Raw genomic sequence first — 72,089 nt, 5'->3', positions numbered from 1 at the left:
GAAGTGCTATGACAAAGATACCCATAGGGTACTCTAGAGCTTCCAGAAAGGGCATTGAATTGGGGCTGTGCCCTGGGAGGCGGGGGCTCAGGGAAAGCTCCCCAGAAGAGTGGTATGATCAGTGTTTGGAAAAACCAATGATAATGATCCAGGGGAAAGGGGCAAAATGGGCAAGCGGGGCAGAAGGCAGAGCACGAGATAGGAGCACAGAGCAAGTCGGAGCACCACAGCACCCTGCACACAGCTGGTGCTTGATAAGTATTTGCCAAATAAGAGGCAGCCTGGGGTGAAGGGCACAGCCATGGGATTCTCTGACAACAGTCATGGCATGTGACCTTGGGTAAGTCTCATCCCTGCCCTGAGCTCACTATCCTCAGGTGATCCATTCCCTGATATCAAGGTTTGGGAAGGAACACTGAGCTTTGGTTGGTGCTCCCTTGTTCCTCCAGCTGCGTCATGTAGGGGCATGTTTTCACCTGCTCAATTCAGGAGGAGTTTGGCCTAAGAGGCTGGCACCACCCTCTTTAGGTCACATCTGTCTCTGAAGCAAGAAACACTAATCACTTTAGGAGCATTGTCACACCCTCTTCCTGGGAAATTTTCCTTTTCACAGCTGGGGTGGGGAGCCCAAAATTCCAGCGAGCTACCTGGCCTCAGATTCTATCCACAGGACACCTGGGGTGGAGTGGGGGCAATCACAGAATTCAAGGCAAAAATAGGCAGCTTCAGTGAGTATAATTTTTGTTAATCTGGTAGGAAACAAATAAACTACATTTTAAAACAATTCTTTTGAATAGAAAAGTACTGATTTATGTAAAACTGGTCAATTTTGTCAATGCAGTACTTTCTTCCAATTCTATTGAGATACAATTGGTATAACATTGTGTAAATTTAAGGTGTACAATGCGATGATGTGATACATGTATATATTGCAAAATGATAACCACATAAGGTTAGTTAACACTTCCATCACCTCACACAGTGACCTTTTTTTGGTGAGAACATTTAAGATCTACTCTCTTAGTAACTTTCAAACATATAACAGAGTATTTTTAACTATAGTTCAATTCAATATTAAATTAGTTACTTCATCAAAAAAGTCGTTTGATGAAAAAATTCCATCTGAATTATTTGCGTCATGTAACCCCAGAGATCTGGTCATTCTTTGCATTTTTAATTGGTTCAGTATTGTGTATGGTCCTAGAGAAGAGGTGATAGACCAGATCTCCACCACAGCGCACATTAACGATTGACAAACTCGAGAGCAGCAACCTGAACATCCAGCTGCTCCAAGAAGGTAGGGGAGGGAAGATGGGGAGAGGGCAGGTGTACAAGTTGCCTATGGCTTCTCTAACAAATTATCATAAACTTAGTGGCTTACAACAACACACAAATTTGATTCAAGTGATAGAAATCTAGTCTAAGCTTAAGTAAGGGAAAACACAACAAGCAAAAATCAAAGTGTGAGTAACGTATTTGTATATTCAACAAAATTGTGAGGACAATGGGGAGCTGGGTTTATGCATGACTGCATCCAGAAACCCAAATGATGTCAAGACTTCCTCATTCTAACTTTGTGCCTCATCTCTGCTTCTTCTATGTTGACTGTCAAACTGTAGTTGAGCATTCCCATCTAGCTATTGATCACTATTGAAAAGTATTTTTAAGTCATCCAGGATCCAAAAATAAGCACTGCTAACAGTTTTCCTTCCAGGTTTTATGTATGTTATTGTACACACATGTGACACGTCCTAATGAGTGTGCTCACGTGCATGCTCACGCACACATACACAAGCATACGTAATCATTTAGGGAGCATTTATTGTGTACATACGGCTTTGTAGGCTACTTTTGTTACTTAGCACTTTTTTATGAAGATTTTCCTTGTTATTAAATTTTATTTGAAAGTGGAGAAAAACACACATCTATTCTTACTTTTTTTTTTTTTTTTTTTTTTTTGCAGTATGCGGGCCTCTCACTGTTGTGGCCTCTCCCGTTGCGGAGCACAGGCTCCGGATGCGCAGGCTCAGCGGCCATGGCTCACGGGCCCAGCCGCTCCGCAGCATGTGGGATCTTCCCGGACAGGGGCATGAACCCGTGTTCCCTGCATAGGCAGACGGACTCTCAACCACTGTGCCACCAGGGAAGCCCTGTTCTTACAATTTTAACTCCAAGGTCAGAAGTCTGAAATCAGTTTCACTGGGCTGAAATTAAGTAGGGCTGCCCTGCCTCCATAGGCTCTAGGAGAGAATCTGTTTGCTTGCTTTTTCCAGCTTCTAGAACTACATGCCCATGGCCCCTTTTTCCACCTTCAAAGCCTTCTTTGTCAAGTCTTCATCTGTCTGTCTCTTACGAGAACACCTGTGATGACATTGAGCCCACACAGACAATCCAGGATAATCTCCCCATCTCAAAATTCTTTTGACACATCGGCAAAGTCCCATATAAGGAAACATCCACAGGTTCTAGGGATTCAGACATAAATGTTTGGGGGGACCATTATTCAGCCTCCCACCACAGGGAAGCCACCGGCAGCTGACAGGAGGAGACACGTCTCACACTCAGGCCCAGTGAGGAGGAGGCAGCCAAGCCAGTTGCTGGACTAGAGTCACATCCCACATTCTTCTGGAAAGACATGAGTTGAAACTCTTGGCCACCATCCAATATCATGGGTTTGTGGTTTAAATAAACTCTCCCATGAACCCCCACCATACATTTAAAGCAGAAACTCGTGGAGGGGAGTCTCAGAGCCTGGTAAACTTTGCTGCCCCCTCACTCCTGCAAAGGGCCCCCTCCTCCTCCTAGGGTTCCTCACAACACCAGCTGAAAACCACCCATGAAGCCCACCGCCCTTGGTTTTAGACACTACTCATCTGACAGAGCTCTCTTTCCCTGCCCACTTCATAGGTGACTCTCACCAGCCTGCTCTGAACAACATTCTACACATAGCTCAACACTGGGGAGTCCAAAGATACTCAGATACGGTCCTCATCTCACTGGAGAGATGTCACTCACTGTTCCTTCCTCAACAATTTTACTTCTGCCTGGAATGCCCTGCCCTTTAATAATAATATGAATGATAATACTGACACTGCCATGCTAATATCATGGCAGGTACTTACCATGTGCTAGGCACTGGGCTAGGCATTTTTTAATATATTGGCTAGTTTAATTTTCACAAGAATCCTATATAAGGTGAGATCTATTACCAGGTTTCACAGATGAAGAAACTGAGATTCACAGAAGTGAGGTAAATGGCCCAAAATCGGAAGTCGTAAGAGGCAAAGCTGGAATCTGCATTTAAATCTGAGTCTGTGCCTTTGGCATAACCATGATTCAAGTCTTACCTAACTTACCTCACCCAGCAAGGATTCTACCCTTATTCTGGAGTCCCAAAGCCAGATAATAATAATAAACAAACCTGATTTTAAATTTTGGCAAAGGACCTAAATAGACATTTCTTCTAAAGAAGACATACAGATTACAACCAGGTATATAATGATGCTCAGCATCACTAATCATCAGGGAAAAGAAAATCAAAACCACAATGAGATATCAACTTACACCTGTTGGGCTGGCTGAGTCTAAAGTTTGTATGCAGGCAAAAGACACAGAATAGCCAACACAGTGTTAAAAGTGAAAAACAAAGTTGGAGGACTGACACTATCCAACTTCAAGATTTATTATAAAGCTAATTATAAAGTAATTATAAAGTAATTTGATTATCAAGTAATCAAAACAGCATGATATTGGCAAAAGAATAGACAAATAGATCAACAGAATGGAATAGAGCGCCCAGAAATAGATCCACATAAACATAGTCAACTGGGGACTTCCCTGGTGGTCCAGTGGGTAAGACTCTGCACTCCCAATGCAGGGGGCCCTGGGTTCAATCCCTGATTGGGGAACTAGATCCTGCATGCCACAATGCAACTAAAATCCCGCATGCCACAACTAAGACCCGGAGCAGCCAAAATAAATAAATAAATACTTTTTTAAAAAAAACATAGCCAACTGATCTTTGACAAAGGAGCAAAGGGAATACTACAGAGAAAGACAGTCTTTTCAACGAATGGTGCTGGAAAACTGGACAGATATACAAAAAAAATTAATCTAGACACAAAACTTATACCCTTCACAATAATGGATCATAGAACTAAATAAATGTAAAATGCAGAACAATAAAACTCCTAGAAGGCAACACAGGAAAGAACCTAGGTAACCTTCAGTATTGTGATGATTTTAGATACAACAATACAGGTACAATCCATGGAAGAAATAATTGATAAGCTGGACTTCATTAAAATTAAAAACATTTTCTCTGAGAAAGACACTGTCAAGAAAATGAGGAGACAAGCCACAGTCTAGGAGAAAATATCTGCAAAAGACACATCTGATGAAGGGCTGTTATCTGAAATATGCAAAGAACTCATAAAACTCAACAGTAAGAAAATGAACAACTCAATTTAAAATAAGCCAAAGACATAAACAGACACCTCACCAAAGAAAATGTACAGATGGAAAATAGCATATGAAAAGATGTCTAACATTATATGTCATAAGGGAATTGCACATTTTTTTAAATGGTGCTGGAAAAAAAAAGAATGCAGGGTGTCAGCCCCACCCCAGACCCGTTGGATCAGAAGCCCACGCACCACAAAGAAATATCCTGCATGCCTCAACAAAGATCCTACATGCCGCAATTAAGACTGGACCCAGCCAAAAATAATAATAAATAAATAAATAAATAAGAAGCTGCATTAACAAATCCCAGGTGACATGGTCACCTGAAAGTCTGGGAAGCACTGAGTTAGAGGAAGGCACAGTTGGGACACTGTCGCTGCTCCCTGCTCACTAGACTAATAAAAGTTACTTCTACTTGACTAAAAAAATTAAATTTAATTAAAATTTAAAGTAATAAAACAAATGGTGCTGGGAAAATTAGACATCCTTACACACACACAAAAATGAAGTTCAATCTGAACCTCACATCTTATATAAAAATTAACTATCATAGATGTACTTGTAAAATGTAAAACTACAAAACTTTAAAACATAGGAGAAAGTCTTCAAGATCTAGAGCTAGGCAAAGAGTTCTTATACTTGACACCTAAAGCACAATACCAAGTGTTGGAGAGGATATAGAACAATTGGAACTCTCATATATTGCTTGTGGGAATGTAAAATGGTACAGCCACTCTGGAAAACAATGTCATTTTCTTATAAAGTTAAACATATAATTAACATGTGCCCCAGCAAACCCATTCATAGCTATTTACTCAAATAAAATGCAAACCTACGTTCACACAAAAAGCGGTACATGCCAAAAATTGGAAACATGTCGCTCAACTGGGGAACGGATAAACAAATAATACTATAACCATAAAATGGATTATTATTCATCAGTAAAAAGTAACAATTTGCTGATTCATGCAACAACACTGATGAATCTCAAATGTATTTTGCTAAATGGAAGAAGTCAGAGTCAAAAGGCTGCATTCTGTATTATTTCATTTATATACATTCTGGAAAACACAAAACTAGCAATGGAGAACTGATTGCGAGGGGTTAAGGGTGGCAGGGGTTACCACAAACTGACAACATGAGGGAATTTGTGGGGATGATGGAAACTTTCTGTATCTTGATTGTGTGGTAGTTACATGACTCTGCATTTGTCAAAATTCATAGAACTAAACACCAGTGAAAGATCTATGATTTCCAATGAAGTGTGAATTAATAAACTACCATTTCTTTACAGTGTAATAAAGGAAAAATCCCCCAGGTGGTTCCAATATGCAATCAAGGTTAAGAACCATAGCCCAGGCAGTGATTTTCCCACACATGTGTGTACATAGATCCCCTAGGGCTACCTTTTCTTCCCAGGCTTCTCAAGAGAAGTCCAGGCTCCCCTCCCACCCCAGTGGGTCATTAACAAAGACTCACTGAGTCGTAAAAAGTGACCCACGAATGCCTCAGAATGAAAGTGGAGGTTGACTGAACTAGGAATATTTCATCTGGAGAAAAGGAGACTCAAAACACAAGGTTATTGTCTTCAGGTATTTGAAGGGTGATCAGGTGGAAAAAACAGAAGTTTTTGTGTTTCTAGTGGGAAGACAGGAAACAATGTGTGGAAAGGGCACAGAGCCCAATATAAGAGATTTCCAACAACCAGTTAATCTGCAAATAGAATGGGATGCTTCGTGGAAGGAGTGAACTTCTCAGCCTCAAGGACTAAACAACAGAAGTGGATTGACCACTTATCTAAGATTTCATACAGGGGATTCCAGCACTGGGTAAAAGATTAGAATCAATGGCCTCTTAGTTCTAGATCAATTCTAAAATTCATGAATTCCCAAGCACTGCACAGTGGAAGCTGAATTCCCCTAAACTCTTTAGCTGAGTAAAATTTGAGAGATACTATAAGGTCCTACCTGCCCCAAATCTCTCCTCTGCCTGAAATTCCCTTTTACTTCCACAAACACTAAATAGTGCTCACGTGGAAGGTACTGTGTGGAAAAAGTGTTCCTGGGGAGATAAAAAGAGGAAGAAGATATGGCCCAGTTCCCCAACTGGCTACCTCATCCCCCAGGATCTCAGATTAAATGTCACTTCTGGGAAGCCTCCCATTCCTCCTAAAATCTGGCTTATATCCTCCCCATGTGTCTTTAGCCCTGGGTACTTCTCACAGCACCCATCATACTTCATTGCCTGTTCTCATTTGACTGTGAAGTCTGTGAGGACAGGGAATAAACATACACATAAAAATAAACACCCAGAATATCTAAAGATTTCTTACGTTCATACTCTTTTTCTGGAAAACTCTCCACAGGCTTTAAGAGCAACCTGAAGAATAAGCCCTGCCTTTTCATGGCCCCACTGCATATATGCTAGTATCTTATATAGGCCAAATAGCTAATAAAAAGATAGAATGAAAGCAATGTCATCTAAGGGGCAAGAGGGGCCTAGGGCTCCTGGAGTTTTGCAGGAAGAAGGAAAGACCAGATTATTTCCTCCAAGTTGTCTCTTTTTCAGAGACCTTATAAGAAGGAACCTAGCAGAAATTTCTGGAAAGTCCATATGTATAAGGTGAGGGTTAGGGTTTAGAGCCCCTATACTTTCTAATATATACATTCTGGAAGACACAAAACTGCCATCATCTTAAAAGCACAGCAAAGAAACAATATTATTTGTAACTATCTGAAACGTAATAGAACTTGAAATAGGATAGTCAATTAAATTATCTATTTAAATTGTGAAGCCACACCTTGGTCACAGTTCTATTTGTTGAATGACAGAGTGCAAATTTAGACATTTTCCACCAAGATAAAAGCTAAAAGCAAAGAGGGCTACAGCTCCACCTTGTAGTGAGACCCAGCATTGTGCTGAGATGGTTCCTCTCAAGACTATTCAGTGGCTGTACCTTGTCTGGGTGTGGAATCACTGGAGAGGGATGGGGGTCATCGGAAGCTAAGAACTAGAGTAAACAACAGACATGACCAGGAATCAGGAGACCCTGTTCTGGGGTTGAAGTCCTGCAGGCCTCCCTTCTTCCTAACATACTTCAGGCAAGATCAGGACCACCTAGATCAGAAAGCCTGAAGGTGAATGAAATGGGGGAAGACAGGAGGAATAGTATAATACCACTGATGTTCCCAGGTGGTGGTGTGAGGTGGTATTGATTATCTATGAGCCTCAGGCCTTCTTGAAAAATAAGTTAACCTTTTGGGACTTCCCTGGTGGTGCAGTGTTAAAACTCCTCACTTCCACTGTGGGGGCGTGGATGCAATCCCTGGTTGGTTGCCCGCATGCTGTGTGGTGCAACAAAAAAAAAAAAAAAGAAGAAAAATAAATTAACCTTTTTCTCTATAAAACTGCCTGATCGCAGAAGCAAGGATCACCAGCCACAGATGGCCAATTGTCTTCATCTCAAGTGCCAACTTCAGTTAACTGGTAGTAGCTAGTTAGAATATTGTGTTAAGTAGGATTCTGAGGTAGAGTTTGAGTTCAGTGGAAAGAACGTCATTAATAATTAACATCTGTCTCAGATACAGGAGGGAGGAGTAACAATACACCTCTCCTAGGGAAGGTTCTGTTACTGTAGATCTCTATGTAGCTCTAACTTCTGAGTCTGTTTTTCTCGTTATAAAATGAGGATAATTATGCCTCCTAGGCTTACTTCACAAAAAGAAGACCATGGGTTTGAAAGGTCTTGAAAGATCTAAGAATATATGTATGAGATGATACAAGTATTTCAGTTGACTTTCCTGGATGAGCAAGAGAATTGATGACGCCAGAGTTGCTAGTTGCCTTTCTCAACCTGAACACGACTGAAGGAGCTGAAGCACATTGTCTGAAAAATGTTAGGGGCTCAACCAGATCATAACACTAAGCCAAACAAATTGGTTAAGGTGGGGTCTAAAGAGTTTAAATCATTAGCTGTGAAACTGGTGCTGCAATTTTTTCAGGCCCAGAGAATGGAATAAAATGATATCAAACAGGGCTTCCCTGGTGGCACAGTGGTTGAGAATCTGCCTGCCAATGCAGAGGACATGGGTTCGAGCCCTGGTCTGGGAAGATCCCACATGCCACGGAGCAACTAGGCCCGTGAGCCACAACTACTGAGCCTGCACGTCTGGAGCCTGTGCCCCGCAACAAGAGAGGCCGCTACAGTGAAAGGCCCGCGCACCACGATGAAGAGTGGTCCCCACTTGCCGCAACTAGAGAAAGCTCTCGCACAGAAACGAAGACCCAACACAGCCAAAAAAAGAATAAATAAATAAATAAATAAATTTAAATTTTAAAAAAATGATATCAGAATCATTGAAAGACCCTTAGATTAATTCACACAACAACTACTTATTAAGGATCCACTCATTTGCTGATTTTACATATATTTATTGAGTACCTACTATGTGCCAGTTCTGTGTTAAGCCTAGGGATAGAGCCGAGGATAAAACAGTTAGGTACCTGTCCAGCTGGAGGTACAACCTAGTGGGAAAGGCTGTAATAAATAAATTACCATTAAAATGATAAGTGTTGTGAAAATATCTGCTCCATCTAAGCTGAGGATGATGGCTATAGATGATTGTCCTATGCTGCTATTCAGTAAAAATTAAATCTATGTTTCTTCTCTCTGTCGCCATCAGGGACATATAGACAGGTAAGATCTTAGTAGTTAAGAACAAAGATTTGTATTCAGGATACAACTGAGTTCAATGTTTGCTTCTGTGATTACACTAGTTGTGTAACCTCCAGCAAGCTATACCACAAGGTGTCTAGACTTTGATATGCATACAAACCTTTGGGGCATCCAGACTTCACCACAGCCTCAGTCTCCCAGTGAGAAACAAGGGAATGGTGAGAGGGCTGCCATGAAGATTAGGTGAAACGATATAATGTAAGATGCTTATAACAATCTCCAGCACTCAGTGAGCACTCAGTGAAGGAAAATAATATTCCTATTATTCCTTTATTTAGTCTCTGTCCTACGAAACTTGAGTCATCTGAAGGCTTATGTGTGTGTGTATGTGGTTGCTTTGTTTTGATTTTTGCTACGTGTGCACAATTGGATAGAAAAGAGCCCTTGCACGTAGGGCAAGTTCCTCACAAGATGGTTTCTATTTCCAGGAGTATGTGGACCAGTGTAGACACACACCTTGGGAGGCACATGTTCACATGTTTGCAGCTGAGCAGTGTGTGCATATGTATCTGTGTATATATAAAACACGATTTCCTTAGAAGACTTTGTTGTCAATGAACTAATTCAAAAGTCATTTCCTCTTAATCAGGCTCCCTGACTTCAGACTATACTATAAAGCTACAGTAATCAAGACAATATGGTACTGGCACAAAAACAGAAATATAGATCAATGGAACAGGATAGAAAGCCCAGAGATAAGCCCACACACCTATGGTCAACTAATCTATGACAAAGGAGGCAAGGATATACAATGGAGAAAAGACAGTCTCTTCAATAAGTGGTGCTGGGAAAAGTGGACAGCTACATGTAAAACAATGAAATTAGAACACTCCCTAACACCATACACAAAAATAAACTCAAAATGGATTAAAGACCTAAATGTAAGACTGGACACTATAAAACTCTTAGAGGAAAACATAGGAAGAACACTCTTTGACATAAATCACAGCAAGATCTTTTTTGACCCACCTCCTAGAGTAATGGAAATAAAAACAAAAATAAACAAATGGGACCTAATGAAACTTAAAAGCTTTTGCACAGCAAAGGAAACTACAAACAAGACAAAAAGAAAACTCTCAGAATGGGAGAAAATATTTGCTAATGAATCAACGGACAAAGGATTAATCTCCAAAATATATAAACAGCTCATGCAGCTCAATATTAAAAAAAAAACAACCCAATCCAAAAATGGGCAGAAGACCTAAATAGACATTTCTCCAAAGAAGACATATAGATGGCCAAAAGGCACATGAAAATCTCTAAAATTCACTAATTATGAGAGAAACGCAAGTCAAAACTACAATAAGGTATCACCTCACACCGATTAGAATGGGCATCATCAGAAAATCTACAAACAACAAATGCTGGAGAGGGTGTGGAGAAAACGGAACCCTCTTGCACTGTTGGTGGGAATATAAACTGATACAGCCACTATGGAGAACAGTATGGAGGTTCCTTAAAAAACTAACAATAGAATTACCGGGGCTTCCCTGGTGGCGCAGCGGTTGAGAGTCTGCCTGCCGATGCAGGGGACACGGGTTCGTGCCCCGGTCCGGGAAGATCCCACATGCCGCGGAGCGGCTAGGCCCGTGAGCCATGGCCGCTGAGCCTGCGTGTCCGGAGACTGTGCTCCGCAACGGGAGAGGCCACACACAGCAGTGAGAGCCCTGTGAACCGCAAAAAAAAAGAATTACCATATGACCCAGCAATCCCACTACTGGGCATATACCCAGAGAAAACCATAATTCAAAAAGACACATGCACCCCAATATTCATTGCAGCACTATTTACAATAGCCAGGACATGGAAGCAACCTAAATGTCCATCAACAGACGAATGGATAAAGAAGATGTGGTACATATATACAATGGAATATTACTCAGCCATAAAAAGGAATGAAATTGGGTCATTTGTAGAGACGTGGATGGATCTAGAGACTGTCATACAGAGTGAAGTAAGTCAGAAAGAGAAAAACAAATATCGTATATTAACACATATATGTGGAATCTAGAAAAATGGTACAGATGAACCAGTTTGCAAGGAAGAAATAGAGACAGAGATGTAGAAAACAAATGTATGGACACCAAGGGGGGAAAACGGGGTGGGGGTGGGATGAATTGGGAGATCGGGATTGACATATATACACTAATATGTATAAAATAGATAATAAGAACCTGCTGTATAAAAATAAATAAATAAAATTCAAAAAATTTTTTAAAAAGTCATTTCCTCTTACTTATCATGATATCAGCCAAGGTTAGTGAGTGGCAAGATAATTAAAGATTGATTGCTGAAAGGGGCAGCTCTTGTTCTGATTGAAACCTCTTATTCTACCCAAATATCTCCTAGATATTGGAGATAAATGTGATAACTGGTTATAAACATTCTGGTCTATAGATTGGTGTGGGTCACCAGACTGTAAATGTCACAAGGTCTCCCAGGTCCCCTGCCCAGCTTTCCCAGTCAGAGGTAAGAAGACTGATCTTCAGGTATCCCTTGTCTTGGGATACCCTTTCTGCTGCCCTTCCACAGGGGCCCACTCAAGCTCAGGAAGGCTAAAGTCTAGGAGGCAGGACCCCTGAGTTCTGATCAGCCTCTGTAACCAACTCCCTTGACCATGCCGGGACTCCAAGGTCACTCCTGCAGAGGGGTCACAGTATGATGCGATCGTTTGGTGCACCAGCGTTAAAGTCAGACAAACTTGGGTTTAACTCTCAATGCCTCCATCTGCCAGGTGGTAACTCAGTGATTTCCTCTTTCTGAGCCTCCATTTCCTAAACGATGAAACATAGATTTAAAAAAAAATAAAACCCACCAGGTTATTGGGGAAATTATTTAAGAACATGAAGGGAAAATCCTTAGCAAAGTGCCTGACATAAGGTGATGTTCATTTAATAACTATAGCTAATATTTATTGAACATTTGCTCTGGGCCTGTCTACACAGGCATCACCTCATTTAACCTTCACAACAACCCAGAGTGGTAGATAACATTATTATTATCCCCATTTTACAGATGAGGAAACTGGGGCACTGGCCCAAGGTCACACAAGTAATAAGAGGGAAACCTGAGCCCAAGTACTCTAACTCTTACACTGTCATTTTCAATATTATCGTTATCAGCAAAAATAATAACACCGAAAGGATTCCAGTGCCAAATGTGGAGGGAATTGCTCTTCCCTCAGATTCCCTGCAGATCCCTTTTACGTTAATGTTAATGTTCATCCTTTCTCCCTGCTTCATTTCCAGATTTTAGCTACCACTCATTTATTCACTCAGCAGACATTCACTGAGCAGCTACTATGGGCCAGGCACTGTGCTTGGCCCTGAGGATACAGCACTGAACAAAACAGTCAAGGTCCCTGCCCTTAGGGAGCTGGGAACTGAAGAATGAGAGGAGCCAGTCATGCAGAAAACCAGAGGCCCTAAAGTGGGAATGAGCATGACTGGGATGAGCTAAGAAGAATCAGAAGGGCAGAGGGGCTGGAGAAGTGAGTGGGAGGAGATGGCTCCTGCCCCTCCCTGGACTCCAGTTCACAAGCTGATGGCACACACCTCCCTGGTGGTTCCCAGAGCCCCTGAATACAATATGTCCAAAACAGAAGTCATTACTTTTTCCAGCCAAATCCCCCTCCTCTTCCCTGAGCAGCCACTGCACAACTAAACATCCAGTGGCCCAAACTAAAGACCTGTTAAACATCTCTTGAATTTGTCCTTTCTCAATCGCCATGATCCTGCCTTGGTCCAGCCCTCATCATCACTCACCTGAGCTGTGAGACTGGCCCTTAACTGCCTCTTCACTTCCAACAGCTCCCTCAGGCTGCTGCCAGAGATCTTCCAAAAACAAACGTGAACATATAACTCCCCCAGTGTAAAAACCCTCATGGTTCCTTTGTAGTCTCAGGATGAAGTCTAAACTCCTTGGCCTGGCAGATAACACCCTTCATAATGAGGTCTGAAGCCACATTTCCATCCTTATCTCCCACTAGTCAGCCACATGTCTCAGAGCACCAGCCATATCTAATTACTTTTTCATACCACCAGGAACAGCACACTCTCTTCCCTCTGCTTAGAATTCCTCTTCTGTTCCTCTCTCCCTGAAGAACTACTATTCAACCTTTCAGATACAGCTCATCTCCTCGCTACAACCTTCCCTGATTGCCTCCAGGCAGAACTATCCACCTCACTCTCCCAGGACCCATAGCACATGATATTTATAAGACAGCTATAGCATTCATCAAACATGTTCCTGATTATTTGGTTATATATCTATCTCCCCACCAGACTGAGCTCAGAAGGGCTGGGATACTGCCCTGTTGAGCGCAATGCCTAGTACACAACAAATGCTCAGTGAGTATTTGGTGAAAGAGTAAATTAAAAAATGATAGAGCACAGAAAAAAAAAAATCAATGAGTCCCTTAAGAACCAAATTTCCAAACTTGGTCTCATTAGCTCAAATCAAAAGTCTACAAGAAAGCCTGAAGCCTGAGAAGTAGCCAAAGCCAAATTTGTCTTGCCACCTGGGAATCACAGATTGTCAGGACTAACCAAAAAGACCAGGGAGATACTAAGGCCTCAAGACTAATGATTTATCCAAGTTCCCCCAGTCAGGTGTCAAGAGAGCAGAACTAGAAGCCAAGACTCCTGCCTCCTAGTGTTGGAAGGGCCCATCCAAGCCAACCTCCATCCACAATTCAAAGACAAGGGCAGGGACTTCCCTGGTGGTCCAGTGGTTAAGAATTTGCCTTCCAGTGCAGGGGACAAGAGTTTGACCCCTGATTGGGGAACTAAGATCCCACATGCGCAGGGCAACTAAGCCTGCGGGCCTCAACTACTGAGCACATGCAATCTGGAGCCCACACGCCACAACAAAAGATCCCACATACCTCAAGGAAGATTCTGCGTGCCACAACTAAGCCAACGCAGCCAAAAATAAATAAATAAATAAACATTTTTTAAAAAACAACACAAAGACAAGGGAAGCAATGTCATCATGTGCACAGGGTCTCCAAGAAGGTATCCCTAGCTCAAGGTGCCAAATGTACAGTCAGGCTCTGCTGTTATGTGAACTGTGTCCCACCAAAATTCATATGTGGAAGTCCTAACCTCCAGTAGCTCAGAATGTGACCTTATTTGGAGATAGGGTCTTTACAGAGGTAATCAAGTTAAAATGAAAAAATGAGGTCATTAGGGTGGGTCCTAATCCAATATGACTGGTGCCCTTATAAAAAGGGGATGTTTGGACACAGACACATATACAGGGAGAACGCTGTGAAAACATGAAGATGGCCATTTTATATACAAGACTTGAGCACCCCGGGATTTTGGTATCCGTGGTGGGGGCAGGGGCGGCCCTGTAACCAGTCCCCCATGGATATGAAGGGACAACTATACTTTGTTATGGCAGCAGTAACAAATTGACAGAAGCCCTCTAGAGCAGTGGTTCTCAAAGTGCAGTCTCCCAGTGGGAAACAAGGGAAAAGTAGAATCAGCATCACCTGGCATTTGTTAGACAGGCAAGAACTACCAACCAGAAACTCTGAGATGGGGACCTAGCAAATTATGTTTCAATAAGCCCTCCAGGTGACTTCTGATGCACACCAAACTTGAGAACCATGCTTAAGAGCTACTCTATCTATGCTGGGATGACTAATGTCCCCCCCAAATTCATGTCCACCAAGACCCTCAGAATGTCACCTTATTTGGAACTAGGGTCTTTGCAGATGAAATTAGTTAAGATGTGGTCATACTGGATTAGTGTGGGCCCTAAACCCAATGACTAACAGAGAAAACAGAGACATAGACACAAAGGGAGAACACCATGTGACAACAGAGGCAGAGATTGGAATGATGTGACTACAAGCCAAGGAATGCCAAGGATTACCAGGAGTCACCAGAAGCTAGGAGAGAAGCAAGGAAGGATTCCTCCCTAGAGCCTTCCATCCGTGCTAACACCTTGATCTCAGACTTCAACTCTCCAGAACTGTAAGAGAATAAGTTTCTGTTGTCTTAAGCCATCCAGTTTGTGGTAATTTGTTATAACAGCCCTCAGAAAATAATTTCATATTCAATACAAGAGTAACAAGCCACATGCAGCTATTTAAGTTAGTTAAAATGAAATAAAATCAAAAACTCAGTTCCTCAGCTGCACTGGCCACATTTCAAGTGCTCAATAGCCACATGTGACTTGTGGCTACTGTATGTGACAGCACAAATATAGAACATTTCCATCAGAACTGAAAGTTCTATTGGATGCCACTGCCTTAGTGGCCCATGGGCTAAATCCAGCCCACCACTTGTTTTGCTATGGCCCACAAGCTTAGAATGGTTTTTACATTTTTAAATGGTTGGAAAATTAAAAGAATAATAATATTTGGTGACATGTAAAAATTATATGAAGTTCAAATTTCAGTGTCTATATGTAAAATGTTATTGGAATACAGCCACACCCATTCATTTACATACTATGACTGTTTTTGTGCTACAACAGCTGAGTTGAGTAGTTGTGACAGAGATCATATGGCTCATAAAACAAAATATCTACTATCTGGTCTTTTTCAGAAAACATTTGCCCTACTTTTTTCTAGAGCAAGTTTATGCTGCTCTAGAGGATAATGAAGAGTGTCAGGAGAGGATATTGGAACAAATTGGCATGATGTTGAGCACTGAGAGACTCGCTTTGAGATGTCCATCGGTATATACTTCCCAGACCAGAGAAAAATCAAGGAGATTACATATTATCTTTTATTTATATGCATATAGTATACATATAAATAATAGCCACATATATACACTCATACATGTACATTATACACAGTCACATACACACAGAATATGCTTAGAGAAGGGACTGGAGGAACATATATTGTGTGGGCCAAAAAAGTGCCTTCAGTTTTTTAAGTAAAAATAAAAGACACATTTTTCATTTTCACCAAGAACTTTTTTTTTTTTTTTTTTTTTTTTGCGGTACGCGGGCCTCTCACTGCTGTGGCCTCTCCCGTTGCGGAGCACAGGCTCCGGACGCGCAGGCTCAGCGGCCATGGCTCACGGGCCCAGCCGCTCCGCGGCATGTGGGACCCTCCCAGACCGGGTCACGAACCCGCGTCCCCTGCATCGGCAGGCGGACTCCCAACCACTGCGCCACCAGGGAAGCCCAACTTTTTATCTTTTTGAGCAAAGAACTGTTCCAGGTGCCTTTTACAGTCTTCCAGGGAATTGAAATTTTTTCCATTAAGAGAATTTTGTAAAGACCAAAATAAATGGAAATCCGAAGGTGCAATGTCTGGTGAATATGGCAGATGAATCAGAACTTCTCAGCCAAGCTGTAACAGTTTTTGCCTGGTCATCAAAGAAACATGCGGTCTTGCATTATCCTGATTGAAGATTATGCACTTTCTGTTGACTAATTCTGGACGCTTTTCATCGAGTGCCACTTTCAGTTGGTCTAACTGGGAGCAGTACTTGTTGGAATTAATCGTTTGATTTTCCAGAAGGAGCTCATAATAGAGGACTCCCTTCCAATCCTACCATAAACACAACAATATCACCTTTTTTGGATGAAGACCAGCCTTTAGTGTGGTTGATGGTGGTTCATTTCCCTTGCCCCACGATATTTTCTGTTTCACATTGTTGTACAGTATCCACTTTTCATCGCCCATCACAATTTGTTTTAAAAACGGAACGTTTTCGTTACGTTTCAGCAGAGAATCGCATGAGGAAATATGGTCAAGGTTTCTTTCGTTTAACTTACGTGGAACCCAAACATCAAAGCGATTCACATGACCAAGGTGGTGCAAATGATTTTCAGTACTTATCTGGATATTTTGAGTATGTCGACTATCTCCCGTGTGGTATAACGTTGATTGTTCTCAATTATTGTTTCGATTTGATCGCTATCAACTTCAACTGGTCTACCCAACCGTGGAGCATCGTCCAGCGAGAAATCTGCACGAAACTTCACCGACGACTTTTGACAGGTTCAATCAGTCACGTGCACCTTCTCCATTCACTGCACAAATCTTTTTGTGCATTTCAGTTGCATTTTTACCTTTCTTGAAATAATAAAGCATAATATGCCGAAAATGTTGCTTTTTTCTTCCATTTTCAATATTAAAATGGCAACACAAAAATTCACCAATTTTGATGTCTTTTTTTAAATGCACACTGATATGACAGCTGTCACATACAATCTAACAAAATTGTTTCGAATGAAGTTAAAGAAAACTAAGTGCTACTAGAGCCATCTTATGAAAAAAAACAAACGAACCTTTTGGCTCACCTAGGTATTAATGATAGCCCTCTAACGGGGGAGGGGAGAATGGGACGGTGGAGTTTATTTCTTCTGATATTATTGCCCTCAGTATTTTCTGATTCTTCTGTAATAAGGAGATACTGCTTTTTTCATAAGAAAAAAAAAATGTGCCTGATTCTAAAGCCAAGCTCCTAACCTCTATACCAGATTGTAAAGGCTGGGCCTCCTGGTCTGCCCTTATCTTTTTATAGCTCTGAATACCTTCATGCTTTCTTTCCCCATCAGTACTGACTCTCAGGAAAGGCTCTGCTTGCCCCATTTACACTGAGCTATTGTCAACTGACTCACAGGTGACTACGTATATTCTTCCTCTCAGGGCAGAACAGCCTAGAGCTGTGGGCATGAAGCTCTACCAGTGGAATGGTAACTATCAGTAGCCAGGTAGGAACACGGAGGGCCTTCTGGTCACCCCTGAAATCCCTGGACACAGGGAACTGCCCACCTTGGTTATATGCAGGAGCCTAGCCAGGGTGCAAACTTAGCCTCTGCTTCCAGAACAATCAACAAATACATACAGCTACACTTACAAGGCAGGATCCAAGCTTGAGGCTTATGCAACACTAGACAGAAAGCCTCTGAAATCCAGCCCACTTTTAAGACCCAGTTGATGATGACCTAGACTCAGGAGACCTGAGTTCAAGTTCCTGCTCTGCCACTAACTCCCTGGGAAACAGCAGTCCCTCTATTTTTCCTCTCCTGGCCTCAGTTTTGCCTCTGGTAAAGGGTCAGGCTTGGACGGGGTGACTTCCAAGTTTTCCCTCAGCTCCGCTCTGGGCTACTCTGGATCCTCCAGTTGTGTGTGTAGGCCTGGGACAGGGTCCAAAGAATTCCTCAAGAGTCAAACGATTAACCATTGGGCTGGGTCACTTCCAGAAAGGACTCAAAAATTAACCTGGTTACTCCTGTTTTCCCCTTTAATCTTTACCATCCACACTCTGGTGAGGCATCGTTCCTTTCCTGCCTGCATGGTCCGGGTGCCATCCTGCAACCACCTACCCAGGGTGCGCCAGTCCCTGCCCCCTCAATTCCCCCTCCCCCTAACTAAATTATGCCAATCCTCTCTCCCCCCAAATATTTTCTGACTTCCCAAGGCCCTGTGACCACAGCCCTCTGTTCAACTCTATATACTGTGCTATATCCCAGGGGAAGGTGCTTAGCACAGACTACCTGGGGTTGTAGTGACCTCTCCTATAGCCACTTCTTCCTACTTGGCTACTCCCCTTGGGGGTAGAAACTGTGCTGTGTTCAATCTTTTATCCTATGCACGGGTTCATTGTTGAAGATGCTGGAACACTTGAAATGCCTTTCACTGAGCTGAGAAACAAGGTCTGACAACGAGGAAATGTTCTTAACTCTTCAGAGTGCTTGTAAGCTCTCTTAGCTCCTTGGATCCTTATGGGAACCCTGTGAAACCAGCCAACCACTTAACTGGAGTGTGAAGCACTTAACATGGAGGTGAAGCAATCTCCTTAAGGCCACGTGGCAAGTTGGTGGTAGAGCACAAGCATATGCCAGAGTTTTTGCCTACGAGTTCTGGGCTTTGGGGTGTGTGGCACGCAGCAAAACCATAGCCTCACCCTCTTTTTAAGAAACTGCAGCCAGTTGCAGCCTCCATACCAACATGTGGACACACACACACTTTATAAATACCTTCACACTGGCTCCAGGCTGCTCAGGGCTTCACCTCTTTAGAATCTCGGGCTGTTTCTCTCCCCACTTTCATCATCACTATTTAACAGTCCAGCACAGTTCCCAGCCAGATCAATACACTTTTCAAAGAGAATACAAAGGGCCAGGAGACACTGAACTTGGTCCCACTTGCTCTGGCATGCTCTCCTCAGCCCCTCCCTGTGCACCAATTGCTTAGCAGGGAGAAGAGAGGCATAAAAGCTTTAGAGTGTGGGCAAGCATCCAAGCACACAAGTGGGAGCTGAGCTTCCCAGTCAAAATATCTTTGCCCTGTCCAGTGTCCATGGAAAAATACTTTCTCCTCACAGCCACCACCTTTGCAGTTTAGCAGGGTCATTTAGGAATCTGTAAATAGATGCACATATTCATATGCATAGGACTCTTAGGTGCCAGTGTTTATAGACAGGTGCATTTATGCTAGTGTGTGTCCGGGGTGGGGCAGTGAGGGGGGTGCGTTGTGTAGGTATAATGTGGACATCCGTGGATGACATCTGCAGGTACCCTCCTGAAAATGCATACACATGTAGATGAGTATGTGGGTGGGCAGAAATCACCATTCACCCATCAGTTCAACACAGATGTATTGGTGTTTCTGGCACTGTGTGAGGCTCTGGGATGAATAAGACACAGTAGATGGATAGGTACACACCAGAGTACATGAGTGGTAGGTGTGTTTTTCAGTACTATGTAGATGTCTATGAAATCACTGCACATATGTATGTGTACATCAGGGCCTACAGCAAGCTAGGATTGCATAAGTGAGGGTGCTTCTTCTGTCAATGCTGCAAGATGCTGCTATGCTCTCTCCCCGAGCCCCAGGGATCAGATCTAAACAGCCCTCACCTGAGCCTTGGGCAAGAGAGGCATCCTCTGCCCACTGCTCTACCAGGGAAGAAGTCTGAAGTGTTGGGTCTCCCTCAACATTCCAGCCATGCCACCCTCCCCACCCACAGGAAGGTGAGGCAACATTTCTTGATAACAGGGCACCGAGAGTCCAGGCTGCTGGAAACCACCTGAGCTTCACGTGGTTTTATGGTTTCATAGTTAATGTTTGGCCCTGGGTTATTTCTACTCTAGGAGGTAAGCTGGAAAAGGCAGGGGAGAGATGGAGGCAGGGGAGATAAGGTGCCAGGTCACCTGCAAGAGGCACCCACCCCAGCAGTCACCTCTGGCACCACAATACCTGCAGTGTTCCAGGCCCTACCAAAGGAGGGAGCCACCCAAACAGGAGAGAGCAAGGGCTTCTGGGGACAGAGGTGGAAAAGAGAGCCCTTACAAAGTGCACCTCAGGAGCCCAGTGTCCCCTCTGCAGCCTTCAAATGGATGCAGGAAGTCCCTCTACCAACATGTCAGCCGGCCTCTGCGTGGTCACCTCTCAAGACACAGAAGCTCACGACCTCCAAGATGCTCTCTTGAAAATTTCTCTTTTATACTGGGACAAAAATCTACCTCCTAGCAACTTTCATTCATTGGTCCTACATTCCCTTTCAAAAAAATTAGTCTTCCTAGGAGTAACTGTCCTTTGATTAATGTCTCCAGAAGGTTTCAAATGCTAATACATAACCTGGGAAAAATACAGTATTATTTTATAGTTTATTTGAGTATTTTGCTTTCCCATTTGAAGTCTTTAAACTCCTTAAGAGTATGTATGTATATGGATGTATTTTTATGTATATACATGTACACACCATGTACATATTTTACATTTACTGTGGATGTATATATAATATACTTTCTATGTATATACTATATATATGTGTGTGTGTATGTTTACATATATAATGTATTTACCACCATTTAATTAATGTTTACCATACCAAGGACCATGCTCAGAGTTCATACTATCTTATTTCATCTCCACAGCACTATAGAGCACTATTATTCCTATCATATCAAAGAGAAAACAGATTACCTCAATACCTCAATTGAGGTCTCCCAGCTATGAGTAGAATTCAAACCCAGGTCATTTTGATTTTAGGCATGTCCTATTAAGCACACTATAATCTTTCATATGCCTTGTACACAGTAAACCAAAATAAATGCTAAATAAGTGAATTATTCATTTAATTAATTAACTAACCCATCCATTCCCAGTAACACTTAGAATAGGTGAGTTTATCACATTAATTGGCTGCATCTGGAATGGGTGAGATGTAGGACAAATGAAGAGAGAGAACAAGGAGACAGTCTGGGGTCTGGGCCACTTCACCGGAAGACAGGAACTCTTGACTTCAAGGTTTCCCCAGCATAGCTGGGGAGGGAGAGACAAGAAAGGAAATGCGGTGAGCTTCTGACCTTTGCCCAATCCCTGAGTACCTAGAATGCCCTTCTCTCCCATGTCAGCCTCTCCTCCTTCAAGATCCAACTCGAACGTCACCTTTTCCCTGAAGTTCATCTACCCATTCTTTCTCTCGAGGCAGAATTATTCCTCCTTCAGCTGTGTTCCCACTGAACTTCACACACACCTCGATTATAACACACATCACATCATGTTGTATTTGTCTGTCTGTCTCTCTAGACTGCAGCCCTCAAATGCTGGGCTTTATAGTCTCAGGGCCTAGGACAACGCCCTGCAGAGATGGCACTCAATGAACATATGTTGGGAGTGAGTCAGTGAGTGAGAGATCAGAGAAAGTGAGGGCCATCTTGTGGAAATAAGGGAACCCCTGAGCCCAAACCGGACCAGGAGTTGGTACCCCACAAATGACGTGTAGGTTGTCATCACTGTCATGGGCTACTACTATGAGGATTGGGATGGCAACCTCCTTATTCTCCACGGCCAGGGTCCTCCAGAAACCTCCCTACCGTTTCTGGTGAAAGCTGAAGTATGAATCACCTGCCACTCTAATACCCTTCACATTGGGGAGATCGGCCAGCCAGTCTCCCACCCTTCCTCTAGCTGTGCAAAGAGGAGGGGCCCCCCAGTTGGAAAGTTTACCAACCCAATATACCCAGGACTAAGAGGGAGAGTCTAGGAAACCTTGGAGGCCAAGAAATCTAGATAACTGGGAATGAGTAGACTGTGGACAGAAGAATTCAGAGAGGCCAAAACAGACAGAGGCTACAGCGGGTAAGCTCCAGATAAATAAACAATAAGGAACCTGTCAGGGCAGAGGATAAGAGCTCCCAGAGACACAATTGTTACCCCTTGGGAATGGCACAGCCAGCAGAAAAAGCCAGAAGCCTGAGGCAAGGACTGGGATGCGGCCAGGTAGAGAAGGAGTCACCAGGATGTGTGAGGCAAAAAAGGCTCTTAGACTGCATGTTTAATATCTAAGTCTAGCTGTTTCCCAGAGCCCTTTAGGGAACTCCCACAGTTTTTCCCAGAGCCCTTTAGGGAACTGCCAAGGTTTTTCTTATGGAACCTGGGGGCGAATTCACCAGGCTTAGATCAAAAGAATCTCAGACTGTGCCACAGGCATGTCTAAGAAACTCCTCTGGATGATACAGTTCTATCCATCAGGGCTTGATTCTATCCAAACAGGGCTTGATTCAGCTCAAAAACAAGCACATGAAAAGAAGCTCAGCATGACTCATCATCAGGGAAATGCAAATCAAAACCACAATGAGACACCACTGCACACCCACTAGGCTATAATCCAAATAAATAACAAAAGATAACAAGCATTGGAGAGAATCAGAACCCACATACATTGCTTGTGGGAATGTAGAGATGCAGCTGGTGTGAAAACCAGGGTGGTGGTTCCTCAAAAAGTTAAATGTAGAGTTAGTATGTGATCCAGCAATTCCACTGCTAGGTATATACCCCAAAGAGTTGAAAACATATGTCCACACAAAAATTTGTACATGAATGTGTATAGCAGCACTATTCATAATAGCCAAAATGTGAAAACAAGCCAAATGTCCATCAATTGATGAAAGGATAAACTAAATGTGGCATATGTTATTCAGCATAAAAAGGAATATTGATGCATGCTACAACATGGATGTACCTTGGAAACATTATCTTGAATGAAAGAAGCCAGGCACAAAAGGTCACATATTTCCATGTATGTGAAATATCCAAAATAGGTAAATCCATAGAGAAGAAAGTAGATTAATGGTTGCCAGGGACTGAGGGAAAGCAGAAATAGGGTGTGACTGTATATGTTTCCCTTTGGGGTGATAAAAAATGCTTTGGAACTAGATAGAGGTGATAACTGCACAACACTGTAAATGTACTAAATGCCACTGAATTATACACCTTAAAATAGTTAATTTTATGTTGTGTGAATTTCACCTCAATTAAGAAAAAAAGACCTGGGCTACCAAGGCCATTTAAATCACTGCGTAGGCACTGCCTTCTCACCAAAGTGGACACCGTGCCTCTGCTTAACAAAGTCAGGGAGTCACAGCTAGGAACCTTCTCTACCCAGCCAGGCAGTGAGGCAGGGCTCCTCTTCCTCACTCTGTCTCCACCTCAGCAATTCTCTCTCTGTGCCTAATGAGGCCACGGGTGCCCCCAGAGCCCTCAGAAGGTGTCAAAGCAGAAAATCAGGGCAGAAGGGAGCTCCTGAGCACTGACCTTCCTCTGAGCTCACTGTGTGGCTCCTTCACAGTTCCCACAGCCAATAATTCACCAGCTGCCCAAAGCACTGGTCCTGTTAAAGGGGCCCAGGCTGGTGAGGGAGACTTTCTCTGCTTCCCAACAGATAATGACCATTTACTGATGGCCTACTATGGGCCAGCACAGCACATGTTATTTGACTTGATTATCATAATAAACCTCACAATAAGCCTATAAAGTAGATATTATCAGGGCCACAGTAGGACTTTCATGGATCCTAGGCACTGCTGCCCTCAGGGATCCCTTCCTGAACAAAAAAATGTTTAAAATTGTATTTAATGACTGCATTGGTATAAATATATTAACATTGTCTTAATGTTGTATATTAAGACATTTTCTTTTACCTAAAAGTTTATCTTTTTCTAATTTGAAAAGAAACTAAAACATTTCCATGAGCCCCTAAAAATATCATGGGTCCTAGATGTTGTACTTTCTGTGCCTGATGGATAAATTCAGTCCTAGATATTACTGCCACCATTTCACAGATGAGAAAACTGAGGCTTAAATTACAGAGCTAAAAAGTGGTAGGAATAGGTGTATGGTCGGTTAATTTTTGACAAAGGTGCCAAAACAGTTCAATGGGGAAAGAATAGCATCTTCGACAAATGGTGCTTGGGACAACTGGATATCCACATACAAAGGAATGAAGTCGGACCTCTACCTCACACAATATACAAACATTAACTCAAAATGGATCAAAAACCTAACTGTAAAAGCTAAAATTTAAAACTCTTAGAAGAAAACATAGATCTAAATCTTCATAATATTATGGTTTCTTAGATATGACACCTAAAACACAAGCAACCAAAGAAAAAATAGACAAATTGGACTTCATCAAAAATTTTTAAAACATTTGTTTTTCAAAGGACACTATCAATAAAGTAAAAAGATAATCCACAGAATGGGAGGAAATATTTGCAAATCACTTATCTATTAAGAACTCTTTCTTTTTTTTTTTTTTTTTTGGCTGCTTCGGGTCTTAGTTGCAGTGCGCGGGCTCTTCATTGTGGCACACGGGCTTCTCTCTAGTTGTGGTGCACGGGCTCCAGAGTGCATGGGCTCTGTAGTTGCCTCACGTGGGCTTAGTTGCCCCACAGCATGTGGGATCCTAGTTCCCCGAACAGGGATCGAACCTGTGTCCCCTGCATCGGAAGGCAATTCTTAACCACTGGACCACCAGGGAAGTCCCTGATAAGAACATTTTTAAAACTTTCACAACAATTAAAAACCCCAATTTAAGAATGGACAAAGGAAATAGAAATTTCTCCAGAGATATGGGAATGGCCAACAAACATGTGAAGTGATGTTCAGTGTCATTAGCCACTAGGGAAATGCAGATTAAAACCATGAGATACAATTTCACACTCACTAGGATGGCTTTTTTTTTAAAGGAAGTAACAAGTGTTGGTGAGGATATGGAGAAGTCAGAGCCCTCATACGTTACTGGTGGGAATGTAAAATGGTGCAACCTCTTTGGAAAAATAGTTTGGCAGTTCCTCAAAAAGTTAAACATAGAGTATGATCCAGAAATTCTACTCTTAAATATATCCCAAAAGCAATTAAAATATATATTCACACACTTGAACACAAATGTTCAGAGCAGCATTATTCATAATAGCCAAAGAGTGGAAACAACCCAAATGTCCATCAAGTGATGAATGGATAAACAAAATATATTCTATCTACTCAATGGAATGTTATTCAACCATAAAAAGGAATGAATTATTGATACATACTACAACATGGATGCAACTTGGAAACATTATGCAGAATGAGAGAAGCCAGATACAAAAGGCCACATATTGTATGATTCCATGTTATATGAGATGTCCAGAACAGGCAAATCCATAGAGACAGAAAGCAGATTAGTGGTTGTCTGGGACTGAGGGGAGAGAAGAATGGGGAGTGACTGCTAACAGTTTCTTTTTGGAGTGATGGAAGTGTTCTGGAATTAGATAGTGGTTATGTTTGCCCAACTTTGTGAATATACTAAAAAACAATGAAATGTGTATTTCAAAATGGCCAAATTTATGGCAGGTATATGAATTAATCTCAATTTTTTTTAAAGAAAAAAGTGATTGCGGTTATGGTTGTATAACTGTGAATATGCTAAACACTATCAAAATGTACACTTTAAATGAGTGAATTGTGTGGTATGTGAATTATATCTCAATAAAGTTATTACCAAAAAAATTACTGTCCCTGGCAGTCCAGTGGTTAGGACTCCATGTTTCCACTACCAGGGGCCCGGGTTCAATCCCTGGTCAGGGAACTAAGATCCCCTCAAGCCATGTGACACAGCCAAAAAAAAAAAAAATTACAAGACTACAGTTCAAGTCCAGGTCTTCCCATTCCCAAATAAATTCTTTTAACCATGACATGACCCAGCTTTATTTGCAGGCTGACTAGTCCCTGAAGAGCTCTTTATCTCCCTCCTTTCCCCATACAAGCTCCTTTTTCACTCCCTACCTTGTCCTGCTCTCTGAACACCAAAAGCTCCAGGCAAGCGGTTTCTTCTTTCTAAGTGGTTTCTTCTTTCTAAGCAGTCCCTCTTCAATTGTTCCCAATTGCCTATAATCTAAAGCCAAATCTCCTCACCCTGGAAATCAAGGCCTCTCAAGATCTAGCACCAGCTTTCTTTTTCTAGTACTCTGCTCCACACCCCCAACATTCTAGCCAAACAATTCTTTCTGCCCTTCCCTGAATCATATCCTTTCCTGATGTCCCATGTGCCTAGAAAACCCTCTCTCCACCCCTCTACAGTACAGCCAAATCCTGCCCCTCTGCTCTGACACCACCTGGTAGCTTCTTTGAGTTCAAAATTTTACACACACACACGTACTGGCATTAATTCTTCCTCTAGTTCTCACAGGTCTCTATTTACACCTCTATGCATTTGTCCCTGTGTTAAGGTATTTGGACATATGTTCCTTGAAAACAGCAAAATAAACAACCCAGAGCACCCAGCCCAGTGTCTGGCACACAGTGGTACTCACAAAAGTCATGCTCAACTAACTGAAGTGAATTCAGTCTCACTCCCAATCACCTCACTTCCCTTTTTCCCCTAATGGCAGTTTTCCTGCCAATTAGAAATGCTACAGGCAATTTGAAGAAGGTATTTAGAATACTAATGGATGAAAATGGCTTTCAGCCACGTCTATTTCATATAAATTAATCGCTGTGAGTTTTATGGCCTTGGTTGCCTTGACTACACAACTGTTGGTGGCATACCCTGCTCAACTCAAGGAGTGGAAGTATTCCCCTGCCAGGTGATGTCAGCCAGGGGTGATACAAAGAGGATGAGAAATCAACATCTGAGGTATCAGTATCTTCCTGAGCTCGCTGGGATCCCTCCTGCCTCTTCCTCAGCTCCAACTGAGACAGCCAAGGAGTTGGGAAACCCAAAGGGTGTGCTGCAATTCTGCTCTGACAAGGTCCCAGGAAGGGAGAGCCAAGCCAACAACCCCCACTTTGGGTGTAATGTAGGGCTGCCCTCAGCAGAGGTGCCCTGCAATTTCCTAACCACCACTGCCCCCTTGTGCCCTGACTGGCCACATCCAACAATGTCCCACCCGCCTAAACCTCTAATGCAGCACTGCCCAACAGAAATACAATGCAAGCCACAATGTAATGTTTAATTTTCTAATAGCCACATTTTAAAAGGTAAGAAGAAACAGGTGAAATTAAGTTTAATAATATATTTTATATAACCCAGTATATCGAGAATATTAGCACTTCAACATGTAATCAATATAAAAAATTAGTAATGAGATAGTCTACATTCTTTTTTCCACTTTAAATCTTCAGAATCTGCTGTGGGCTTCCCTGGTGGAACAGTGGTTGGGAATCTGCCTGCCAATGCAGAGGACACGGGTTTGAGCCCTGGTCTGGGAAGATCCCACATGCCACGGAGCAACTAAGCCCGTGAGCCACAACTACTGAGCCTGCGCTCTAGAGCCCATGAGCCACAACTACTGAAGCCCGTGCACCTAGAGCCTGTGCTCTGCAACAAGAGAAGCCACCGCAATGAGAAGCCCACACACTGCAACGAAGAGTAGCTCCTGCTCACTGCAAGTAGAGAAAGCCCGCACACAGCAATGAAGACCCAAAGCAGCCAAAAATAAATAAATAAAATAAATATATTTATTTAAAAAAACAATCTGATGTGTATTTTACACTTGCAGGACACCTCAATTCAGACAAGCCTTTTTCTTTTTTTTTTCTTTCTTTTTTCTTTTGTTGTACGCAGGCCTCTCACTGTTGTGGCCTCTCCCATTGCAGAGCACAGGCTCTGGACGCACAGGCTCAGCGTACATGGCTCACAGGCCCAGCCACTCCGCGGCATGTGGAATCTTCCCAGACCGGGGCACGAACCCGTGTCCCCTAGCATCGGCAGGCGGACTCTCAACCACTGCACCACCAGGGAAGCCCTAGACAAGCCTTTTTCTTTTCCTTTTCTTTTTTTGATGTGGACCATTTTAAAGTCTTTATTGAATTTGTTACAATATTGCTTCTGTCTTATGTTTTTTGGTTTTTTGGCCCCGAGGCATGTGGGATCTTAGCTCCCCAACCAGGGATCGAACCCTCACGTCCTGCATTGGAAGGCGAAGTCTTAACCATCGTACCGTCAGGGAAGTCCCCAGACAAACCATTTATGTTAAGTGCCCAACAGCCACACATAGCTAGGGCTACTGTGCTGGACAGCTCAGCTCTAGTGCCTTGACCAGCACTGTCCCTGCTGGCCTAACCAACACTGTCTCGTGTCCCAAGCCACTGGTAACTCTAGACCAATCCTCTCCCCTAAGCTCCAGGCTCAGAGAGCTAGCTGCCCTCTCAGCCCCTCCACTTGCCTAACAAATCTCTGTAAGTTCTCCAAAACTGCATTCTCATTTTCCACCCCCAAACCTATCTCCACAGCCCACTCAACTCAATGACATCACCATCCATTTGTTGCTGGAATTAAAATCCAAAGAGTTATTCTTTTTCTTCACCCCCACCCCACATCCAAGCAGTCATCAAGTCTTATCGGTTCAGCCCATAAATACATCCGATTACTTGCCTCCATCTCCACTACGACCACCCTCGTCCAGGCCAACATCATCTTGCCTGGACTATTGCACTCACCTCTAAACTGTGTCCATTCCTACCCTTCCACCCCCTCACTCCACACCCACAAGGAGCACAAAGGGATCAGACCTCTCACATCCCTCAGACTGCTCACATCTCTCCATCAGCTTCACAGTGCCTTCTAATAAAATCTAAACTCTCCTTGCTTTGCCACACCCTTCATTAACTGCTCCCTGCACCTCGCTGCCCATCACTCTCCCACCAGACTTACACTGCAAACATGCCAAACTCATTCCCACTTCCCTCTGTCTGGAATGTTCTTCCTCGAGACCTTTGCATGGCTGGCTCCTGCTCATCATTCGGGTCTCTGAGCGGCCTTCCCTCACCATCCTATCTGCCAAAGTGTCCTCATCCTTAGTCATTTTCTATCCCATAACCTTGTTTTTATTTTCTTTATAGCATTATTCGTCACTCCCTGAAGTTGCCTTCTGTCTCCTTCCACTAGCACATAAGCTCCACGAGAGAAAGAATTTCCCTTCTGTTGTCCACTTCTGTTCTAGCAACTAGAACAGTAGCTGGCACACAGTAACCTAGGAATGAGAGTGTGAGTGAGTGAATGTTATTCCCTCCATCTGGAACACTCTCTCCATTGCATGGTTGGTTCCTTCTCCTTCAGGTCTTAGGTTAAGTGTCACCTGCCCAGGGAGCCTTCCCAAACTGCCCTGCTTTATTTTCTATCTCAGCTCAAAGCTGCACTTGTGGACGGCCCACAAATGCTTGTTGGACAGACAGCCTCCTGGCACCTCCCAGCCCCCACCCGGGGGTGTCCTGCCGGCCCCGCCCTCCTCCGGCTCCAGGAGCTGCGGCTGCCACCTCGTGGACCACAGGCCCCGCGCCTGACGGGAGCAGGGCCCCCAGCTTGGGAGAAAGGGGACGGGCCCGGGCAGATGGAGCAGACACCAGTCTCCGGAGCAGGGCCGAGGCTGAGACCCCCTCGCCCCCCTCCCTCCCCGCGCCGGCAGAGCCTCCTCCCTGAGAAGGTCTCGGAAGGCCCACGGGCCGCGCTGCGGGCGCCTTCCGCCCCGGAGTCCCCGCCCCGCCTGGCCGAACCTCCGCCACCGGGTCAAAGCTGCAGGCCCGTCCCCGGCCCCGCGCCGTGGCTGCTCGGAGCGCCCCCGCGTCCCGGGGCGATTCTCCTTCCCCTCAGTCTCGGGCCGCGGGCTTCGCGGTCCGGCTGCCCCGTCGTCACCGAAGCCCGGGCAGGGGCAGGGACGCGGCCCCGGTCACGCCGTCGGCCCCGGGCGACCTTCAAAGGCGACGGTATCCCCTGCAGCCCAAGGCAGGCCGCCTCCGCCCCCTCCTCCTCCTCCGCGTCCCTCCGTCGCCCCAGGGAGGCCACCGAAGCCAGGTGGTGACCCGCTTGCCCCCGGGCCTCCGCGCTCGCTCCCACCCACGGCGCGGAGCTCCCGCCACCGGCCCCCAGAGGCCCCGCCGTCCCGTCAGGGTGCCGCCGCCCGGCTCCTCCCGCCCCCCCGGCCTCGACACGGCGACAGAGCCCCGAGGTGGCCCGAGAGGCCCAGTGGCTGACGAGAAACTTCGGGGTCCACTAGCCGTGTGACTTGACCAACTGACCTACTGACGGGCTGACTGACTGGCTGACTGGACCGACAGATTGACAAACTGACAGGATTTCTGATGGGATTGACAGGCTGACTGGATTGGCTGACAGGCTGACTGACGAGACTGACAGGTTAGCTGACAGGCTGGCCGACAGGATTGACAGGCCGAGTGACTGGACGGCTGACTAGATTGACTGGCAGGTTGGCAGCTGCGGGTGTTGCCGTGGCCTCTCAGCCTCGGCCTCCGCCTCCCGCTCACTTCACGCCAACTCACCCACCACCAGCGGGTTCCTGAACCAAAAGGCGCCGAGGTGGGCGGCCCCGACGTCTTTCAGAGGCCGAGCCGGAGCCCTTAGGCAGCCCGCGGCATCACCTGGTGGCCGCGCCCGGAACGGAGGGGAGGGGTCGGGGGGGGGGGGTGGTAAAGGGTTGTGATGGGCGGGGCGATGGGGGCGGGGTAAGGGCTATGGTGGGCGGGGATAACGGTAGGGCGTGATTATGGTGAGCAGTGTAGGTGGGCGGGGATAGAGGCGGGGCTACGGCTGGAGAGTGGAGGGGCGGGACCTTCGCTCTGCCCCTGGGTCTTCTTGTCCTCCCCGGCAGAGCGCGCGGGTCCCCTCTGGAGCCTGAGCCGCGCGGCAGGTCTGTCAGGCGACCTGATGGGGGAGCGAAGTTCCCGGCTTCCTTAGACCCGCTCCCGCCAGCAGCCTGGGCCTCCCGGCTGCGGCAGGGGACGGCGGGACCCTTCGGGGGCCGGGCCGACGCAGAGCTCCGCAGGGGTGAAACCTCTACACACGCGGAGCCCCAGAAGACTCTTGAGGGGCCTGGGGGACCTGAGTGAGCAGGTGGGGACAAGAACCGGTTGAATTTGCCTTGTTTCTGTTACTGGGCCCAGTCCTCACCCCGAGTTGCTCCCTACCACCATCCCGCTGCCTCTCAGCAGCTCACCTGCCCCCTCACCTGCCTTTCAAGGGCCTGTCTGGAGCGTGGCGAACACCGGCAAGCCCCCTAGGTGGCAGCAAAGGCCCGAGAAAGTGCTCCCAGAACGGACCCTCCCTTCCGCCCTAAACCCAGAAAGGCAGGGTAGAAGGGAGCCACCTCGCAGAGGAGAACTGAAGTCCAGAGCGGCAGGACCGTGCTCACAGCACGCAGCGATTTGAACTGTGACTTGTGTCCCAGGAGAAGAGACACAGGAGAAGAGGACAACAAGGAGGGGCCAGAGACCTGCCATCCCAACCATGTGACCCAAAGGATGTCCTCACCTGTCTGAGGCTGTTTCCTTACCTGTAGAATTAGGGACAAGAAGGGCACCTGCTTCACAGGATGTTTTGAAGATTAAATGATATGCTGCAGAGAAATCACTTGGCACAGTGCCTGACACATGGTAAGTGCTCAGCAAATAGTCACATTAATAAACGTAAAGCAGCTTCCCATAGGCCTCCAAGACCATACCTAGCTGCTACCTGAGTGTGATGGCTTTGTTTAATGTGTCAGCTTGGCCAGGTTACAGTCCCCAATTATGCAATCGAACACTAATCTTGGTATTGTGATGAAGGTAGTCAATTTAATCAATTGACTTTAAGGGAGATTATCCTGGATAATCTGGATGGGCCTGATAGAGTCCCATCTGGAAGGCCTTAAGAACAGATCTGAGGGGACTTCCCTGTGGTCCAGCGGTTAAGACTCCGCACTCCCAGTGCAGGGGGTGCAGGTTCGATCCCTGGTCAAGGAACTGGATCCCACGTGCTGCAACAAAGATCCGGTGCAGCCAAATAAATAAATGAATATTTAGAGCTGAGGCTTCCCTGAGGAAGAAGAAATTCTGCCTGTGGACAGCAGCTTCCACCCTTGGCAAGAGTTCCAGCCTGGCTTTACGACCACCTAGAGGGGTAGGATAGGGAGGGTGGGAGGGAGACACAAGAGGGAGGAGGTATGGGGATATATGTATAGCTGATTCACTTTGTTATAAAGCAGAAACTAACACACCATTGTAAAGCAATTATATTCCAATAAAGATGTTTAAATAAATAAATAAATAAATAATGGATTGTGGGATTGGAAAAAAAGAGAAAGAGTTCCAGCCTGAGCCTCACAATTTCAAACTTGCCTCACCAGCCCCATACTAACATAAGTCCACTCTTTGCAATAAATCTCTTAATTTGCACCTCCTCTTGGTACCATTTCTCTGGTTGAACCCTGTAATACACAGAGGAAGCAAGGGTGTGTGTGTATGTGTGTGTGTGTGTATGTGTGTGCTGGAATCACAGGGCCCAATCCTCATGTTTATTCACTCCTTTTTAAGGTCAAGGTAGGGGCTTCCCTGGTGGCGCAGTGGTTGAGAGTCCACCTGCCGATGCAGGGGATACAGGTTTGTGCCCCGGTCCGGGAGGATCCCACGTGCCACGGAGCGGCTGGGTCCGTGAGCCATGGCCGCTGAGCCTGCGCGTCCGGAGCCTGTGCTCTGCAACGGGAGAGGCCACAACAGTGAGAGGCCCACGTATCACAAAAAAAAAAAAAGAAAGAAAGAAAAAAAAAATAAGGTCAAGGTAGCCTGTGCCTTTAGGGGTCTGTAGTTGGAGGCTAAAGCAAAACCATGGCTGTTTAAAGGCAGGGCTGGGGGGCGGGCCAGGAGGTGGATGCAGCAGAGGGCCCAGGTGCAGGCCTCTAACTCCCTTGCACCACCCCTGCCCCCAGGCTTTGGCCTCCAGGGTGCGACCTGCTTGTTTCCAGGCTTTTTCTAAGATCCTCTTTTCCCAAGGGAGGCCAGGCTCATCCTCCTCACCCTGCAGCGGGCGTAGGATTGGAAGGAAAGGTATAAACCGTGCTGTCTCCCCGGGAGCCAGCTGGTGAGGAGGCTTCTCCCTCTGTCACCAGCCAGTCCTCGTGTCCCCGACCCTGTCTCTCCCACCTCTGTAGCACAAGCCGTGTGTCACACGCACACCCACATTCCCACCCTCCTGCTCTAATCCCAACAGCTGCTGACATCCATCCATCCAGTCTACACTGGAGCACCATGCTGAGTGCTTTGCTCACCTCATTCAGCCTCAGCACAAACAGATGGGGTGGGAACTCCTACTGTCATTATTCCCATTGTACAGAGGGGGAAGCTGAGGCACAGAGGTGGCTCCTCCTGGGGAGAACAGCCCCCAGGAAGGGCCCTGAAGATCCACTGAGAACACCTGCGGTAGAGAGAAAGGGGCTCCGATCATGAAGCTCTGCAGAGCTGAGGGGTCTTGTCCCTTCTCAGACCCTCTGTTCGTGCCTCAGCACAGATGAGGAAGGTGGCAGGCCTGAAGGTGCTTGGCTTCCCTTCCTTCCTTCTTCCACCAGGAAACCGGGGAGGCTGTGGAACATGGTCTGGGGGCCAGCGGGTGGACTCCGGGGTCAGCAGGCCTGAGTCTGAGGCCTGGTGCAGCCACCTGCGAACGTGAGTGAGTCCTTCAGTAAGTTCTGAAAGCTGTCTGAGCCTCAGTTTCCCCATCTGTGAGATAGGCCAGTGAGGAGCTCCTGCCCTGGGTTCCTGTGGGGACTGTGAAGCAGCTGGCACTCGTCGGCACTCAGGCTTCAGGCCTCCAGGCTGTTCTCCCCACTTTTATCAGGGGGCTGGTGGAAGTGAAGGCCCTTGTCATAAACACAAGAGGTGGTCATTATTACTGCTCCAGAGACTTGGTCCCGCACCCCCTAAAACCAAACCAAAGCCTGCTCCTCCGAGGTCACGGCATTAAGGAGGCACTCCTTTTAGAGGCCGCCCCTACCCCTGCCCCTCATGCCTCCTTAAATGTCACACCCTGGACTCTTCTCTTGCCCACCTTAGCAGAGTCACTCTCCACCCCAAGGCCCTCATGCCATCCAGGTGTCTACCTGACACCATGCCATCCAGGTGTCTACCCTACCTGACCCTCACTCCTGGACTCTTCTCTTGCCCACATTAGCAGAGTCACTCTCCACCCCAAGGCCCTCATGCCATGCCAGGTGTCTACCCTACCTGACCCTCACTCCTGGACTCTTCTCTTGCCCACCTTAGCAGTCACTCTCCACCCCAAGGCCCTCATGCCATCCAGGTGTCTACCTGACACCATGCCATCCAGGTGTCTACCCTACCTGACCCTCACTCCCTATCCAGTGCCCCAGCAAATCCTGTCAGCTCAACCTCCCAAATATATGCACTTCATCCCTCCATCTCCCTGTCGCCACTCAGCTCCCCACCCCCCAATTTCCCTCCTGGGCAAACTGCTCTCCACTCTGCCCCACACAGATTTTGAAGATGCAAACAGGATTGTGTCTCCTCCTGCTCAAAACATGTCCATGGGGCTGCCCAGGGCTCTGGCCTCCGACGCCCTGTGAGGCCTGGTCCCTACCACCTCTCCACCCTCGTTTTACACCTGCCCGCTCCCTCCTGCCCTGCAATCGGCCACCAGCCTCCTTTCGGTTCCTGCTGCTCAGCACACTCCCTCTGCAGATGCTGTTCCCCCTGCCAAACAGACTTCTCCCCACGCCATTCCAACCCCCTTACTAACTCCTCTCCCGCCCTGGCTGCTTTGGGCACCTGTGTTGAACACGCCCCTGGTGCTCTCTGCCTTCCCTTCTGAGCGCTAAACTCGGGCTGCACAGCAACACTCACCGGGTGACTGCGCCGTTACCTCGGCCCCACCACACACACACACACACACACACACACACACACACACACACACACACACACACACACGACTGTGAGCTCGCTTAGGCCGGTTTGATCACTGTGGTATCCCTGGTGCCCGCACACAGAAGAGCAGAATCCACGCTTATAGGATGAGCCATAGGTGAGGGAGTGAGGCAAGGCACCTGCCTGACCTGGGCAGGGGACACATGCCCTGGTTTGCTGGGGGAGGCCCAGTTTTCATCTGTCATCCAGTATAATAATAATGGTGCCCTTATTCACTCTCAAGTGTCCCAATCTGGTGACATATTAAATGGTCAGCCTAGTTATTAGAAAGGAGAAGGGCTTCACCCCAGAGCTTCTGCTCCTTCCCAGCCCCTGCCCTGGCTTCCCATTTTTTCCCTACAAGACCAAAGCTTTTACTTCTTGTTCTTGAGATCTTTTTCTTCTGTGAATAATCTCCCTACATTGTCCCCAAGCCCCCAGAAATAAATAAGAATTCTATTTGTCCCTTTTACTGCAGAACTGTCCTCCTGGAGGGTTGCCATGGTGACCGAATGATGTCACTGCCCTGGAAACAGTTGCCTAGGAGATGAGTGATGTCACTTCCAGGAGATGACTGCCATGGAAACCCTCTTGGAACTAGGGGGTGGCCAGGAAAGTGAAGGAGGGGTGGAGGGCGGATGCAAAAGGGACAGATGTGAAAGGAGGAAGGAAAAGGGAGGGGGGAGAGCAGGAAAAAGGCCAGGAAGAGGATGGGGACCATCCCAGAGCAGTTGAAAATAACAGAGAATCACAGAATCTCCAAAATGCAAAAGTGCCTAGAGACCACCCCAAGCACCTGCCTCGTTTTTAGAGGCCGCTGAGAGGTGAGGACACACTCAAGGTCACACCACCAGTTTATAGGTGATGTTAGAACCAAGCTCAAGGGCTCATGGCCCTCGGTTTCTTACATGGCTCATTGGTAGATTTGGGCGCAGAAATGAAGGATTCCTTTTGGTCATTTCTTTTGTCAAAATTCCGGCCTCAGATCAGTCATTTACTCATGAAGTCAACAAATTCTTACTGTGAGCTGTGTGCTAGATGCTGAGAAGAACCTGAGTGGCATTTTCATAGTTACTGTATTATTTTATATTTTTATTGTATCCCCCACTAGTGTTAGCCCCACAAGGACAGGTAATTCACCAAGGTATCCACCCCCAGCACCCTGCCCAATGCCTACCACATAGGAGCTCAACATGTTTGTTAACAAGACAGGTGATGAATGCCATCATGTGGTGCAGACCCACAGTACAGGAGCCCAGAGAGGGGCTCACAGTAGCTGGCAGGGAGGTGGGATTTCCTAGGTAGAGTTTGAAGAGGCCAAGATCAGAAAGCCATTCAGGAAGGCAGAGTAAAGACCTGAGCCAAAGTGAGAGCAGGCTGAACAGGTGGGTCCAGCTGGGCATGCTGTGGTCCACGTCTTCAGTCATCCTGTAGCTGTAGCCCCTACAGGTACCTCCCTTCTGGTAGAAGGAGCCCCGAGGATCGGAGGAAGACAAGCATCAAGGTCCATGTCCCTGGATATGCCTGGGGGTGGGGGTGGGGCAGCAAAGAAAAAAAAAAAAAGGCTGATCCAGCTGAAGAGGCAAATGTAAAGAAGGTAACAGAGAAGTGGGCTGGAGGGAGGAAGAGGTCCCATCAATGGAGACCTGGACTGTCAGGCTTCCAGCCTCTGCCTGAAGGTGACACATTCAAGACAAGAGCAAGGGCCTTGGAGCCCCACACAGATGCTCTGCCCCTTCCCAACTGCGTGACCGCATGAAAGTCACTTTTCCTCTCGAAGCCTCCTGACTGGAGCTACAGCCCAGTTCACAAGAATGTTAGCTCTGAATTGAAATGCATGTAAGGCCCCACTTTGCAGGTGATCGCTGAGTCACCCGCAGAAGGCAGTCGGCAAATGTCCTTTCCCTCTCCCTCCTGGCACAGCCTCTGCCCTTCAGACCAACATGGGAGCTGTACTTTGGGAAGATGAACTTGACAGTGGATTCCTTCGTCTTTAGCTCCCCAGCCTTTTGGAGCCCTTCCTTTGCTTGGCAACACAGGGGCCCACGGTCCAGGGGAGGTGGAGGGGAGAGGTGCCCGGTGACTAGGAATAATCAGTCAAGTCTGACTCACAACCGCCCGGCAGGGAAGCCTCAACCAAATCAGAGGTTTCATAAGAGACGCCATTTCATTAGGCCCTGAAGGAAGGATTTGATTTGGGTAGGATGTCACAGAGGCTGGAGAAGAAAAGACAGAGACTAGAGAGGCAGAGGGGTTAGCTATTGTTATGACTTTTCTAGAACTCCTTTTCTCCAGGTGGGGATCAAAAAACCCATGGTGTGGTGGGAAAAGCCTTGAGGTAGGACTGACCCGGTTTTATCTCAGTGTTACCTCTTACCAGCTACGTATACCAACTGATACCTCATCTCTTCATCTGTTAAAAATAGTATCATTCTGGGACTTCCCTGGCAGTCCAGTAGTTACGACTCTGTGCTTCCATTGCAGGGGGCATGGGTTTGATCCCTGATCGGGGAACTAAGATCCTGAAAGCCGCGAGGCCCTTGTATCATTCCTACCGTCCAGGGTTGCTGTAAAGACTCAGAGACCATGCACTTAAGGTGCCCAGAACACACAAGGTGTTTGAAATGGTTGTTTCCATCAGCCCAACGGCTGTTCTTTGTAACAGATGATCTGTTCAGTCCCACTCAGCTGTGACTCAGTGCCTGTGCCTGCCCCATAGTTTGGAGGTCTCCTGAGAACTGAGGACCCCCTCAGCCTCTGAATGGCACGTCCTGACTGCTGAACATAGCCTATTTTACAGAACCAAGAGGCATCCTGAGCTTCCCAATCCCAAGTGACTTAAGATGGCCAAGTATTTATCCGACAATAGCTCCATTATCAAGAATCCTACCCTTTCCTCCAACTCAAACAAATGGACCTTTGAGCAGGGTTTGAGGAGTAATTGAAAATCTGAGCATTAGTTAGCATCAATATATTTAAATTTCCTTTCCAAGTATAATTCATTCAACTCTAAGTGAAAATATTAAAAGCACTCAAAGTGTCCCCATAATAGGATGTGTGTCACATCCATTTTTTCTTCTCAACCCCAAGACTGTGGCCTGGTGAAAAGAACCATAAACAAGGATTTAGGGGACCTGAGTGCTAGTTTAGGTTCTGTCACTAACTTTGCAGTGAGACTCTGGGAAAGCCATTCATTTCTCTGGTCTTGTTTCCCTTGCAGTAACACTGAGATGACCCCATCTCATTTCATAAATTTATCTTGACAAGCTTTTTTTGTCTTTTTACTTTGATACTGACAAGTTTTAAAACATCAGAGTGTGCAGAACTGGAAGGAAGCCTTTGAGATCACACAATAGGGAAGGAAGGCTTCAGCTTTACGCCACGTGTAATTTCAAGTCCTCTCAAAGAACCCCATTTACCACTTGTAGGGCTGACTGGAATTGTGTGCCCATACTTCCCCACACCCCATTCCAAGACCCAAGAGGATGCCTTGCACATGGTACTTTGGGTTGAATTAAATCTTATATTCCAAATCCTACTCTTAAAAAACGAGGGGCCTGAGCCTCAAAGGTTGTCGGCTGCCTGGAGCCTACCAGAGGGCAGTTAGGACTCTGAATTTAAAGGTCGTGGGCAGAGGCCGTCCTGTGGCACCAGCTGATTCCAGAGGTCCACCACCTCTGCACCTCAGTTTCCTCCTCTGTAAGGTGGGAACAAAACTTTCCACAAGATGGTTGTGAAATGAAAACGTTAAGTGCTTTTTCTAAAGCCCTTTCTGTGAAGTGCACTCCAAATGGACGAAGTTTCAACGTCTACGAATTTTTATCAAAGCCAAATGCCTTAGGCACATAAAGCTCATGGCCTTAAAATACCTGACCTGCTAATTGAAGCAAAACCCGTAAGGATTTTTCCTGGCAATTAGGTCAACTTGAAATAGGCTTCCTAAGGACTACTTATTAGGATGTGGGTCATCCCTCTACTTCAGGATGAGAAAATAGGTTAAATGTCCACCCTCCACCACAGTGTAGGTTCAAGGACAGAGGCTGGGCGTGGCCACCTCCACCAGTCTAGTGTCAAGCTTCAGTCAAGAATAAGGTGTTTAGGGCCTTTGTGTACCTGAACCAATCCACTCGACAAGCATGTCCGGTCCTGAGCACCACGCTGGAGGGGACAGAAATCGTGAGTGGCTGGAGTCCACATCACCCGGGGAAGGAAGAGTCCACTTGGTGATGCAGGGCCTCAGGAGCGGCCTGAGGTGCAGGCAGATGGGGAAAGTGCACTAGAGGCCAGGCCATTCTCTTTCTTAAACTCAGAGGGAGGTCTGCTGTCTTATTTTTTAAAGAATACTCAAAGCTTTCTTAATAATGATCACTAAAGTTTATTTCAGGGATCCCTAATTAACATTTTATTCCATCTAGTGCAAAAGAATATTAAGAAAAACTGAGAACATGTACCGACTTTGGGTGATACCTAGCAACCAATGTTCCAGTAGGCCGAGTGGAGCTACACCCTCAAAGTCAGACACACACCCCTTCCAGAGGGGCTGTGCCATGGAACACGGCATTGGGGTCTGCTCGGCCCCTCCCGTACAGGCACCAGCAACAGGAAGAGGGGATCAGAGAGGCTGTTAGCTGGGTTCACACAAAACTATTTAAAATTCATGAGTCTTTTGTGTACACTGCAAAATGTGTGATGGAATCAGGGGGCACCAAGACTCGCTATTCCAGAAATGCTTCAGGGTTTGAGAGATCAAACCAGGATTCCAAGCGGTGAGCCGTGATAGGGCTCCTTGAGAGCAGGAAAAACAAAGACCATACACACAGAGATGATATCCCCAAAGCAGCATTTATTTACCCACTGAATTCCAAAACATTTAATTTAGAAGTCTGGCATTTCATAATTACCCATCTTGATCGACATGGGCTGACACACATGGCGCTGTCAGGATACACAAGGACAATAGCCAAATAGTTACAAAAAAATAAATCCATGATTCTTAAACAGTCGCAACCAAAAAAAAAAAAAGTTACAGGTATCAAAACTTTAGATGCATTGCATTGAAAAGAAGGTTTGTGCACATCATAATTTAAAGAGGCAAACAAGGCGCTACTGAAACCTCACGTTAAAGTTTATTATTAAGCTGATGGAAAGGAGCAAGTGGTCTCTCATATCAGCTTCCCTTAACAGTTTTCCATTAGCTAAGAAAGAGGTGGGAGGGGTGAATTCACTTTTGCATGCACAGATGTACTGCTTTAACAAAACACTAGCAGCTGGTTTTAAGTGGACCATTTAAATACCAACTGTAGCCTGTGTGGTAATTCTCCTAACTTCCCCGAGGCTTTTCGCCTGCACTTCACCTAGATCAGCAGGCATAGGAAAATGCCTCCTTCAGAATGCACCTGTCTGCACAATTCAGAAAGGGAGCTCCTGTGGGCTCAAAGCAACCATCAGTCCAGCAATGCCCATAAATTTATCTGGAACTGCTTCCCGGGGGCAGAGAGCAGATCTGAGTAGCTGTGCTGCCATACAGATAGGTTTAGCACTAGATACTTAGTGACTGTGGTGAGGAAGGACCGGTGGTGATGGGGTCGGGGCGGGGGTGGGCCGAGGCGCTCAGTTGCCTTCTCCGGCTTCCTCGTCCTGCTGGTCGCTCGTCCAGAGGGTGAGGTTGTCTCGCAGCAGCTGCATGATGAGCGTGGAGTCCTTATAGGAATCCTCGTTTAGTGTGTCCAGCTCGGCTATGGCGTCATCAAAGGCTTGTTTGGCTAAGAGGCAGGCCTGCTCGGGCGCATTCTGGATCTCGTAGTAGAACACGGAGAAGTTGAGGGCCAGGCCCAGCCGGATGGGGTGTGTTGGCTGCATGTGCTCCTTGCTGATTTCGAAGGCTTCCTTGTAGGCTGCCTCTGAAGCTTCGACCACACTGTTTTTCTTCTCGCCAGAAGCCACCTCTGCCAGGTAGCGGTAGTAGTCGCCCTTCATCTTCAGGTAGAAGACCTTGCTCTCATACTGGAAGTCATTGCAGTTCTTGATGAGGAACTTGTCCAGCAGGGCCAGCACGTCATTGCACACTGTTTCCAGCTCCTTCTCGATCTTCTCCCGGTAAGCCTTAACCTTCTCCAGCTTCTTCTCATTCCCGTCAGCCGTGGTTTTCTGCTCGATGCTGCTGATGACCCTCCAGGAAGACCGCCGGGCACCGACCACATTCTTGTAGGCCACAGAGAGGAGGTTTCGGTCTTCATTGGAGAGAGGTTCGTTGAGCTCGGTCACCTGCAACATCCCCAAAAGATAAACACTGAGACCCGAGTCTGAAAACCCTGGAGAGAGATCTTCCCTTCAACCCAGTCAACAACCCTCCTCAAAAACAGGATTACGGACAAGCCACTCAAGAAAAACCAACTGGACAAGGATCCTATCTGAAGGGAGACTGCAGTCTAACAGAAGAGATAGATATTAACTCAAAATATTAGTGATAAGGACTCTGAAAAAGTCATGATAATTTAGGCCTTCTAAGATGCCGCCTTCACCTTGGCGGAGGTGTGGGGATAAAGATGTTGATGGAAGGTTGTGAGGTGCTGGTGCACAAGGAGGTGGTGGGGAAAAGCCCTGAGGCTCAGCTATTCTGCGTAAGATATTCTCACAGTAAAATCATACAATTCCTTTGTCAAATATCCAAAGGTTATCACAGACTGGAAGTCCACTTCCAGCTTTCTATTCTAGAAAGAACCAATCACACCTCCCTCAAACACTTATTAACAAAGAAGAGTTTCCCAGATGAGCTCAAACACCACACAGATCTAGTGGCCAGAGTTTCACCCTGGTTACACGTGGAACCCACTGGTAAACCCAGCCCTCCTCCAACCCAAAACAGATGCATTAGTGACAATAAGGTGTCCCCAGCCTCTGCTGAAAGGAGGCATAACTACTCAGCAGCAAGCTTTACTCTGACCTACCTGACAGGAAACCCTGACTGCCCATCAAGGATGGAAGCACCAATTATTTTAAGTGGAAACGTTAAATTTCAAATTCTTCATGATGCCAACTGCAAGCAAGCCAGCTGTGTCATCAGTAGAAGGAACACTGGACTTTGCTGTGCTGAGCTGTGCCACCAAAAAGTCATGTTGAAGTCATAACCCCTGGTACCCATCAACGTGACCTTATCTGGAAACAGGATCATTGCAGGTGTCATCAAGTCAAGATGAGGTCATACTGCATAAGGTGGATCCTATATCCAATGACTGGTGTCCTTATAAGAAAAAGGGAGATCTGAAGACGAAAGCCATTGCCATGTGATGATGGAGGCAGAGACTGGAGTGATGTGTCTACAAAGGCCAAGGATTACAAGGATTACCAGGAGCTACCAGAAACGAGGAGGGGCAAGGGAGGATTTTCCCCTAGAGCCTTCAGAGGGAGCACAGCCCTGCCAACACCTCGATCTCAGACTCTAGCCTTCCAAACTGTGATAAAATACATTTCTCTTGTTGTAAGCCATCCAGTTTGTGGTGGCTTTGTTTGGTGGTCCTAGGAAATTAATACAGATTTAGAATCAGAAAACTCTGGGCCCCAGCAAAGCCACTAACACACTAAATTGGCCTGTATCTTCTATAAAATGGGGGGATTCCTCAACTATGTTACCTACTGGGAAAGGTCTTTAATTTTAAAAACAGAAAAAGAAAAAAGAAGAGCACTTAGAAAACCACAAAACTCAACAAAAAGGCATTACTTAAATCAAACTATAAGGACAGAACTTGCTCCAATGGAAGGGAAAAGCCAAGTCTGATGGAGAAACTTATTAACAACATAATAAAACAGACACGCTTACCATGGATTAAGAAGACTGAGCAGCAGAGAATCAGAAGTTTAAAAAAAATGAATTAAAAAGGATGATAGGTCTATTTGAAAAATTAGTAGTTCAAGAACATAAGCAACAAATGTAATCATTAAACGTGTAAAATTAGAAAACTTGTGCCAAGTTCTTAAAAGTGAAACACGCAACTGTCTACCACCACCTCCCTCCTCAACAAATCCCAGACAAAATAAAAATACCAGCTCCCTCTTCTAACTTCCCCATTTCCCTGTCCCCAGAACCCCTACTCTTCTGCTGCAAATCATTAGCCAGGGATGGCCTCTCCCTCTTTGCCTAGTCAATCAACCCAACCCACTTCCTCCTTCAGCGTGGTCTTCAGCTACAAGCCGCCCCTGACATTCCCCAGGAGGGCTGCCTGCAAGCCCGGCTCCTCATTCCTCCCCACAAAGACAGGAATGGTCTCCACGCTGGTCTGGGGCAATCCCCTCCTCTCTACTAATCCACAATCCATGCTCCCCTCAAGACCTGTAACCCCACTAGTTTTCTCCTTCAGGGAGTGCCTTTAAACACACTTGCTTACTAAAAGTATAAAGAGACATTGTAGATATTTTTCTGATAATTTGGCCTTTTAAGGAAGCAACCCTTATAAATCAAAATTCCATCTCAAATACTAAGACAAATCTCAGAATGCTTGAATCCTTTAGCATGACACTTTTCTAGGCCAATATTCAGTAAAACAAAACATGAGGCAAGAAAAGAATTTGAAAAGCTCCTCAGATCTTCCAATAAGTAAATCCAACTAAGGCCACTTGATGTTAAAATGCAAATGACATCCATAAGGAGCCACTATATACTTCATCCTGCGACCAGTAAAGCTGCTTTTGTTGGACTACTGCAAAGACACCTCATAGTATGTCCCCAGAGCACATCATTAAAATTGAGTGCATATCTGAAATATTTATATATCACACAGTGTTCGCACAAGGGGTGGTATCATTACTCAAAAAAAATCTTAAGGGCTTCCCTGGTGGCGCAGTGGTTGAGAGTCCACCTGCCGATGCAGGGGACACGGGTTCGTGCCCCGGTCCGGGAAGATCCCACATGCCGCGGAGCGGCTGGGCCCATGAGCCATGGCCGCTGAGCCTGCGCATCCACAGCCTGTGCTCCGCAACGGGAGAAGCCACAACAGTGAGAGGCCCGCATACCGCAAAAAAAACAAAAAATCTTAAGACATCTACAGTTTAGCCTGAGCTAGCTGTGTGACATTCAACAGAACACAGCTTTTCTGGGCATCAAAAGTCAAATAAGGGGGACTAGCCCAAACAGTCTCCAAGGACTTCTTCAGCTCTGAAATCCTAGGATTCCATTTTTCCTGAGCAACTATAACAGGTGTGGTAAGGCCTGAGGTCAATACTATTGAATATCAACATAAATGTGGGTGTATCTGTAGGTTCCAGGAATCCGAGGATCCCTGCTCCATCAGGAATAAAATGCCAAAAAAGGCTACTGGACAATATTTATGACACCTTCACAAGAAAAATCACTGACTAGGAGTGTCAGTGTTTATGTAACGATCACCTGGTGGCCTGCCAGTCTGAATGAATCACTATCGGCATCAGCTGAGTGTGACTAACGGCTACACAAGCATTGTTCTCAGAACCCCAGCCAGGGCCTAACTAGGAAATAACTGGATACGTTTAAATATAGTGTGTTTTAATACTCCTGGATTACAGCTCGGTTAACAAAAGGAAACTTATGGGAGGAAGACAGTTTTATTACTTGATCAGATAACTAAAGAAAATTGGGAGTTTTCCCCAGATTGGAAAATTACGGACTGAAGTAAAATCAGATGGTCTATTAAAACAAGATTTACAGCCAGTCTTGGCTGGTGATACTTACTGCAAATAACCTTCGCTAATGTTAGTTAGCACGAGTTCCCAACACTTCAAATTCCAAAGTACGGGAGCCAGGAGACTTCAAGAGAAGTCTCGTCACCCACTAAGAGGCGCAGACACTGGGAAGCAAATGGTGTAGGGAAAGGAAAGCAGGAACGGGTCCCAACCACCCTAAGACTAAACCAGCGGGATGGCCATCTGCGGAGTCTACGGAGATGATTTACTGCATCTCAATAATCACAAGTTTCCAACTGGTTTCTAATAAGGAACAAAGACTAAACACGGATTTCTCGAGATAGAAGAGACCCAGACAAAGGTTCTCAACCTTCTTTCTACTCCAACTCCAGTTTCAACACTCTCGTTTCCGTCGCACACCAGGTGCGCCCAGTGCGGCCACCCCAGACATCATATCTTCACGTGGCTGTATCAGCTGCAAGGGGTTCCACCACCTCTGCTTGCAGCCACTCTGCTGTCTTGTTCTCCTGTCCACCTCCCCACCCCAGGTAATCCTACTTACAGGCTTCCTGAAAACCTTAAATTGATGGACCCTTCCCATTCAGGAAGGCTCTCCTCTCATCTCCTTTGAGGACTGGACTCCCTGCCAGCCATTCTGCTCATGTACATCCTCACCACGCAGCCTCTGGCTGCACCAACTCCTTTCACCCATTTTCTCTGCTCTGGACTACACAGCATTTCTGAAAGTCACGAACAACCTGGTCGACTACGAATTCATTTATCTTCCTATGACACCACTGGCTTACTCAAAAATCCCTAAGGGCCTCCTCCCACTAACTCACAAGGCAATAAACTATGTGTTTGTGAGTAAAAATAGACCCACTGCCAAAAACAGCCCACGGACTATTTGGGAAAATTTAAAGTTCTCAATCTGGGAAACATCCAACCTCAGAAGGAACACTGAGCAAACAAAAAAACATCACCCCTGAGCTGCCAAGCCACACTGCTCAAGTTGGGGTTGATGCGACTCCTCCTGAACAGCGCTCTCATCCTTCACAGCTACACACACACAGCACAGCCACCACCCCGAACTTTATAGCTACCCACACCCACATGCTACCAGCAAGCTTGCTTTTGATATAAGAGCTTATAACAGAAAAAAACAATCCTCATGAATAATTATGTAAACATAACCACATCATAAAATCTTTAAGCTTCTTTGGCAGAACCCTGTATATATTAAAAAAAAAAAAAAAAGAAAAGTGAGCTTGAGGGATGAAAGCTTTTTTGGCTGACTGTTTCCCAAGTTAATGCCCCGAAAGTGAGGATTCTGCCTGTACCCCAGCTGGCAAAGCACCTGCCATTGGTCACCACTTGCCCAAGCCTGGAAAGACTGCCCTCTGTCTAAACCAGGGCGAGACTGCAGTTCTGCAAGGCTGGGAGAGGGGCCAGCTTCAAGCTCAGAGCAGGTGAGTTCAGGTTATGAATATTCACTCTAAGCTTAACATTAGTCAAAATAGCTCGCTTTGTATCGTTAAGAGACCACCTTTGTCTTGCTCTGAACATAAGTAAACATTTTCACAGGTCTTGGCAGGCATTATATATAACCCCATCTGAACAGCGTCACTCTACCCTACTGCCCCTGAGGCACCAGGATCGAAGGCTTCAGAAGCTGTGCCAGTTCCCATCACAGGGAAGTGCCAACACCCACCACCAAGGAGGGGATGCCACTGCGGCGAGGAGTGGGAGGGGCAGCCTCAACCTGGACACCTGGGAGCATCTCACCAACAACCTAGACACTGAAATTTGGGGGCCTCTAGGCTTACAAAATATACTAAAAGCAATATGGAAAAACAATTTCCTAAAACACCACAACTATAATGTAACATAGTCTTGCACTTCTCAATTCATAGCAAGAACTCAAATTCAATTAATACTTTGCTTCTTAAGCAAAAAAACTGGTCTTCAAGAGAAGAGCACAATCCAGATGAGTCTGCCTTTCATGCTCCCCTGCTGCAGCTAAGAACCGTAAGTGGTAGATTCTGTTTTTAATCAAACTTGGCAAAAATGACTTACATCTAATAGAGGGAATTATTTGTTCAGTAAGCCCACTTATGTTAATGGCTTGGAACTTAGTCACCAATGATGACAATGGCTAATAGACCAGAAAGTACACTAGAAAGAAATATGATTCCTTAGCCTCATGGGGCATTGTCACAGTGGTTAAAGTGATAGCTCTAAATTTGAGAGTTCAAATCTTCCCTTTACAACTCAACCTTGAGAAAATTAATCTCTTCAAATCTCATTTGTAAAATGGAGTTAATAACAGGATCCATCCAGAGTTGTTCGCAAGATTAAATGAAAATGTACACATGGAATAAAAGCTACCATTTACTAACTGCCTAATAGGTAAAATGATAAATTTCATAAACTTGATGAATTGTAACATGGAAAACACATCTGGGGTATCCCCTCCCAAACCGTTTTTCTGGAAAAGTGTGACACTGCAGTCTACCACTAATATTAAATTCCAGACAATGATGAGAAAATACATTTTTGGTTTCCTTAAGGGAGTAGTGAGGTGCTTGACTGTGGGAGCTCTTCCGGGGATAATGCAGCAACCCCAAATCCAGATGGGGACAACTCCCACGTCAGTGCAGCAAAGCTATGTGAACTGTTCACCAACTGAAGTGTCTTTTAACTGAGGATATTGCAAGAATAATGCAGAGACTTCTTCCTTCCTCAGTCAATACGTGACAAAGCGATACTTACATGGGAAACACGACTTGCTATTTTACATAGATTTCAAACGGTCCTACCAATGTGGCTTTAAGATGTCACACTAACCACAATTCTGGTACACCTCAAAATCATCCCTAGTTTCAATAACTGCAACACGGGTTAGGTCTCACCCTGGGCCACTCAGCTGTGCTCTCCTTTTACATACCACCTGCTCACTTCCCCACTTCCCAGGATCTCACAGCTGTTGGAATAACAGCCTCTGGCCACTGGTTGGACCTCTTCCCCTCCGACCCATTTCCTTAAGCTGCAGCTTTGTTGCCTGCACTTAAGATTGCTACAGATATTCTTCAAGTCCTTCAGACATATTTCTCCCCGTCCTTTGTCAACTTTGTAATCAATGTTAAAACACACCATGCCATCCCAAACAATTTTGACATTTTAAAACTTCATGATTGCCCCTATGTTTTAATATAAAAGATGACCAAGGGCAATAAGTGACATGACTGAATTATGTCTGTCCATGAATATTCACTAGAAATCTATCTGGTTAGTTACTCTCTTTCCTTAGAATCACTTAGTATTATGCACAAGTATTTTTATGCCACTTTATGGGTTTATCTCGTAGTTCTCATAAGATGGTACTGTACTCATTTTATAGAGGTTATGAATTGTGTAAGGGCATTCCAAGCCTGGTCTAGAAAGGACTTGGGTTCGAGAATCTTTCACAGTGTTTCTTTCTAGTTAAGGGACAAGGTATGAGATGGGGGAGAGCTGGAAGAAACGTCTTTACTTCACTTCAAAAACATTTCTTGCCTCTTCAAATTAGGACGAAAGGCAGGGAACTGCAGTTCTCAACTGATGTGAGCCAACACCTTTGTTTCCAACATGCGTGATTTCTTAAAGCCTTACTGACAGCATCCTCCAGGTGACGCTGGTAGCATATGGAACATCAATCATTACAGGCAGGCAATATTATTAGCTACCATTTAAATTATAAAGGAAACAGAAAACAAGTTAGAAGAATGAAAGCTGAAAGCCCACTTGATAGTAACACGAACATTACAACTTACACACTTTAGAGGACCAGAAGACAAGAGATGTGAGCTTCAAGGTCACAGAGTGGTGGCATCAGAACATCCCCTCACTCAGGTGCGGTAGAGAAGCCTACTTACCTGCCCTGAAGAAAACCCACACAAGCCCAGAGGGTTATCAGAATTCCAACTCTTTCCAAAAGCTATATTTTAGGTCTATGATATTAATGAAATAGGGACTGAGTCTTCTCAATAAAATTAAGAATTTAACATACAAATATCAACTTAACAGGTAAAACATGAGAAACAGTTTTCCACTGACCCTTGCCAAGTCCTTTCCAATTAATATATTCCATTAATTTAGATGACCAAAAAAAATTATTTAATAGAGGAAACAGGCATACTGACCAAAAAAGTTCTTATTTTTTAATAGGAGTTACCTTGAGGGAATGTTTATCACAATTCTGAAATGACATAATTAGAGTATGCACTGAATTTTCAATGGCCTATCCAACCCATCAATCATCTCAGATACAGATATTACATATTCCCAATACATGAAAGGGTCCATTAGTTTGCAAAATCCTACCTTAATGTCTCAGAGAAAATCTGTGTACACAAGTAGGTAGCTGCAGGAAAGCATCTTTCAAGCCTGCTTTCGAAGACCAGAAAACCAATTATTTTCTCTCCACAAACTGTATTCCATTCGGTTACACCTCTGTATTCTTTCCTTACTTCCAATTGCAAGTTGCCGCGGGTTTCCTATAGCTCCAGAACTACATTCTAGTCATTTTCCCTTAGCCTCAATTCACTTTGCTTCCAGCCCCATCCCTTCTTTATTCCCCAAAAGGCTCCTAAAACTGCGGCCTTCAAAGTGCCACTTGCAGGATAGGCGAGGGCCTCGCTAAAATGTCCAGAAAGCGGCCTCAACCGCACAATCCCAGTTCCACTCGGTGACTGGGGAGAAGAGGCGCACTTAAGTGTCACTTGCTGTGTGGACAGAAGTGGCTTTATCCCAAAGAAGATTAAGCTCAGGACCCCTTCCAAGGAAATGCACTCAGTCAGTCCTGTTTCTGTGAAATTTGCTAAACTCATATACCCTACTTTTTTTTTCTTATAAGACCCCCAGAATTACACAGACTTCAGGTCCCAAACCTAAATCGTCCCTGGTCTGGATGAAAAGCTCCTACCTGGCCCACAACACCATGATCAACTCCGCATCACCAATGAATCAACAAATGGGTGGTGGTGGTTTCCAAACACCTGGTTCAACGTGTGACGTGAACGACATGGAAAAGATAACACTTCTTACCTGGATAATCCTAAACACGGACCTCAACAACATGTTTCATATATTAATATCAAAAGCTTTAAAAGGAATTTTTCACATGACTCTGAAATTTTACGGAGCCTCGATATTTGTAGTTTTTTCTTTAGGAAATCCCCTCCCAAGGCCCTAAGAAGGGCAAATGAGCTATATAACCCAGGGCAGTAATTCTTGAACTTAAACCCAATAGCACTTGCCACGAGGGCTGGTTCAAGTGCAGATATGAGTCCCCCCCCTGCGAGTTTCTGAGTCTGTAGGTCTAGGGTGGGGCCCCGGCGGATCCTCCCACGTCTCAGGAGGTTGTGCACTGGGTGAACATGGCACGTTGGCGGCCGCAGCTGTGGCTCTACCCCTCTGTGACCTTGACGCAGAGATAAGTAATGTTTATTAAAAGAAAACGTGAACTACTGTGAGGAGACAGGGACAGTGGGAGGGTCACCGGAACTCTAGGTCTCAGACACGCAGGTGGTATCTAATCCACCGCATTGGCCAGGGTGTGGCCGGCCGCGACTCCTTCCCCGGAAACGGAGCTGCAGACGAGTCTCCAGGGGTCTCGGGAAGGCAACGGCACAAGGGCTCGCCTCCCCCAGGCGTCAGGACCCGTTTTAGTCTCCGGGCAGATGGGCGCAACATCCAACCTGGGAGGGGGCCCCAGGCCCGCCGCGCTCCCGCCCGCGTCCTCGTCGGACTTCAGGATGGGGGGTCTCCGCACACAAAGCGGACCCCGGGCGCGGGAGAATGGAACCAGAACGATGCCGGCGATCAGAGCAAAAGCGGATCGACATTACACCGAGTTCAGGTCGTGGCAGAGGAAACCAGGAGAGACAGGGCGCCACTCACTAGGTGATTCTTTATTACAAGTTGGGGTGTGTGGAGGAAGGCGAGAAGGGGTGACCCAGCCTGGCAGAACGGTCCAGGAGGAGAAATGCGGCTCCCTCACCCTCCCTCGAGCACCCTCCCCCACCCGCGGCTCCGAGCTGGGATGCCGCGACCCCCGCCCACCCTCGGGGTCCCCGCCGCGCCCCCTCCCTGGACACCCCCCAGGCCCGGCCGCAGGAAATGGCGGGGCGCGCGGCGGGCGCGGGAAAAGCAGGCTGAGAGCGGGCGGCCGCGCCCAGTGGGGCGGCGGGGTTGCCCCTGGCCCAGAGGGGGCCGCCGCCCGGCTGCCCACCCCTCCCCTGCGCCGGGCCCCCGGCCGGCCGCCCAGGCTCCCGGCGCGCTCACCGCCTTCATGGCGGAGGCCATGTCGTCGTAGCGCTCCGCCTGCTCGGCCAGCCGCGCCCGCTGAAGGAGCTGCTCGCGGTCCCCCATGTCGCTGAGCCCTGCCTCGCCTCGCGCCCCGCTCCGCTAGCTCGCCCGCTCGTCTTCTCCGGTCGCACGGGAGGCCGCCGCCGCGCACGCGCACTGGCTCGCCGGCCGGCCCAGGCTGCAGGCAGCAGGTAGCGCCGCTCGCCCTCTCGCTGGCTCGCCCCGCGCGCTGTGGCTTGCGCCGCGGACGCCGCCTAGGGAGGACAGGCGGCCGCGCGGGGGGATGGGAGGACGAGAGGACGCCTGCGCAGTGGGAGCGGCCGGGCCGGGCGGCGCGGTGCTGCGCGAGTGGGGGGGGGGAAGGGCGGGCCAGCCCTAACGGTCTATTTCAAGGTGACGTCACCTTCTATAAATAGCTGAGGCCACCGCCCCGCCCCAGAGCCGCGCAGGCGCCTAGCGAGTGCTGCATTTTACCGCCGCAGAGGTGGAGGTGGGAGAGGGGAGGGCTGGGGTTGGGAGGGCGGAGCGGGGGTGGGGGTGGGGGCCTCGGTGATGGCAGCCGTGCAGTCTGCGCACTGTCACGACCCCACCCGGAAAGGCGTCTCTGAGTCCAGGTTAGAGGTCTGGCTTGAGAAGGGCCCCCAAAGCAAATAAACCTAGTGCTTGGGGAAGCCAGGAGGCCGCGTGCTGGAGGGACGGACGTGCCCCGGACCCGCCCCCGCCCAGCCTGGCCGATGGGTTTCTAGGGGCCACACCCTGAGCTTCGGTCAACACTGGCCGGGCAGGATCAGGTCCGGCCTTTGGGGACAGCCCCAGGTACTTTCACTCACTGCGTCCCCTTCCTGGGAAGTGGCCTTGTGCAGACTGTGCCCTCCACGGGAGGAGAGACTGAGTGGCCCCGCTGGGACGGGTAAGAGTCACCACACACTTGCTAGGAGATGGGCCGGTGCTAGGCCTTTCCAGGTATGATCCTATATAATGCTCACAGCCCTCCACCCCTGGTGGGCCCTGCTGGCCTCCCCGTCTGTCAAAACCAGACTAGTGACTTGCTCAACGTTACACAGCCTATAAGTGGTGGCAGGTTCCTCCTGTGGCAAAGAGGAGAGTGGACCAGCTGGTCACTGAGCCCAGTCCTGGCGTTCCATGCTGAGGACCCCTGGTGCCAGGCGCTGGTCTGGGTCCCGGACAAGGGAGGAAAATCCCAATCACTAAAGCATGGCCAGACTTAGTACAACATGCCAAGGAGAGTGCAGGTGAAGGAGCCTTATGTTCTCTGAGCATTTTATTGAGCACCTACTGCATGCTCAGCACTAGGGGAAGGAGTAGCCACAGAATAACTAAGATACAGCCCCTGCCTCTGAGAAGTGGAGGTCTAAAAACCGAAGAGCAGGTAAGCTGGACCTTGAAGGAGGTGAGAGTCAGCGAAAAGGTATTAGGGAGGGGGGTCCAGCAAGGGTGAGGGCTTGGTAGTGAGGATAGAAACAAAATGGGGAGGAGAGAGGCCTGGCAGTGGGACATGAGATGGGATAGAACAAGATCATGGAATGTTTTCAGTGCCAGGCTGAAGATTTAAGACTTTATCCTTAAGTAATCAGGAGCCACCAGAGGCATGGAAGCCATATTTCAGGCCCAGAATCTTGCTCCACAGAGTTAGATGCATTAGAAGGGAGAGGGAGGGACTGGAGAATGGGCCTTTTCTGGACCTCAGTTTCACCGTCTGGAGCACTGGACTTGAAGGACTGTTTAAATCACTGTAGAATAGGAGAAATCCTGGAATGTCAGAGCTGGCAGGACCCTTAGACTCACCACGGTCCAACCCCTTATCCTACATAAGGGGAGAGTGAGGTATCAGGGGGAGGAGAGGCTGACCCCAGTTTGCACAGCCAGCAGAGCTGGGACCTTCATACTAGGTCTCCTGCTTCCTGGGCTGCCTTCTACCTGCTGTGATGCTACAGTGAGGACCTCAGTACCCATGACACAGCGTTTGGGAGGAAACCCCCACCCCAGGCTTCTCCATGCTTTGAGGATTCGCCTTTGCTAACTACAAATGCAATCGAGGTTAACAAACCAGGCTGATCTTTCCCCTAGTGAATATCGTTAAAGAGTGTGGTAGATAATAACTTATCATCCACCGTGGGCCTGATGAGGACAGATTTCCGTGAGAGGTGGAGGAGGGCCAGCACTGGGGGGACCTCCACAGTTCCTTCCAGCCCTTAGAGGGGTTAGAGCCCTTCTAACTTCTTATCATGTTGGACTGAGATTGATTTCAAAACAGTAAAAATCAGATAGACTGGAGCATTCTAAATAACTGATTTTGACATTCATAAATGTCAAATGGGGGACAACTTTGGTTCGCCCATAAAGCTTTGCTTTCTTTCTCACCAAACTTCACTGTCTCCACCTCCTCACCACCCACCCACCACCCCCACCTCAGCCCAGTGTACTCTGGCTCTACCCCCACTCCTCCATCTAGATGGCCCTTGCTGTGGCCACCAATCCAAGGTCACTGCACAGTCCTCACTTTCCTGGCCCTCTTGGCTGCACTTGGCACAACTGCTCGCCCCTCCTTGACAGGCTCTCCTCTTAGCTTTCATGACCTTGCACTCTCCTGGCTCCCCTCTGCTGCTCCAGCCACTCCTCTTCTGTCTCCTGTGTGAGCTTGTCTTCTCAGCCTACCCGGAAATTCGGGGGTTCCTCAGAGCTCTGCCCAGGCCCTCTGCCTTATCCTGAGCGACCTTATCCACACCCACTCTTGAACGGAAGGGGACATCTACCATGTTGCCAGCACTGGGCCAGGTGCTTTGCAGAGATGGGCATATTTTTTCCCTCAAGATACCCCTGTAAGGTAGGTAGGATTTCCATTCCCATCTTACAGATGAGGAAACTGGCTTGAAGATGTTCCATGTCTTGAGTAAAATCACACAGCTGGTAATCAGCAGAGCCAGGATTCAAGCTCAGTTCTGTCAGACTCCTAGGCCTGATGGCCCCACGATGTCGTGAGGTGTGAGCTGACAAGGGGTCAAGGTGTGACTCCCCTTTGGGGATCATTCAGATTGTAAAAAGCACACACAAGCCTCCCTCTTGTAGCTTATACACTTATCAGCATCCATCTCCTTCACCCTTGGGAGAGAGCTGCCCACTCCCCAAAGTCTTGTAAATAAAGCCAGGATGACCACCTTGGATAGGTCACCTACTCCCAGGGGTCTAAGTCCTATCAAGCAATGTAGCTTTTGAACAATTTCCAAGAGGGCCTCTGAACCAAGGCAAGGGGGCTGATGATCAAGGTCAGACACACTGTGTGGCCCCCAGAGCTCCGAGCAGGTACCCAGAGCAGGGGCCAAGTCCGCTGCATCTTTACCTGGCGGGGTCTCACTCAGGGAACAGAGCAACACTCTCCCCCCAGCTATCCAAGGACATGTGTGTGATGTGATGGGGAAGAGGATCTGAACTCAGGTCTAAATCCTGCTCTGCCGGTTACCAGCTGAGTACCCTTGGGGAAGCCCCTTTTATTTTTGAATTTAATTTATTTTTTTATACAGCAGGTTCTTCTTTTTTTTTTTTAATTTTATTTATTTATTTATTTTTGGCTGTGTTGGGTCTTTTTTGTGGTGCGCAGGCTGCTCATTGTGATGGCTTCTCTTGTTGTGGAGCAGAGGCTCTAGGCACGCGGGCTCAGTAGTTGTGGCGCACAGGCCTAGTTGCTCCGCAGCATGTGGGATCTTCCCTGACCAGGTCTCGAACCCGTGTCCCCTGCATTGGCAGGTGGATTCTTAACCACTGTGCCATCAGGGAAGTCCTTAGCAGGTTCTTATTAGTCATCAATTTTATACACATCAGTGTATACATGTCAGTCCCCATCGCCCAATTCATCGCACCCCACCCCCAGGAAACCCCTTTTAAATGGGACTGACCATCCTGTTTCTTAGGGTTGGGGTTCGGCAAGAGCACATTCACACCCTGCCTGCACCAGCCATCACAACTGTAGAAATTTCCTTGCTGCACCCCACCCTGAGCCAGTGGTAATGACTGCTTCTCACGCAGGACTGGATTTCCAAAGCATTGCCAGAGCCCTCTGCCAGAGCCCCGTGAATAGGTGACCCAGAAAAGGCACGTCCTGCTTTTTTCCTTGGGTGTCCTGGGACACTCTGAGCTCCCTGCGAAGTCTGGGTGCCAAGGGACGTGTTACAAAGAAGCCCTGGTATTGTTCTGGAGAGATGGCGTTCACACTGTCAGCATGGTTACCGGCTTGAGACGGAGGGGCCACCCACCCACAGGTTCGTGTCACCCAGATAGAATTTTCTTTCCCCTCCCCCCCCAAATGCAGACCTCCTGCTGCCCGGGTGAGCCAGCTGATCCCAAGCCAGTGATGATAGCACCACCACCAGGAGCAGCAGCTCTTGCTGTTAATTGCTGGCTGTCTGACTGGCTTGGGGGTAAACACTTGACCCGCCTGTACCAGCTCCCCAAATCCTCACAACTCTGGGAAAGAGGCTGTTAACCCCATCATATGGAAAGGGAGACCTAGAACAGTCAGGTGCTTACTCAGTGGTCAAGGCGGTCACCCGCGGCCTCCCACTCATGGCCACTCTCTGCCAACTGCCTGGGCCCCAGTGTCCTTTCACTGATACCAACTTCCACCCCCTGTGTCTAAGATCAGCCTGAGTGCACAGATTTTAGGATCAGCCAGAGCCTCCCGCCACTCTTTGAAAGCCCGCTTTGGGAGCAGATCGGCTTCCATGGCAGCTTTTGGCATTAAGAAGTGTGAAAATGTCCTGGTAGCTGCAATCTGTGAGCTGGCAGAGCTCAGAGCCCCATTCTCAGCACCACCCCCCCACCACACACACACACAAGTTTGTTCAAAGGAGCTCAGCTCTGGGGGAGAAAGTGAAGCTGTTGCCTATGGAATCGCAGTTAAAATGAGGGTGAAAAAGGCTTTTGCTTCAGTTCGGCAGATGGTCAAGGAACTTGTGTTTCTTAGCCAGAATTTTCTAGATCCTTTGGCTTTAACCATCTGGATAATTGCCTCAAGCTTCTGTGTGGTTCTCACTAGGTCGCCCCAGGTGGGACGGGCTGTGGTGGTCCGGGGAAAGCTGGAGGTCAGAGCCTGGAGTGCGGTGACTTCCAGTCTCTGAGCCTTGGATTTCCTGTCTGTGAAATGGGAGACTACACTGGCTTGGATGGCAGAGTTCTGTCTTTTTTCCAGCTCTGAAGTTCTAGGGTATGTCACCACTGGAAGTTCAGCAAATGACATGGCAGCTCAAGAGGGTGAAGCAGGGATGCCTCACAGGCCCAGTGTCTGGACCACATCCATACAAGGAGTGGAGGAAAGTAGCAGGACCTACTCCACAGCAGGCCACAGGCAGCGGTGGCCAGCACACTCCCACTTGGTCAAGGAAATGTCGGTGTTATCGTTCCGACTTTACAGATGTGGAAGCTGAGGCCCAGGGAGGTTAAGTATCTTGCCCAACTGCAATGCAGAGAGCAGGGAGCAGGAACCCAGATCCAGACCCACTCCACCATCACCATTCTTTCCATGCCCACCCCGACCTTCTGAGCACCTGAAAACGTTCTTTCAGTCTTTGAGCTGCACACATCAACAGCTGTCATCAACTGCTGCTTAAATCATAACCTTGGAAGTGAGGGTGAGGTTTGCTGAGTTTCCACCAAGGTTCCCTGCCAGGCAACTATGCTACAAAACAGCTTTTCCTCCCCAGTATGTTAGTAGGAGGCAAGCAGATTTCTACAGCCTTCTGTCTTCTTCCAGACAACAGTGGTGGGCTGGCCCTGACTCAGGAGACAAAGGGATCTGGCAGCACCAAAGACAGAGGAGAAGGCTGACTCCAGGGGGCTGGTCTCTGCAGATAGCCCTGAGCTGCCGCTGGGGTCATAGGTAGGAAGGACACGCTTTTCCCCTTAAAAGATACAAGCTCCTCCACCTGGCCCTTCATGGCCTGGCCCTGGCCCACCTTTCCAAGCTCAACACCTACTTGTTGGACATCCTAGGACCACCGGGCTCACAGAGCCTGCCCACAAGTTTCTACCAACCTTCCCATTCTTCTACCTCTTCCTCTAAGTCTTTAATACCCAGCTGAAATCTTACCTCCTCTAAGGAGCTTTCCCAGGTCTCCACCAAGAAGCACTGTCTCCTTCTGCTCACTCCCACTGTGACTCTGGAATCCACCACCTTCATGGACTTCTTTTGGTAGGATTGGTGTTTCCTGGCCAGCTACTAGGCATCAAGCCCTGTGCTATGCAATTTCACCTAATCCACGATCTCATTTAATCCTCATGACAGTTGTGAGGTGGGGAATTCCTCTTGTACCCATTTAAGCAGATGGCGAAAAGGAAGCTCTCTTACCCAAGGTCTTGGAGCTAATAGGGGCAGAGTCACTCTTTGTCACTTATACCACCTGCTTCCCACTTCATAAGGAAGTTGGCATTTCCCTCGTAAAATGTAAACACTGGAGGACAGGGCCTGTGTTTCATTCATCATCTGAGGCCCTGGGGTGCCCCTCTTCATGAGTGCTGAATCGAATCTGATCACACCTTGTGCCTATTGCAGAAATGCCACCACAAGAGCCCTCTTTGTGAGTGGCCAAGGCCTTCCAGGAGGGAAACGCTTTAAATTGGCTGATAGCTAACTGACTGGCAGCCTCGTGGAAGATAAGACCGGGGAGAGAGCCAGGGGGAGGGAGGCAAGATTGCAGGGGCTAGGAGGGGCCTGAGAGGAGGAGGAGGAGGAAGTCTCCTGGATGAATTTGGCCACCTTGCAGTTACTTGGAGTATAAGATCTGGAGTTGCCAGACGCGGCCTCAAATCCCAGCTCTTCTGCAGTAGCTGGGATAGCCTGGGCAAGTCGCTGCACCTCTCTGAGCTTCAGTTTCCTCATCCGTAAAGTGGGCCTGTCGCTCACGTTGAACCTCCCACCCCCGGGGCTGATGCCAGGAGGAAAGAGGTTGTGGATGAGGGAGAGAGTGGGTGCTGCCTGCCAGAAGCCTGTGACAGTGCTGTTACTGCCTTTATTTAATTAATCAATTTATTCATTCATTCATTCATTCATTTTTGGCTGCGTTGGGTCTTCGTTGCTGCGCACGGGCTTTCTCTAGCTGCAGCGAGCGGGGGCTACTCTTCGTTGCGGTGTGCGGGCTTCTTATTGCAGTGGCTTGTCTTTGTTGTGGAGCACGAGCTCTAGGCGTGCAAGCTTCAGTAGTTGTGGCACGTGGGTTCAGTAGTTGTGGCTTGAGAGCGCAGGCTCAGTAGTTCTGGCACACGGGCTTAGTTGCTCTGCGGCATGTGGGATCTTCTGGGACCAGGGCTCAAACCCATGTGCCCTGCATTGGCAGGCGGATTCTTAACCACTGCGCCACCAGGGAAGTCCCCTGTTACCTCCTTTATATGGGACAGTTGGAGAATCAGCCCAAGCTGAAATGCCCTCCCTGTGAAACCACTGGGCCCTGAAGGCCTGGGGGCAGCATGGAACTCACAGAATCACAGACTCACACTAAGGATCTTGGAGACAGCTCAGGCTGGCTTGCTTTCTCTGAGAGACAGCACTGCATGATGGGCCATTAGTCAGCTCTGCCAGCAGATGGGCCTGGCTTCAAATGCAGCCCCCACTTGTATGTGGCCTGGTTCCTCATCTTCAATATGGAATTAAAAATAATTCCTCTGCCACAGCTCTTTGGGAGGATCAGAGACCCAGGCAATGAGAGCTGGTTTTAGTGTTAACTATGGGGAACTGAGGCTCAGAGAAGGAAGAAAATTCACTCACAGTCACACAGTAGATTAGCAGCAGAACAAGGTCTATGCCCAGGCTCCACCCCAAAGCCAAGGCCTGGGCTTGTCCTTGGACAGCTGCAGCCTTACCTCAAAGAAGGCCGAGATGGGGAGTGTTGAAGGCCGAGGAATTCACACTGAGATCTCTTGTGATATTCTGTGTCTCGCTGAGCTGAGGCCACTGCTTGGGTTGCCTATGGCCAGAGAATGTCAAAAAGCCCGCGTCAGAGCCTGGGATTGTGTGTCCAGCCTGGGGTCTGATCCACAATATTACCCAGGGCTTTGTGATGTCACCCCTCTGAGCCTCAGTTTCTCATCTCGCCAAATCAGAGTAAGCCTCCATGGCACGGTGAGGAATTCTGTGAAGGCACAGAGCTATTTTCATAACAGCTACCACTGAGCTCTTGTCCTGAATCAAGCCCTGTGCCATCACTCGCCATGGCTTCGTTTGGTCCTCATAACACCCCTGTACAGCGGAAACCCAGCTTGTAGATAAATGGCTGGGAAGGGGTAGAACCAGGGTCTGAGCTCCGATCCTGTTCCCTCTTCCTGAAACACTCATCCCTCCTCTTTCCAGACCTAACTCAGGCTCCTTCTTTGGGTTCAGCATAGTCGTAGCTTCCTCTGGAAGGATCCCTCGGCCACAAGCTGGGTCGGGCACCTGCTCTGGCGCACAGTGCTGGGTCTGCCCCTCTGCGTTGAGACTGTTTCTCCCTCTCCTCCACCAGACGGGGAATCCCATGATGCAGGGACCTTATCACGCTCATGACTGTATCCCCAGAGCCTAGAACTGTGCTTGGCATACAGCAGGTGCTCAATAAATATTTGCCGAATGACTAAAGGCATCGTGCCAGCATCGGGATGCCAGCCGGGCCCCGAGGGAGCAGGGGAGATGGAAGGAAAACTCCTGGACTCCTGCCACGCCTTACATTAGCGGCATCTTCTCTGAGTCCGACAGCCAGCCCCCTGGGACGCCATTTGAGCCAGCTGAATTCCAGGCACTGCTTCACTTTGGAAAGGCAGCCACAGCCCTCATCAAGCAGCCCGGTAATTGACGTCACAGCGGTGCCAGGAGCTGCCCCGTTAATATTTAATGCAGACTCCACTGCGGCAGAGCGGCAGGCTAGAAGGGCTGAGGGGCCTGCAGAGTCCCCAAAGGGTCGTGAGGAGGGCACAGATGGGAAAGGGCTTCCTAAACCGGAAAGCCCCCAGCAGATGAGCATTACACCAATGCGTTTTAGCCCCTGGCTTAACTCAGAAAGAGCCAGGGCAGCACGTGCCTGCCATGGGACAAGGAGACTGCTGACTGAGCCCTGGTGATAACTATGTGGGGGATTAGGGACTCCCGGGGACGTTTCCTGGAGACAGTGGAGGACAGAGCCCTGGCGCCGGCCAGACCTGGACTCCACCCCAGGTTTGCACTACGCAGCTGTGTGACCTGGGCAGCAGCTGCACCACTGAGCTCTCAGTTCTCTGATCTGTGCAATGGGCATAATGATACCCTCCCTGAGACGCTTTTGTGAGAATTAACATGAACGAATGATGTAAAGGACCCAGCTCATCACACAGTAGAACCTCAGCAGATTCTGGAGTGCCTTCTCCCAAACCAGGTGTGTGGGTGTTTCTTGCATTCATCGGCTGAAGTGATGTTGGAAGGGAAGAAGGAGCAAGGTTTGGACTTGTCACCATGGTGGGGCACCACCCCAGAGAGGCATCAGACAGAGGATGGACAGAGAGCCCAAGATGGCAGGAACAGAAGGGCCCTTTTGGACCATCTCTTCTGATTGAACCCCTCATTTGACAGAGGAGGATGCTGAGGGCCCCAGAGGGAGCAGACCAGCCCAGAGGCTCATGCTGCAGAGCCGGGGTCTGACCTGGTCTGCAGTCACCGGCCTGAGACTGCATCCACTGAGGGATTTACCCAAGGCCACCCTCTCAGTGGAGGAGGCAGGTGACATGATAAGATGCTCTGTTCCCTGGCCTCTGCTTCTCTGGCCTGGACAAGGCAGGAGCCTCATCCTCCCCACCCGCTTCCTGGTCTCCCTCCAGCGTGTTTCCCCACAAATCCCGGGAGCTTCACAAAATGTAAATCCGACCACGTCATTCCCTGCTTAAAACGCTTCTGTGGGCCCAAACTCAGGGTTGCCAGAGAAAATACAGGAGGCCCCATTAAAACTGAATTTCAGATAAACAATGGTTTTTTAGTATAAGAATGTTCCAAATACTGCATGCACATAATTATACTTAAAAATTATTTGTTGTGGACTTCCCTGGTGGTGCAGTGGTTGAGAATCTGCCTGCAAATGCAGGGGACACGGGTTCGAGCCCTGGTCTTGGAAGATCCCACATGCCGCAGAGCAACTAGGCCCATAAGCCACAACTACTGAGCCTGCGCGTCTGGAGCCTGTGCTCTGCAACAAGAGAGGCCGCGACAGTGAGAGGCCCGCGCACTGCGATGAAGAGTGGCTCCCGCTTGCTGCAACTAGAGAAAGCCCTCGCACAGAAACGAAGACCCAAACGAAGCCAAAAATAAATAAATAAAATACTGAATACATAACTACTTTAAAAAAAAATACTTGTTGTTTATCTGAAATTCAGAGTTAACAGGACAACCTGTATTTTTATTTGCTAAACCTGGCAACCCTACGCAAACTGCATTCAGGAAAATGTTGGAGTGTTTAACTGGCCTCCGAGGCCCATTTGGGCCCCAAGCTCATCCTTTCCCTCTCTTCCACATGAACGCTCTGCTTCAGAAATGGCTCTTTGCCTTTATTTGAGAGTCCCGGGCTCTCCCTCTCCTCTGGCCTTTGCAGATGCTTCCTTCCGCTGGAACCATCTCAGTGCCTCCACGCCTCCTGCTGCCCCACCATGCTTGACCTGACATCCTTCAGGCCTCCGAAGGGTTGCTGCTTCCTCCTGGAAGCCTTCCTGGCTCTCCAGGCCTGGGCAGTACCTCTTCTGGGTTGCCACCGTGCCTTGGGCAGGTCCTCCGTCTGTTCTGGTCCCTTGATGGAGAGTAGGGATTCAGCAGACATTTGTTGCATTTGCTAAATTCCACAGCCCCTCGCACTTCCCCTAGCAAAAGTTTCCCCTCTTTCATCCAAGTCCTATGTGCTCAGATGTCACCTCTCCTCAGAGAGGCCTTTCCTGACCATCCTGGCTGAAACAGGACACACACACCTGCTGTCCCGCCCCACCCTGCCCCGGCCCCACCAGTCACTCCCTGTCCCGTTACCCTGTCTCATCCTGTCCACGGCTTTTACTGCTCTCGGGAATCACGATTTATTCACTTCTGGACCCACCGTCCCTCTCCTCCACTGGGCAGCAGCTTCCACAAGGGCAGGGGCCATAATGGCTCGTTCCTTGCCGTCTCCCTAGCATCTGTGGGGTGTCTAGCCCAGGCAAGATGCTGCAGACCATGGCTCGTGGTGAACTCGTGGGCCTGCCCCTTGCTGGTGTGGGCCTTAGGGGAGCAGAGTGGCGGGCATGAGCTCCCACCTTCCGTGTCCTCCAAAATCAGTACCCTTGGGAGGGCAGGAGGGCAGGCCAGGTGGCTGGCCTCTGTTTCAGGGGCAAGAGCTTCTGGGAGCACAAGCTGAGCAGGAAGGAAAGAAATCTGCCAAAACATTCATTTTCGGCGGGGGCTCAAATTCAGAGCAAGGAAGTCATTGGGTTTTCTCTCCTCTGTGTTGATTGCCAAGTGCCAGCTGCCCAGCCACGTCCTCCTGAAGGGTCGCAAACCTGGGACACTAGGCAATGGGAGACAGTGTTGGGGGTACCGAGTCACTCCTTGGCAGCCAAGGATTTCTAAATCCCTAACACAAAGCAGATCCTCTGAGCTTGTCTTTTCCAGCAACAAAAAATAGGTCCAGCCACTGCCTCCACTGAGGGAAAAATGCACACCCAAGAGCAAAAGACTCTGCTCTGCAATGCCTCTTAGAGCTACTGTTCTGCATCAGAGAGCCCATCACACTGTTCAAGCCAGCCTGCTTTCGAGTCAGGGGGCCTCCTGTCTGAATTGTGGCCGCACTGTTGACTGTGTGACCTTGGCACGCAGCCTGACCTTCCTCAGCACCAACCTCTGCATCTGTAAACAGTGGACAGTGACGACCCAAGGCTGCAATGAAGAGTCAGGCAGGCCCTCAGCACAGCTTCAAGCACAGAGCAATGTTGAACTGATTGTAGTTAACTTACTAGTGTTTCTTCTCCTGTCCATGTAGGGGAATGGACAGCGAGGTTTGCAATGAAACAAGGACCCTTCCTGGGGACTAGAGCCAAATTTAGGAGTTGCCTGGCAGGGACTGGGGTTATGATGTGAAACCCTTGGTCCATGTTGGAGACATTGGAATGCTTGATTCTATTCAGCCACTGTTCTCTAAACAGATGAGAGGACCCCTCAGAGCATCCCTCCAACCCTCCTGGAGGCCCCCTGGTATGGATAAGTCAATGGTTTGTGGGTAGAACCCTGACAAGGATTCAGGAGGCCTGGGTTGGAGTCCCAGCTCTGGCACAAATATGCTGTGTGACATGCAACAAATCACTTGCCCTCTCTGGGCTCTGGTGTCCTCATCTATAAAATGGGTCATTCCTCCCTTACTTACCAAACTCACAGAATTGTTGGGAGAATCAGATAGGAGAGTGTTTTAGAAAGCATTAGCTGTTTGATGAATTAAAGGAAGATTGTTACTAAAACTGAAAGGACTACAGGAAATGTCTGTACCTTCAGCTCTGTGCCTTTGCTATGAACCTAAAAGTGCTCTAAAAAACAAAGTCCATTTAAAAAAAAAAGGAACCCTAGATTTTCCACCAAAGACCCTCTAAAGCCTTTAAGTCAGGCAATATAATGCGGGTTCAGGTTCTAGCTTGTAACTTGCGTGACTTTGGGCAAATCAGTTAACCGCTGGCACTGCCAGAGGTTTGGTTTTCCTTCTGCAGAGACAGTAGCCCTGGAGCAAGAGAAGGATTGGGAAGATGCTGCAAGATACAGGATAGATGAGATGAGGCAGAGAAGCCCAGCAGCCTCCCAACACCCTGGACAACCAGGGAGGAGGGTTCCCCACCTGAATTTGAGCTGAGGTGGGGGCTACCTGTTCCAGTTTGCATCCCCTGCAAGCAGCCCTCTGGATCTCAGCTCCACCCCAGGTAGATAGTGACTCAAGTTGTTCTGCAGAGACTGGTCCCTCTGCCCCTGTTGCTATGGCGCTGCAGCACAGCCTGGCCAATCAGGAAGGAGATGTGTATCTGAGCCTCTGTTGCTAAAGCCGGAGCAGGACGCCCAGCCAATGGGAAGGGCAGCAGAGTGGAGCCACCGTGGAAACCTCAGCCGCGAGATTCCAACTGGGTTTTTGTCTCCATGCCTTATTTGCTGGGTTTTCTACATTCCTTTTTTGCAAAGAGCATCTTGCAGCCCTTGGAGGACACCCAGGGGTCACAGCAGGGGTGCATGACCAGAGGCATCTTCAATAAGTCAGAAAGGACCCCAGCTCAGCAGGACACAGCTTCAGATGTCCCTTCATCACTCTTCTCCCAGATGCTCAGCATCACCTGTGTCTATGATCTTAGCCCATCCCCACAGCTCTACCTAGCCCCCATCTGTCCTAAGACATGGAGGTAGGCTGCAGAAAAATCCCCACCCCCAAAGTAAGCAGAGGACCATGGGGCTCACCCCAAAGGGTGCTCTTCTTCCCTGTAGCTTTGTGGCTCTACACAAACTGTTCCTTCTCTTCTGCTACGTGCAGGGTCGGGCAGGAAGAGAGAGAGAGAGAGGAGGATCAGACACAGGTGCTGCACCTCTGTAAAATCAGAGGATGGGGCAAGCGGGCTCTGTGAGTCCTTTCAGAGCTCACATTCTAGACTCAATGCTATTTTAACCTTCAGGCTCTGGATAAAGGGGATCTACAAGGAGTAACTTTCCAAGGGGGAGCCCTGTAAATAATGCCAGTGGACACGAATAAGACTCAGATTGCGTTATGCCCTTAAAATGCCTGACCAGCAGGGCTGTCAGTTGTAGAGCTGAAGCCCACAGGGGTGAAGCTGCCCCCTCAAGGTCACACAGCTACCTGGATGCAGAGCCAAGACTGGAAGGCTAGCTCCCCGGCCCAGCTCTTCAGCCTGCAACGTGCAGCCTCCTTAAACCAGCCTTCTCACCCCTGAGCAGGCGTTCAGGGAGCGGTGCACACCCACACTCCTGACACCGTTATTTTGCAAACACAGACTTAACAACAGCAAGGGAAAGTGTGTCCCACCCCTTCCCTGCGCTCTCCTGGCTTTCACTCTGTTGCCTGGCAACAGTTCCATCCAGAAACCTGGGTATCATCCTAGGCAACTCCCTCACCCTCATTCTTCCCACCACACACATCTCCCCATCATGTCCATTTATCTCTTAAATGGCCTCACGCACTCCTCCCCTCCCCAACCCCTTCCCAGTCCGAGGTTCCATCATGGATTTCCTGGACAACTACATTGGCTTCTCACAGGTCTCCTGTTTTACACCTGCCCGTCCCATCCCCCCACTTCCATTTTCTATAACCATAGCCAGATGGTCTTTAAAAAATACAAATCTGATCATGTCACCTGATGCTTGCTTAGAATCTCTAAGGATAAAAATCGAAATCCTGAACATGCCCAGGAGGTCCTGCATCATCGGGCTGACGCCCCCCAACTTCATCTTGCCATGGCATGTGCTCTGCCCTCTCTGCCTGAAACATTCCCCACCCCCAATACACTTCCAATTCTTCTAGTTACTCCAGCTTGCCCATGAGTTCTCAGTTCAGTGGTCACTTCCTTGGGGAGACTTTCCTGACCTCCCTGTATAGGTTGAATTGCTCTGTTTTGGACTCTCCTGGCACCATGAACCCCTTTGACCTGTAGCACTTACCACAGTTGCAGTTTTACACTTATTCATGTCATTATTTGATTCATATCTGTAAGCCCTGCCCCCCTTGATGTAAGCTTCGAGTGGCTTTGTCTTGTTCTCTGCCTGAAACATATGGATGGATGGATAGATGGGTGGATGGATGGATGTGTATGTATGTATGTGCGTGCTATTGGATGATGGACAGGTGTATGGCTATATGGAAGGATGCTCTTATTTTCCCCAGGTCACTTAGAATCTAATCATATCTCCCTCTATTCTGTGGCAGCCAGTCCTGCGCATACAACATGCACCAAGCATCTCTCATGAGCCAGGAATGTGCCCACAGAGCCATGGGAGCCCAAGGAAAGAGATTGCCATGCCCTTGAAATTTAGGTAATAATAATAGCTACTGAACTTCCCTGGAGGTGCAGTGGTTAAGAATCCGCCTGCCAATGCAGGGGACACGGGTTCAAGCCCTGGTCCGGGAAGGTCCCACATACCACGGAGGAACTAAGCCCGTTGAGCCACAACTACTGAAGGCCACGTGCCTAGAGCCCGTGCTCCGCAGCAAGAGAAGCCACCACAGTGAGAAGCCCGTGCACCACAACGAAGAGTAGCCCCTGCTCGCCGCAACTAGAGAAAGCCCGCACGCAGCAGCGAAGACCCAACGCAGCCAAAATTAAAAATAAATAAATTTATATTTTAAAAAAATAGCTACTTACTAGACCCATACTTAATAGATCACTATATGCTCTCCTCCCTGGAAGCTCCCCACTCCTTCCTCTCTACTTATCCAGACCCAGGCAGCGTCTCAAGGTTCAGTTTAAGTGTTACCTACTTCCCTGATCGCCCATACTCAGAAACGCCCCAGCACAGCCGTCGGGGCCACTCTTGCCGGTCCTTTCTCATAAGTCGCTTCACATTATCCTTTCTCTGTGATTCTGCTGCTCTCTACCAGACTCTAAGTAAGCTCCCTGGGGGCAGGATTCACAGCTCCTAAAGGCCTCACGCCCTTTTTTAATCCTCACAGGACCCTGAGGGTGGTAATACTTACCTCCATTTTAAATAAGAGGAAACAGAATTGCCCAAGGTCACACGGATAGTAAGTGGTGAAACCGGTGCTGAAAGCAGGTTGAATCTAAGACCAAGACCCTTAATTGGTACCCCCCAGGCCCGAATATTTTCTCCACCAGGCCCCAATGGAGCTGCCCCACCTGTGCCTGAACACTGCCGGGTGGGGCAGCCTTATCTGTTGTTGAATACTTGCCTGTCAGAAACTATTCTAAGCCTTGAACGTGCCCACCTGAAACTGCTCCCCAGAGACCCCAGGGGTGCAGGCAGAACAAGCGTGTCCCCTCTTCCACATGGCAGCCCTTTGGTAGTTTACAGCCAGCTCTCATGTCTCTCCTGCATCTTATCTTCTCCAGGGAGGGGCTGCAGAGTGGAGAGACAGTTAAACTGGAACCAGCAAACCTGGGTTCTCATCTCTGCTCAGCTGCTGTCCACGGACCAGGAAATTTCAAAAGAAATTAAGTAGGTGATTTGACAAGCCAGGACATTAAGAAGGAAGAAAGAGAGAGAGAGAGAAAGAAAGGAAGGGAGGGAGGGAGGGAGGGAGGGAGGGAGGAAGGGAGGGAGGAAGGAAGGAAGGAAGGAAGGAAGGAAGGAAGGAAGGAAGGAAGGAAGGAAGGGAGGGAGGGAGGGAGGGAGGGAGGGAGGAAAAGAAAGAAAAGAAAGAAAGAAAAAAAAGAAAAGCAGGGAGGGAGGAAGGGAGGAAGGAAAACCTATCACTGGGACTTCCCTGGTGGTCCAGTGGTTAGGACTCCATGCTTCCGCTGCAGGGGGCACAGATTCGATCCCTGGTCTGGGAACTAAGATCCCATATGCCGTGCAGGAAAAAAAAAAAGAGAGAGAGAGAGAATCTTATCACTACCTCCATCAACCTTATTTCATAAACGAAAGGGCATCCTGACACACAAAAAAGGAGGACAATCTGAGAATTAATTTAGCCTTATGAGAACACCCTATAGTGTCCCTATTTTTCTCATTTTGCCATGTCCCGACTCAGACTCGAGGCAGGGGGATTGGCCCAGGACTGAAGCCTGCGGGGACCTCTGTTCCAAGCAATCAAAGGAAATACCGTCAGCCAGAAAAACCAGAGCAGAGCACTCGGCCTTCAGGACCCCAGAGTTACCCTGTTTTGAGAGGGAAGGAAGAGCTGGATGTCTGGCCATGAGCCAGCAGAGCTCAGGAAGCCAGACAGACTTCCCCATCGCGTCGCTGCTTCACATCCAGTTTCTATCTTGGCTTCACCGAGCAAAGGCTCTCCCAACTTCTGTAACTCTGTGGGCACTGTGTGAAAGAAGGCAGCACGCAAGCAGCGGCTGCCCCAGGCCACGTTGCAAGCAAGTGGACCCTACTGGAAGTCAGGAGGGCTGTTCCAGCTCTGTGGCCAGAGGCCGGTGAGAAAGGCTGGTTGGTTCTGCAAAGGCAGCAGATTTTCTCTTGGGGCGTTGTGTGCCCAGCCCAAAGGCTTTCTCCCCACTCCTTCACTTAATATTTACTGAACACTTACCATGTGCAAACACCGTGAGTACAAAGGTGGGCAAAGGGTGACTGGGTCTTTGCTCTCGTGGAGCTTAGGGTCTCGTAGGAAAGGCACAGATCGATCCAGGGAAGGAATGAGTGCCCGCTCACAGCTATGAAAAGGGCTGCAGCGCAGGTTCACAGTGCCTGGGGGCGTGCAGGGAGGCTGAGAGGCAATGGCCACACTGAGGAGGCATCAACCAGGGGCAAGAGGAGGGAAAGGTCATGCCAGGCAGAGTGCCTGGCATGGGACGAGCATAAATCACGCGAAGAACTGACATGAGGCCCATGTGACTGCAGGGAATGGAGCAAGGGGGAAAGTCATGCAAGGTGAGGCTGGAGAGGGAGGTGGGGCTGCCAGGCTGCTTCCAGGGGCTTGGTCTCTTCCCAAGTGGATTAGGAAGCCACTGAAGGGTGCTGAGCAGGCAAAGTGGCCCGGTAAGTGTTATTACTTGAAGGCAGAGAGGAAACACCAGTCAAACTGGTGATGACAGTGGTGATCATGGCAGTAGAGCTAATGGTACTGAAAGCTGGGTCCCATGCACTGCAATTAAGCCTCTTTCTGCATTAATGTAATTCTCACATTCGCCCTACGAGGCGGGCACTGTTACTATCCCCACTTTACAGCCGACAAAACCGAGGCACAGAGAGAATAAGTAATTTGCCCAAGGTCACGTAGTTTGTAGGTGGTAGAGCGGGCAGGTAAATGAGCAACCTCTGAGCACTTAAAGAAATTACTGTCTTCAAGAAGTCAAAGTACAGGGAACTGCTGTCCTACAAGAGAGTCCGGGGACAGCAACCCGGGATGAACCTGATTTGTAGCTTAGGCCCTTGTGGTTGGTTCTGTGAACAATCACTCACTGAGCGCCTACTGCATGCCAGGCACACTGTAGTAAGTACTGAGGACGTGAAGGGGATGAAAAACAGTCCTGGAACCTGCATTCCAGTGAGGAAAGAAGACAGTGCACAAGTGTGCCAGTGATGCAGGTGGTTTTGGGTGATGACAAGGGCTGTGTGGGGGAGATAACAAGGCAGTGTGATGGGCAGTGGCGGGCAGAGGGGTGGTGCTTCTCTAGACATGGGAGTCAGGCAGGGCGACAAGCAACACCAACAATGAGGAAGCAACAGAGCCATGATCTTGGGAGGAGGATTCCAAGAAGAGGGGAGAGTCATGCAAAGCCCCCGAGGCGGGGGCAACCTTGGGACTTCCACGGAACAGAAAGAGGAGACACTGCATGGTTCAGAATGAACAAGAAGAGGTGAAAACGGAGATGGAGGCTTCCAGAAGCCCAGGCCCCATAGGGCAAGGAGTTGGGGTTTCATCCCAAATTGTTGGGAAGTCACTGGAGAGTTTTCAAGCAGGGGAGGGATGCAACCTGTTATGTGTTTGAAAGACAGTATGTTGGTTGCTGTGAGGAGAATAAATTCTTCAAGGCAAAGGAGGATGCAGGAGGACCAGTTTGGTGGCTGCTGCATCAGATAAAGGTGGAGATGGGAAGAAGGGTCAGATTACAATATATTTTTGCTGATGGATTAGATCTGGGGGTTGAGAGAAGGAAATACAGAATAACTCCAAGGCTTTCAGCCTGAAAAACTGGGTAGATGATGGTACAGTGACTAAAACTGGGAAGACTGTAGGTAGAGCAGGTTTGGCTGGGAGCTGGGAGGACGCAGCTAAATCAAGAGCTGTGTCTGTTTTTTTTTTGCTGTTGTTCTTGCTTTTTTTTTTTTGGCCCTGTGGCACGGCTTGTGGGATCTTAGTTCCCTGATCAGGAATTGAACCCCGGGCCCTCGGCAGTGAAAGCATGGAGTCCTAACCACTAGACTGCCAGGGAATTCCCAAGAGCTGTGTTTTAGACACAACCAGTTTTTTATGCTCTCAGGTCTCTAGAGACCAGCCAAGAAGGCAGCTGGACAAATGGGTTGGAGTTCAGAGTTCAAGGCTAGAGGTCTACATGGAGACCCACAGGCATGTAGATGGTAATTAGAATTACAGGACCAGGTTGCCCAGGGAATGAGATGCAGAAAGGAGGTCCAGGGGCTCCGGGCTGGGATCCTCCAACGTGCGGAGACTGGACAGGGGCCCAGAGGCCAGCAAGGGAGGTCACGAAGGAGGCACAAGGAAAGCCCACCGGCTCTGCACCAACCAACCCTGTAACCTCAGGCAAGCTGCTCTCCCCCTCCAGACCTCAGCTTCCTCTCTGTAAACCAGAAGGGTGGCCCCACCCATCACTGAGGTGCCTCTAGCTTGTGTGACATTCCCGCAGCCCCTTGCCGGATGAAGAAACCAAAGCTCAGCCTTGCCCACCTCGTTTCCAGGTCTCCTACAATACCCTCACACCAGATGAAATACAAAAATACAGCAAAACCCAGCCCAAAGGGCCACTACCAAGGGGCAGGGGGCAGGGCAAGGTCACGGCGACCTGGAGTAGAATCCAGACTCTGCCACTTGTCAGCTGGGTGACCCCAATCCTCAGTTCCTTATCTGTAAAAGTGGCCAGTAATACCCAGCATGAGGGGTTGTTGCTAGAACAAAGCCAGGTAGCAAGCAGAGCACCTGCATGGCTCCAGGCACGTGTGCCCCGGGTCAGGTCCTTTCCCCTCTAGGGAGATTCCTTCCCTGAATGAGAAGAGAGGGATTCCTGGGTGGCTCTACTGTTGCAGAATAATGCAGTCCTGCTGCCAGTCAACCCCGGGGCTGCCAGCTCTGCGTCACCCCCGCCCCTCGCCTGCAGGCACGTGGCTGCCATCACAGAGACTAGCTGATCAGTCATCTGCCGGAACCTGGGGCGCCACGGGGGCTGGGAGGTGGGAGAGGACATCGGCTCCTAGGCTGGCCATGGCTGTGGACCAGAGCCTCTTCCCAGGCTGCATTAGCGTGGCTGGCAAAGGGCAGTGAAATGACAGCAGGGAAATGCTTTATCAGAGAGCTAGTTGGAACTCGGGCCAATGTGTTCAGCCCTGATGACGGCTCCTGGCTCCGTGTCTCTTAGAAGCAGCCCTGGACGGGGGGTGGGGGTGGGGAGGCAGGAACTGCAGGCACAGCCATTGGAGGGGGAGTCGGGCTGGAGCCTGGATTCCTGGCCTGCCTCGGTCACAATTAGACTAATGGCTGCACTTACAGGGCACCTCCACCGTGCCAGACGCCGCGCCAGTGCTTTCCATAAAGGCTCATCAACACCCCTGCAAGGACTGCAAACATGTTCCTACTGAAAAGATGAGGAAACTGAGGCAGAGGGAGGAGGAGAAAGGCTTGCCCAAGGTCCCCCAGCCTTCAACACTCCTCTTGAGGATGCATCCAACAGGCGGAAACCCTTACATAGCTTGCAAGATCTTGCGTGATCCGGTCTCTGCAGTGACACCAGTCCCCCTGTCCCTCTCCCTCCTGCCCCCCAAGCTTCTTTCCATCACAGGGTCTCAGCCTCTTCCAGCCAGCTCTTCCCCCTCTCTGTCGTCTCTGCCGTTTGCAAGCCCTGCCATCCAACAGGCCTCCACAGAAATGCCCCAGAGCCTCCCCTGAGCCCCATATGTGGTCGGGGGCCCGTCAGACCTCCCACAGTGGCCTCTCCGTGGTCTTTGGAGCACTTTTCACAACTATTCTTGTTCCACAGCCATAACCATAGTTATTTGTGTGGTTTTTGTTCATGCCCTTCTCCCTCCTGTATCCACACAATGCCTGGCACACAGATGGTTCTTAATATATTGGTTGATGGGAGAGTGGAGGTTGAGTGTGTGAA

At 48.1% G+C, this 72,089-nt stretch overlaps 1 protein-coding gene across 1 annotated transcript; it reads right to left on the bottom strand.

The window, feature by feature from the left end:
• Window positions 1–39,958: 39,958 nt before the first annotated feature.
• Window positions 39,959–51,364, bottom strand: YWHAH (tyrosine 3-monooxygenase/tryptophan 5-monooxygenase activation protein eta). Its single transcript, XM_082667860.1, has 2 exons — window positions 51,111–51,364; window positions 39,959–41,399 (listed from the first exon to the last, which is right to left on the bottom strand). Exons 1-2 carry the CDS (start codon window positions 51,195–51,197, stop codon window positions 40,746–40,748), a joined length of 741 nt encoding a protein of 246 aa, XP_082523986.1. The 5' UTR covers window positions 51,198–51,364; the 3' UTR covers window positions 39,959–40,745.
• Between the last annotated feature and the right edge of the window lie 20,725 nt (window positions 51,365–72,089).

Source organism: Grampus griseus (genome assembly GCF_964374135.1).
Source record: "Grampus griseus genome assembly, chromosome: 12".
In the NCBI taxonomy this organism is placed as follows: domain Eukaryota; kingdom Metazoa; phylum Chordata; class Mammalia; order Artiodactyla; family Delphinidae; genus Grampus; species Grampus griseus.
The sequence above is the reverse complement of the archived record's forward strand: the minus strand, read 5'-3'. Positions and strand labels throughout refer to the sequence as shown.

Coding starts and splice junctions, on each gene's coding strand:
- YWHAH (XM_082667860.1), bottom strand. CDS start 51,197: ATGGGGGACCGCGAGCAGCTCCTTCAGCGGGCGCGGCTGGCCGAGCAG. Junction 41,400..51,110: donor TGGCCTCCGCCATGAAGGCG/GTGAGCGCGCCG, acceptor GGGATGTTGCAG/GTGACCGAGCTCAACGAACC.